The sequence below is a fragment of the Schistocerca nitens genome, chromosome 2 (genome assembly GCF_023898315.1).
Source record: "Schistocerca nitens isolate TAMUIC-IGC-003100 chromosome 2, iqSchNite1.1, whole genome shotgun sequence".
In the NCBI taxonomy this organism is placed as follows: domain Eukaryota; kingdom Metazoa; phylum Arthropoda; class Insecta; order Orthoptera; family Acrididae; genus Schistocerca; species Schistocerca nitens.
Genome location: NC_064615.1, coordinates 623,862,093 through 623,934,181, shown reverse-complemented (window position 1 = coordinate 623,934,181; position 72,089 = coordinate 623,862,093). Strand labels below are relative to the sequence as shown.

The following is a 72,089-nucleotide window of genomic DNA, read 5'->3' as shown; positions in this document are numbered from 1 at the left end:
GTTCTAAGATTGACAGTAAAAATCTGCTACACAGATTAGTTTATATGATTACTAAGAAAAATGTAACATATTTTAAAGTGATAAATACAGTAATCTTTGAGAAAATGTTGCTCATGTGCTAGTACGAGTTGTGGAAGTATCCAGTCCGCCTGCTTAGCTTGGTGGTAACGTGCTCACCTTCCATACAAGCAGGCCCGCGTTCGATTCCCGGCTAGGTTGGAGCTTTTCTCCCCTGGAGGACTGGGTGTTGTGTTGCCCTCATCATCATCGTATCATCCTCATCCCCGACGCGCAAGTCGCCCAATGTGGCGTCGGCTGAAATAAGACTTGCACTTGGCGGCCGAACCTCCCCGGTTGGGGCTCCTGGCCAATGATGCCATACGCTCATTTCCATTTTGTAGAAGTATCCAGCAAAGTCCTGATAAAGTTAATTGATAATTTTTTTCAACTTCAAATTACAGGCAGTAACATTATGAATACATGTGCAAAATGTGGTTCCAGTATCTCTCAAATAGTAAAGTTACATTAGCTTAAGTCTGCCCATGTGCTTTCTCATATATCCCCCCTTAAGAAAAGCCGAGACGTGTACCTGCTATAGTCTTAACAAAATATATTCGGGTTTTCAACCATGACAAGTGGCCTTCAGCTGTTTGTCAGTTTTCAAGTGTAACTGCTGTCCTCGTACTTAAATTGTCGTGGTACTGGCTCTGATGTCGCCAATATTCGATCTTGCTGTACAAGGCAACGTTTCCTCTGGCGAGCACTATTTAAAATCTCGATGATAGAGTTTCGCACTATACTCCCACCAGCTGCAAACCGCTATGATAATTCATGGTCTTATCAGATATACTGATCTCAACAACTTCTTTGCTCTCGCTATCTCTGAAATCGGTAGCCTTGGTGGTGACTGAGGTGTGGCTCAAGGCAATTTTATTTCTGCTTTCCCATGGTATGTTCAGCTACCGACGACTTCTCCAAACAGCTTAAAAGGACATACCTCTGGTGTTCAATGATGTGTTGTTCTGTCATGCACACCGTCTGCCCGACTTAACATTGTCTGCATGCACCTGTTTTTTTTTTTTTTTTTTTCAGTGACGGAAGGTCTTGTTCTGATATTGTGGGCAAGTTTTTACCATTCGGAGACGCCTTCTGGTCTGTGAACCAAGTTCCTTACAATAGTGCTCAGGGTGACAATGGTTGAAAGCATGCAGATCTCGAGCCATACAGCATTGCTATACATACTTTGGCTGAGACATCCATTGGATTTTAGACTGTCGGTGATAGCAGGGAAAGGCAAAAAATGGTCTCTTTCAATCTCGAGTGTGAATATGATGTAGTGGTGTTGCTGTTGAGATGCTCCAAGGATACTCACAGTTTTGCACGCCCGTCTGGCTATAAAACGAATGTGTGGTCGAAATATCTGTAAAAACACCTGGCTTTGAGAGAGCGTTATCTAAAGCTATATCTTCACAGCTTCCCATTAACAGGTTAGCTATTATTGGTGCTAGCAGGTTTCACATAGAAATACAGTCCATCTGACTGAAATACTCTGCGGCACACATTACATTCAACGATACCGCTCTCATCACGAAGACTTTGGCCTTTTGGGATAGAAGCTGTTGACGTCACCATATCCGATAACACTATGAGTAGGAACGGCGGTTTCCAACTAAATGCAATGCTGAATCCTGCCAAAGTGTGCGTGGCAAACGCGGGACGGAAACATTCCCTTGTATGGGGATTGACTCAGTAGTGGTAAACTCATGGCAATACCGAAGCTACCTATATATTAAGATGAAGACAGAAACAACGCAGTAGTCAGTTATCACTTGACAAGGGCCTAGGATTCTGCTCGATGTGATAAGCCAGAGGGTCTTCCTTACGGGGATGAAAATCTATGAAACCTCAACCGAAACATTTAAAGATGCCGCTAGAGCGGCATGCAGGGGCTGTTAACGCGATGTAAAGAGCAGCTGAGGGCAAAATAGGTAGATGGGAAACTGGGCTGTAGCAAGTGCACGAAATGAAAATTTCACAATACCAGTTGCTGCTACTCGAATAACATAGAATTTGTGCTATTCGGATAGCTGGAATTATTGGGCACTGTGTCAGTATTCTTTTGGTACCATGTATAGTGCATCTTTTCTTCATTTTCTTTCCTTAAGACCTGATCGTAAAGTGTAATGTGAGACAGGCAGCATAGCCAAACCCGCGTCTAAGTGGAATTTAGGCGGTTTCTCACGATCGTTTAGGGAAATACTGGGTTGGCTTTTAATTTCAGCCTCAGAGAATTAATGCGCAAACAGGTGAAATACGGTAACACACAGAACGAGGTTTACAGTATTCACTCACAGAGGGCGTACACGATTTCCGTCCCTTACGTTACCATAACTCGGGCATCAGGAAGGAAGTCCGTGTACAACGTTAAATAATAAAGTAACCTGAGAAAGTGGACCCCCCCCCCCCCTCCTCCGTACTAGACGGGATAAATTCGAGGGAATCTACTGTCTATTATGTTTCCTAAGGACAGACAGGTAACTAGGTTCAACTTTCGTTTGTTTAACATGGAAAACTACCTACACACTTCTGCGATGAAGCTGAAGAAAGGTCGTTGATTCCCTGCAGGAGTTCAACCGTTTTCACTCACTTCCGTGTCTCGTAAATTATGACGCTGCACGTAACTCTATGCGAACAGTCACCTAAAACATCTACTCATTGTCATAATCTAAAGAAAAAAATGGCCAGGTGAGGTTTTGCGCCCTGAGGGCTCTGCACTAACTTAATTATGTGTACAGACAGTTAATCCATCCAGGGAATCGATAATCTCGACGATTTTAACTTGTTATCTACTTTGCTAATGGCAAGATATAGGTCCCCGGAATTCCAAGACTTTCGAGAATGTTTTAAATTTGAAGTCGGATAACAAATGAGAAAATAAATATTTTTGTGTGATATTACAACTTGATCGTTTTCTGAATTTTTCCTATACTTATACTACGATACTTTGCTTCTTGCCAATTCCATGATTCCAGGTCAGTGGCAAATAGTTTATTTTTATGAGTGAGTTTGCGAGTGTCAATGTATGTCGTACAAGTGGCCGTATCAGTCGATTGCATTGCCTTAGAAGCTCCCATGTTTTCACACCGCCAAGGGACCATAGATATTAGTATGTGGCATGAATTAAAACTTGTTACGTCTACTCCTTCCTGAGAAAACAGGTTTTTAACATTCGGACGGACAAATGTACAGCGAAGTGATCATATAAGGGCATTCTTACCAACTAAGATACGGATCCGTAATTATGTAATACATGAATTATAAATCAGCTAATTTCTTGTAAGCCGTAATGCTAGATTCTTGAGTTTCTTCGTGAAAGTCACAGTTACTGTCACCGTCTACATATATACTTACATATCGACCGGTTGACCATGCACTGCGTCAACAATGACTTCGCTGCGTTCTGTCTGTTGTTGTTTCCTCCCGACTGACTACATTAGAAAATTTCCGCATCTTTCTTTGCGTCGCCTTCCTATCTGTTTCTCGGCCTACAGAGCGTTCTTTTTGTTGTAATGTGAGGAATGAAAGCTTGATAAAGAAGTCGCCTCTGACACCGGTTACGTGACCTGCCCAATTGAGTCGTCGGCTCTTTTGATACTGTAAAACATTGGGCTGGCTATCTCTTAAATACCATTAATCTTTCTTGCTCTCAAAGTATTTCCGTCTCTCAACAGGCCACAGAATGTGATACGTCTTTACATTGGAACGTACCTCTGTGGGCATATAGACATCCACAGCCAGCATAAATTCTTTCATCTACGTCTACGGGTATTTCATTACTATAATTGTACCAACACATCAACAGACTTGAGCTTCTCTTCCTCACCTGGGAAGTGCTGTTGTGCGTTATGTAATTCTACCTATTTTAAATATTCTGTTTTTATTTATTGATGAGCAACCCTGATTTACTTGTCGCTTGCTGTTTTGTACATCTCTGAAAGATTTTATTCGCTCTCACAAATTAATGCGAAATCATCTGCGTAAACAAACGTGTGAAACCAGCCACATTCCATTCACAGCAGACTACCTTCTTCAACATCGTTCTCTCTTACGAGTTTCTTCATGACGAGATTAAACGGTACACCTAATAGTGCATCTCGCTGCATTAATACAGTTCTTGTGGGGGAGGTTGTGAGTATGTTCCTCCAGATGAAACTATTGTTCTTGATTCCTTCACTCACTCTCTTCTTTGTGATCCTGAATTCCCTCCAGGTTTTATAAAGGCCATTTCAAGGAATAGTGCTGCAAGCTCTTTGAAAATCTATGAAAACTGCCTGGACTTCACTGTGTCTTCCCAAATATTTACCACGAATTTGTCTTAGATAAAACATATTGTCGGTAATTGGAGGGTTATAACGGAACCCAGTCCGATATTGACCAATGATTTTTTCTTCTAATTCTTTGAAATTTTCAAAAATAGTTGTAAAGACGGCCTTCTATAGCACGTCAAATAAACTATTTCCACGGTAGTTATAGCTGGCCTTCTTGCTTCCTTTCTTCTTTATTGCGGAAATGACTGCTGTCTTCCAGCCGTCTGGCAATGCCTCAGTCTTCCAAGTGAACTAACCGATTATGTAAACTGAAATTGGAGAGGGCGAAAGGAAGAGAAGGAAGTAATTGTATATGCTGTATTGGGAGTGCATGCGGAATCAGCGGCGACGAGCGGAAATATGTGCCTCACCTGGACTCTAAACCGCTCAGTTGCTTTAACCACGGCATTCTTTTTCTTTTAAATCTTTGTGTGAGCGGTCATCTTAAGCGCTTCGGCAATTTTTTCCTGGCCAGTAAGCCAACTTTTTTTTTATTTCAACTCAGATTCTTTTTCTGTGCGATTGAGTGCGAGGCAGGTGGCTGTAAAGAGGACAGGTGTCAAGAATTCTGAGGCCTGGCCACAATGCCGCCCAATACCTGTCACCCCACTAACATTCTGTGCTATTTTTTTATGATCTTTGAGAAGACTTTCAGCTATTGGCAAGAGAAGACAAAGGGAGCAGGGGCCGCAGATACGAGGCCTGGCCGCAATGCGTCCCCCATACCTGTCACTGAGTTGCTCCATTATTCCCACATATTCTCCTGTTTGTTGTAATACCTGCCTTAAATTGTAGAACATAACTCAAGTAGTTGTACCGTTCTTTAATAATAAAACTTTGTGTTATCCAAATTAACTGTGTGATCCGTTGCTTAGCAAATGGTGGGCTTAATCAGTTTTACTGTAACCCCAAGGAAAATTAAAACACTTAATCTGGAAAACCAGTATGTAATGCCTATAAAAAATCCATTCCTCTTCAGTTTACTCAGTCTCGTGAGCATCGAGTTCTTTGGCCGTGTGCAATAAACTGATAAAATTCCCTATACAAATAAATAATGAAATACATTTTCCTTAGCTCTTGAGTCACACTGGATGTAATCTTGGTATTCTGCTGTCTCCACAGTAGGCATACAAAATATTCAATATTGGTTCAGCGAAGTGTAGTGCCGGCCTTAAAATAGCTTCATACAAATAATGTCAGTAGATTAGTTGATAAATGAATAACCTTGCAAATTTTCAGTGATAATTTTGGATATTGGGTCAGCGCTGTGCAATGCTGCCTCCATTGAAACTGTTACAAACAGTAATACTTTTCTGACTCTGGCACATTAATATTTTTCTGACTGATCGAAAAATCATTTCTTTAAAAAAACACTCAATGGATTTAAACAAACACGACATGAAGAGGATGAGGTACTGATAACAGGATGAGCTAAGACCGAATGCCTCAGTTCTAACATTCCTTCACAAAATCTAATATGAAACATTTTACATTAACTTCAAAACCAGTGAACTTTTTACAATTATCCCTTACTGACGTAATTAAACACACTTGGATTGTTACATGACAAAATCTAACATCGTTTACAAAATAAATTCCAAAATTAACGTTCCTGTATCAGGATTACAAAACACACAAAATTATAAATCGGGCATACCTAATCAACATATACATTAAATACGATGGCAAATACTTGGTTCCTACAGTCAAGGGACGAGACTGTTAAAATTAGCAAAATCCACATTGCGCTGCTGCATACTTAAAACTAAACATACAAACTTTCATTACCTTACAAAACTGTATTATGCTGCGTCCATAGGCGAACAGCTAAATACTCATACCTAGCCACTTGCTTTAAGTCTCAATTTACCTTTAAGACAATGCAACGGCATTTGCTACTGTGCTTCGCGCGCCCCTACTTAAATCGATTCTGCTCCTCAGGCAACATCTTTCGTTCAGTGGTGTCAAAGATATAATCTCTTCTACAGGTGATAACCATTTCATGTCATTTCTCACTAAATTACAAAATCTGGCTCCTCGTGCAAGTGCTCCCTTCACATAACCATCCACTGGGGTTTGTTCAATTTCCCATACGGTTTGGATGTGCAATAGGCACCAAACGTCGGACAATTCTGTTTACATCAGAATTTACAATACGAATAATAGTTGTTACATAATCAATACAATATAATTCTAAAGACAGTAAAAATTATTGAGCTCTTGAGTAAACTGATGCTTTGGTGCATAAGTAGTAAACGTGAAGTCTGGTCATCTCATATACAAAACGTTCTAAAATCGTTTTGCTAGAAGATGAATAACATTAGTGATCTAAGAGTGAAGTTTATTCGTAGTCGTCAAGATAATAATGGGAAAATAGTTAAGGAAAGGTTGGTACTTGGCTGAAGTTTATAACTGTGTAGACTTGGCTGCATTATGAAGTCCAATTCTTTGCTGTCTCACATCTGAGCATTAGCTATAGTAGGTTGGTCCATAGTCCAAGAACAGCTAAACAAGTCACCATAGTCTCACTCCAGTACAAAGGCACCATATTTACCAACACCCAAAGTTGGTTGTTCTCACTACATCAGAATTGTGATGATCATCGTCATCACTATATTTGACATTGAAGATTTTCATCGACCCATATCGTGCATAGCCAAACTGAAGTATGAATGCTGATATCCAATAGCTCCAATGACATGAGCAGAGGGAGGAAATTGGATAATGGAAGGTGGGAAGCAATAACACAGGTAAGGTACTGTAACATATCGTAATAAATGTAGCAAAATGTCTATGCAAGCTCTAAATCAGCTTATACTAATAAATGTGGAAACAGTGAACCATGAACTGGATTAAGCCATAGTGCTGTACATTACGACATGTCAATTCTATAAAATATAATGAGAAATGTGGCAATAGTCTGCCTGTAAGTATAAAAATTCTCAAGAAATGTGGTATCAGTCTGTATGTGAGTATATCAGTACTAGCATACACGCTAAATAAACAAGACATAAAGATTTAAACAAACATGGAAAGACAATATTATTGGTAATGGATAATCCTTCATAATCTGCAGTGGCCTATATACCTATCATAATGCATACAGCAGTGGTTAGACATATTAGAAAAATAGTGAGACGGCTACAAGCTCGTTTTAGATAATAAACAAAAAAATGGTTCAAATGGCTCTGAGCACTATGGGACTTAACAGCTGTGGTCATCAGTCCCCTATAACTTAGAACTACTTCAACCTAACTAACCTACGGACATCACACACATCCATGCCCGAGGCAGGATTCGAACCTGCGACCGTAGCGGTCACGCGGTTCCAGACTGTAGCGCCTAGAACCGCACGGCCACTCCGTCCGGCCCATAGTAAACATACTGACAAAATATTTAAGAAGGTAATGGTATGGTGGGGCTGCATGTGACCATTATATAAAGAATACCTATTAATGGAAGTTCATAGGTTGGTTACGTGGCCATTATAGCTAAAATTGTAGTGTAAATTTAAAGTTCCTTTGACATAAATGCTTACGCAAACGCCTCATAAAATGTCATGAAAATTAGAATGCTGCCTTTCAGTGCCCTTGTTTATGCAATATTGTGACATAATTACTTAAGAAAACCTAACAGTAAAATTAACAATAGAATGGCTCCAGATGAGGCCACCTGGAATACATGCACATCTTCATTACTAAAACAATTGTAGAGAAAATATGAATCAGAGGTTCCAAGTAGCCTTCTTGCACACATAAATGCTGGTCTTAATAGCTATAAAGTGTTACAGACATCATATTTGTGGCTCAAAGTGGCCAAGTTTTACAAAGAAATAATTGCTGACCTTAATAACTAAAAAGTGACGAAAATGTTCTCTGGCGCTCACAGTAGTCATATTCTTACATGAAATAAATACTAACTGTAGTTGCTAATGTGACAGAAAACATATTTCTGACTCAAGGTGGGCTAGTTTTAGGTAGCATAAACACCAAAGCTAATAAAATATCATTACCTATAACTTTATATGGCACTCAGGGTCCTACACATGATTCATAATAAGAATATATAACTCGAGATCACTTTTACAAGAACATAGTGCATAAATAGCAATATTATTTAAAAGTATGGAGATGAGAATGATTGACAAGGGCAGTGCACTTCATCTGTAAAGAAAATGAATATCAGTCAATCGAGATTTGTCTTGAGCCAAGAACTGCTATGGCCAAAGCAAAAAACAAAGTGATTATAGTATATGCAAGAATAAAGACAACAGTACAAAGTCCAATATAGCTTAGTGACTAGATAAAGATAACATATTACAAGAAATCAAGAGATACAAAATGCAAATATGAGGGTGAACTGCACAAATAGTGGAACCAGAAAAAGTGCTTATTTTACCTGGAAACAAAAAAAGGTATTCATGCACATTAACATTAGAAGGCAGTATCATAACCAACCTCAATGTAATGGTAAAAAAAATGTTTTTAGGTGTAAAGCTTATGTTACATTCTCCCACAAACATCTCCAATTATTTGGCCCAAGGCAAGACAGATTTTCCTAGAAAGGACACAACTTACTCAAAATATGTATTAACGTCATAGACTATCATTAAGTAAAAATCATCAATAAGTCAATATAATCCTCATTATTGGAGGGCAGCTCATGGCATGGATACTTATTGAACATCAACATTCGATCGTTATTCCAAAAAAATTGTTGCAGCTCAGGGCATGAACACTCATCTAGCAATACACTTACATCTAACACAAAATACTGAGAAAAATATCCTTAATCGTAAATCTTTTTTATGCAATCTTCAACACTAACAGGAAAACGTTTATAAAGGCCTGCCAGAAGACAGTTGGAGAAGTGCCAATGGTGTTTAATCCTCTATAAGCTGCTTATGTCGTGCTTTCTATGTACTGCAGTTCCTGCACTTCTATTTATGAGGATAATGTCTCGTTTGGATACAATGGGACTTTGGTACATTGGTTCTGAAAAAATAGGAAATGGATGAGAACATTTAATAGACATGAGTTACAGGGTACATTGATGTCTTAAATCTTCATAGGTGAAAGCAAGTAAACTAGTGACATTATCAAGTACAAGAGATATAGCAAATTAGAGTATAAGGCTGGGCATAAATGAAACATGGCAACATTATAAAGTGCAAAGAGTGACTAACCTAACACGAAATGTAATTATAACTCATCAGACAATAGCATAAATTTCTGTATAGCATCATAAAAAATAGCACATTACATGGTATCAGTAAAGACAAAATAGCATTGGAAAGAAACCATCATTAGATATATAGAGACAATATACAAAATGACACAAATTCTTACTATTAAGATTGTTTGAGTTACAGTTTGTTGCGGTCAGACCACCCAAGCGAAGTGATCCGTTGGACACATGTCAAAATAAATGTTGTCTCTTTCAGTTGTTGTATACATGAAGATCCGTATTGGAACAGAAAATGTGCAAGTCCTAAAATTACGGTAAGAGAACCGACCTTCAAGATTCTCCCTACCGGGAACTTCGCCACCTAATAAAACGCTGAATAATCAAGGAAACTTGAAAGCAATGTACCAATAGAATATGTATAAGCATGGGAAATGCATCAGGTAAAAAAGATCTGTGTTGAGTCATATTATTATGTACACTCATACATAAATCAGAATAATATATGAAAGCTGACAATATAAATACGCACATCTGTAAACAATTTTGGCAGTTAGAACAGTTCCTGTAAAATAGGAATACACATTTATACAAAGCTAAAAGGTGAAAAAGTAAATAGTTGTGGTATGTGATCATCAAAATTCTATCTAGCTACGTGAAATAAACAAAAGTAAAAATTATTCTATAAAGTGCTTGATGTTGCTGATGTGATGATTTTCTCGTTCGTAAAGTTTCAATGTGAATCACCTTGGAATGGCGCAGATTTCGTATCCTAAAAGGTCAAGCACATAAAAGTTTAAATTTACTGCAACGACGCTTTCCTCTTTTGGATTGATTGTGAGTGCGCACGAATACATTTTGTCCTATGCGAAGTTCCTCGAGGTTACTCACCTGTTTTGTTGACGTTTGCGGCGCTGTGCTGCACGCTTTATATTATTAAGTGTTATGTCTATAACTTCATGCTGACATAATCTTCTTGTAGTAGAGAAAGAAACAATTTCATGGGTTTTACTACCTCTCACACAAACAGAAGCTAAACGATGTCGAAGTTAGCGTAAGGAGGGCTATGCGCGAAGCTTTCAGTGAATTCGAAAGTAAAATTCTATGTACCGACTTGACAGAAAATGCTATGAAGTTCTGGTCTTACGTTAAATCAGTAAGTGGATCGAAACAGCATATCCAGACACTCTGGGATGATGATGGCATTGAATCAGAGGATGACACGCGTAAAGCTGAAATACTAAACACCTGTTTCCAAAGCTGTTTCACAGAGGAAGGCCGCACTGCAGTTCCTTCTCTAAATCCTCGCACAAACGAAAAAATGGCTGACATCGAAATAAGTGTCCAAGGAATAGAAAAGTAACTGAAATCATTCAACAGAGGAAAGTGCACTGGACCTGACGGGATACCAATTCGATTCTACACAGAGTACGCGAAAGAATTTACCCCCCCCCCCCCCCCCCAACCCTTCTAACAGCCGTGTACCGCAAGTCTATAGAGGAACGGAAGGTTCCAAATGATTGGAAAGGACTGCAGGTAGTTCCAGTTTTCAAGAAGGGTCGTCGAGCAAATGCGCAAAACTATAGGCCCATATCTCTGTTGTAGAATTTTAGAACATGTGTTTTGCTCGCGTATCATGTCATTTCTGGAAACCCAGAATCTACTCTGTAGGAATCAACATAAATTCCGGAAACAGCGATCGTGTGAGACCCAACTCGATTTACTTGTTCATGAGACCCAGAAAATATTAGATACAGGCTCCAAGGTAGATGCCATTTTCCTTGACTTCCGGAAGGCGTTCGATACAGTTCGGCACTGTCGCCTGGTAAACAAAGTAAGAGCCTACGGAATATCAGACCAGCTGTGTGTCTGGATTGAAGAGTTTTTAGCAAACAGAACACAGCGACTTGTTCTCAATGAAGAGACATCTACAGACGTTAAAGTAACCTCTGCCCTGCCACAGGGGAGTGTTATGGGACCATTGCTTTTCACAAGATGTATAAATGGCCTAGTAGACAGTGTCGGAAGTTCCATGCGGCTTTTCGCGGATGATGCTGTGGTTGCAGCATTAGAAAATTGCAACGAAATGCAGGAAGATCAGCAGTGGATAGGCACTTGGTGCAGGGAGTGGCAACTGATCCTTAACATAGACTAATGTAATGAATTGCGAATACACAGAAAGAAAGATCCTTTTTTGTATGATTATATGATAGCAGAACAAACACTGGTAGCAGTTACTGCTGCAAAATATCTGGGAGTAAGCGTTGGGAATGATTTGAAGTGAAATGATCATGTAAAATTAATCGTTGGTAAGGCGGGTGCCAGTTTGAGATTCATTGGGAGAGTCCTTAGAAAATGTAGTTCATCAACAAAGGAGGTGGCTTACAAAACACTCGTTCGACCTACACTTGAGTATTGCTCATCAGTGTGCGTTCCGTACCAGATCGGGTTGACAGAGGAGATAGAGAAGATCCAAAGAAGAGCGGCGCGTTTCGTCACAGGGTTATTTGGTAAGCGTGACAGCGTTACGGAGATGTTTAGCAAATTCAAGTGGCAGACTCTGCAAGAGAGGCGCTCTGCATCGCGGTGTAGCTTGCTGTCCAGATTTCGAGAGAGTGCGTTTCTGGATGAGGTATCGGATATATTGCTTCTGCCTACTTATACTTCCCGAGGAGATCACGAATGTAAAATTAGAGAGATTCGAGCGCGAGCGGAGGCTTTCCGGCAGTCGTTCTTAACGCGAACCATACGTGACTGGAACAGGAAAGGGAGGTAATAACGGTGGCACGTAAAGTGCCCTCCGTCACACACCGTTGGATGGCTTGCGGAGTATAAATGTAGATGTAGATGTTGATTAGGTGGATCTATATTTTTCAACACAAGATGTGGCGAAAGCGTGGTAGACTTGTTTGGTATGGAATTGATGACGTCCTGAAAATCTGAAATATGCTCGTCCCAATCAATATGTTTCTTCTGACAGTAGATGCGACAAAGTATTCCAATCTCTTTCATTTTGAGCTCTGATGGGTTGGAAGAAACATGGTATCTGGAAATTGAAATGGATGTAATATTTCTAGCTTGCACTATGCGTTTCCATATTACTGGTCGTAATTGCGGTCCACTGTCGGAGATTGCCTTCTGAACATGTCCACATGAGGCAAAAAATGTTTAGTAACAGCGTTAGAAACAGTTGTAGCAGTGGCTTTTCGTGACGGAGTGAAACATACAAATTTCGAAGTTAGCTCTACAGCAACGAATATGTAACAGAAACCTTTATTAGTTTGTGGAATGGGTCCAAGTAGATCGGCAGCTGCCATATGTCTTAATTTCGTGGGTAATATGCGGTACAGAGGAGCAATGTAAGATACTGTAGATGATTTAGTTTTATAACAAATTTTGCAAGTCGCCAAGACTCGTCGAATACGTTTTTCCAAGTTTGTGAAATAACAGTTCTGTTGTAGTACGAAAAAGCATTTGCGAGCACCATAATGGACGTAACTCAAGCGTGTATTAATTTATTGACAAGTTCTTCAGGTATGCAGAGAGACCAGTTATTGCTGTCAGGGCGATCGCGGCTAAACAGAATATTATTGTGCACGATGTAGTAATTTCTGAATGTTGTCTGGCTCGTGTCACGCCAGAGAAGTTTGATCTCTTTCCAGACGTCGTCCTTGCTCTGCTCTCTGGCAATGTCTTTTAACGATGCTGAAATAATTTTTTTAAAAGCTACTTGTTTAATATAAAGAAGGCTGAAATTAGTTTGACAAAATTTAGCGGCGATTTTTTGATAGTTACTGCACAGTGAGCCAAAAAGTGCATCTGCTACAGTATTCTGGGTTCCTGCGATGTGGACAATCGTAAAATCAGATTCCTGTAAATAAAGTTTCGAACGACTGAGTCTGTCATTTGTGAATGTAGCTGATAAAAGAAATTTAACAGCTCTGTGATCTGTGTATACTGTTGTGTGTCTGCCGTATAGAAAGTGACGAAATTTAGTCAAAGCCCAAACAAGACATAACGTTTCGAGTTCGGTGATAGAATAATTTCTTTCAGCCAATGTGAGGATAGGACTAGCAAACGCGATGTTCTTGTTAGTAGTTGTACCATTTTCCTCTATTTCCTGAAATACGTGGACACAAAGAGCAGTCTTGGAACAGTCTGTATCAATCGAAAAATTCTTTGTTGGGTCAGGATGTGATAGAAGGGGAGAGTTAAGTAAATCATTTTTTAAATTGAGAAACTCGGACTGTTTATGGTCGTCCCACGACCAGATAGTATTTTTACCAGTACGATAACACAATCTAGGCGTATCTAGTGCAGAGCGGTGTAATCAAACCAACGACACTGTGATGTTGGTTTTTTTGTAGACGGAACTGTAAAGTCACGGATGGCCTGTAGTTAGTTGGGATCGGGCGTAATGCCGTCAGCCAAAAATACGTTACTTAGAAATTTAATGGAAGTCTCGCCAAAATGTGATTTAGTGAGGTTCACAGTAACACCATCTGTAAGAAAAGTTTGCAATAGCATGCGAAGAACCAAGAAGGTTCTGCGATTAGAATGTCGTCAATATAAGTGGTGATTCTGTCTTTTAATTCATTTGGAAGAATAGTATTCATCGCATGGATGAAAGCAGCAGAGCTAATTGTTGAACCAAAAGGCAATTTACAAAATTGATAGCAGTTACCGAAACAAATGAAATCAGTGTATTTTATGCAATTAGGATGCAGTTGAATTTGCCAGAATCAAAATGTTGGGTCCAGAGTAGATTAGATTTAGGTTGTGTGAAATTTTTGTAACAGCTCTTCCAGCGTTTGCGGACGATCGGTTTCAGTAATGATGATTTCGTTGATCTGATGTGAATCCAACACAAGACGAAGATAGCCATCTTTCTTTAACAACGTGAAGAGGTTTAATATATTGACTAACGGCTGGTTCATTAATATCTTGGTGTAATATAGTGTGAAGTTCTTGCTTGACTTGATCCCTAATTGCTTGACTTGATCTCTATAGATGAAGGGAATGGAATAATGTTTTGCATTGAATGTATCTTTCGGTTTTACTTGAAATTCGTAGACTAACCTGGACATGGTTCTGGTACATTGTTAAATACTTCATAGGGCTGTAAAGTAATATCCTGCAACTGCCGTCGCTCTTCGTCAGTCGAAGTTTTACATTCATTCAGCTTACTGTTATTTGTGTGCATAATGTCGTAATCTACTTCCTCAGAGATATTGTTACTACGAAATACGTGTCTGTAAAGAATGTTGTATGCGTATTAGTATTTTTAGATGCTGAAATGACCTCTACTCAGTTAATGTATTGCTCAACTGACAAAGTATTCTGAAAAGCGACGAATAGTTCTTGCGTATCGGTTTTCAGTATAAGCAATGACTTCTTAAAGTTGATAATACCGTTATGTTCGACAGGGAAATCCATACCAAGTATGACGTCGGTTGTTAAGAGAGGAACGATCCAGAAATTAGTGTGAAATGTGGAATCAGCAAGTATGTTTGATAGGTGGGTTTGCAGTTTCACATGTACTCCCTTGTTAGATGTTTCAAATGGCTCTGAGCACTATTGGACTTAACATCTGAGGACCTTAGATCTACTTAAACCTAACTAACCTAAGGACATCAGACACATCCATGCCCGAGGCAAGATTCGAACCTGCGACCGTAGCGGTCAAGCGGTTCCAGACTGAAGCGCCTAGAACCGCTCGGTCACACCGGCTGGCTCCCTTGTCAGAGATTGCGCGTCGAACTTTCGCCTTATCAAGTGGAAAGGTAGGACAGTTACTGTCAGCGTTACATTTTTGGAATGCTATTTCATTTATCACTGTTCCTGGTGAACTAGAGTCTATCACTGCAGAAAATAAATACAGACCAATTTTAATTTCAACCACGGGATGAGAGATATTCTTTTGAGTTTGGTGTCTCTCTTGTAATAATGTGTCCCTAATGTCGTCGAAGGTTATGGCGTTTTGCTGAACGGTATTGAATAGAGGAATTGCATTGCACGTTTTCCGATTGAATAGCGTTAGTAGCTTCTCGTCATGTATTACTAGTGGGCTCATTGGTGGCAGAAGGTTGCTGTGAACGTCCATTTACGTGTACTGTACTGTCGTTTTGGTCTGAAAATGCCGTGGTGGATGGAAACAAACATTAGGTTCATTAAGAATGACTGCTGGGGCAAATTGTGATTAAAGTAGCTGTTGCCAAAATTACGCTTAAATTGTTGATTATTGCCTTCATGCTTTTGGTGAAAATTTCTTTGCTGTTGATCGTTTCGATTTGACTGTGACCATTGGTTTTTGTGGGAGGAGTTATTCCCTTGCGGTTGCGTAAAATTACTGGACTGGGCTGTTCCGTCAAAGCTGTGCGGTGGCACATTGACCTTCGGTTGGGCTTGTCGACCGTGGGATATTTCCGGGCTGCTGCGGCTGCGGCAAGAATTACCGTTGGAAACTGTGATTGTTGGTGCCGAAATTCAGATATAGTTGCTGCTGCTGAATACACTGTTTATCAAAATGTTGTGTCTCTTGTTAGCATGTCCATGAAAATCATTATCGGAACCAAATATTTTATTTCTTTTGCTGTGGAATGGGGGGGGGGGGGGGGATTGCTCGTTGTAACCGAATGAGTTGTTACCTTCATTGCCGTTATTAAAGTTCCTAGTGACAAAAGAGTAGTTCGATTGCTGCATTTCTAAAAACTGTAATAAGTCCCTTAAAGGTGAAATTCTTTCCTTTTGCTGTCTGTTGAGAAGGGAAACTCGTAATGAGCGCGAAAGTTTTGAGATGCAGAATTGTATGAGGGCCGATTGGCTATACGGTTCGGTGAGGTACCGGTTTTGTTTAACCGTATATTCAAAAAACTGGATTACGGTTGGAAAACTGGAGTGTTCAAAAATTGGGAAAACTAATTAGTTGGTCTTTAATGCCTCACTGAGTCGTTTCCGACCAATCCGCAGATATCAAAGCATTTTGAAACTCTTCGACGGGGCGACATTGCCTTACTATGGATCTCATATGCATGGAAGGTTCTCCCTCTCAACAGCTACAGGTAAATTCGAGCTTGTGTGTCACTGGCCAGTTTGGTGGCAGCGAAAATGAAAATTGCTGCACCCAATCAAGGGCATTCAGGTCTGTACGGCTATTTCTAAATACCCTGAATATCTTTAAAAATAGGAAATATTTATAGTCGAATCCTTCGCGTTGTAGATTTTGAGAGGGTTCGGCGGTGTAAAAGAATTAGTTGTGAGACGACTGGCTTGTATCAAAGTCACGCACTCTATGTAGTCCGCTCATATTATTGTTAGGCTGAAAATTAGGTGACTGTTGCTGTGGCACGTCAGTTTGAAACTGATTACGTGGAGAAAATTTTCCGATATTGTCCACTTCCTGATGTAAATTTTTAACTTTCCTATGTAGCGAACTGTTATGTGCACCAAACTGGTTTAATGTTTGCTGCATGTTCTGATATTCTTGAATGGAATGGGAGCTGTGTGCTCTGACTTATTTTCACTTTGATTTTCAAGTGTTTCTAATCTTGGCGATAGCTCATCACATATTTCCGTTAGCATAAGAATGTTTGTGGAATTGTTTGAATCCAAAGCCTTGATTTTCTTCTGTAGTTTGCGTGTAGGTTTGTTAATTCTTTTTAAATCGGCTTTAATTGTCTCAGGGTCCTGCACCAGCTCTAATTGTTCAAAGGGGAGCTTCACGACTAAATGTCATCCATACACTTATCTTCAACGTTTTGGATTCGTGTGTCAACAGTGGTTTTCAAATCAGTTACGTCTGCCTTTATTTGGTCCTGTGATTGCTTTATTGTGTTAAACTCGTCTGTAACGGAAGTTGTACTAGTGTCAACATCGGTTGTAAGACTAATGAGCAACTGCTGTTCTGCTTCTTGTCTTTGTACTGCTAAAGACTGTAACAACTGATTGTTTTCCTCTGTGTGGTTACAGATAAAGTCTTTGTATTGCTTTTCTGAGGTGTCATTGTGAACTTTAAGAAGTGCATCTAATTGATTGTCTTGTTGATCTACTCTTTCATTAACTGATTGGATTTCATTTGTAAGCTTTTTATAGGTTTCATTACATTGATATCGTAAAGCATTAATGTCATCTCTCGAAGGTTTGGTACTGTCTGCGCATTGCCTACCTATCGCTTCAATTTTATTGCAATGACGTTTTTCACTGGTCTTCATAACTGTATATGCCTGTTTGAAACGCTTATTCGTCGTTTCTGTGTACGATTTAAGCTCGTAACGTATGCTGGGAAATTGTTCATTGAGCTGAGTGAAGTTGACATTTTGTTTTTCTCGTAAGCTGGAAAATTCTTCATCTTGTTGTTTCCGTATACTGCAAAGTTGTTTATTGAACTGAGTGGAGTTATCATCTTGTTTTTCTCGTATGTTGGAAAATTCTTCAACTTGTTGTTTTCGTATGCTGGAAAGATGTTTATTGAATTGAGTATTCAGATTAACCATCATTTGCATTAGATTTTGAAGCATCGCTTCCGTATTCTTTTCATTTGATGGTTAGGGTGTAACCTGTGTTGCGTTTTGTTGTGTGGAGATTTCATATATAACCATGGATGTCTCATCTGTTGCATTACCCGCAAAAATACCACTAATAAAATCCGATGGATTTCCAAGAACAATCTGAGCACTTTGCACTATTTTTTCCTCTGACATACTATTGGCGATCTGACCAATTGTGTGAAAAGTAGGCAAATCATTGACCTCATTCGTTAAACAATCAAGTTTTGAATTGTGCGCGTCAGCTATGCGCAGATTAGCGGCGTCCGCAATACCGTCAAATACTAGCCAAATAGCTTCATACAAATAATGTCAGTAGATTAGTTGATAAATAAATAACCTTGGAAATGTTCAGTGATAGTTATGGATATTGGCTCAGCGCTGTGCAATGCTACCTGCATTGAAACTGTTACAAAGTTCAGTGGTTCAGTGGTGTCAAAGATACAATCTCTTCTACACGTGATAACCATTTCATGTCACTTCTCATTAAATATATTACAAAATCGGGCTCCACGTACAAATGGATCCCTCACATGTTAACTTAAGTAAAATATATAACAGATTGCCTCTGTCGTGAGGTCCTTGTAGGAAATAACTCAAAACAGGCAAAAAAGTAACAGAAAATCCATAACAAATATTCATTCAAAAACATTTTCACACTTTAAGTTATGCACAGGATACATATGATGTCTGAAAGACGAAATATGTTTTTCAAAAAATAAAACAAAATTTTGTGCGAGAGGGGTTTTGCAAAATTAGAACAGTTGCCATTTTAGAAATGACAGACAAGTATTCTGCTTCTAATGAATAAACTGCCCTCCTCTTTGTAGCCCACATAAAGCAACAGGTAAAAAATTTTGAAACATTACGTTTGTTATTCATATTCAACACAAAATCTTCTTCTGTAATATAAAACGTGTACTCTTCTAAGTTCGACGTTTTGTTCGTTAACACATAAAACACCAACTGTCGCAGAAGCCACGAATAACTGCTGTTATTTTTCGGACGGGTAACATTTCCAGTCGGGTTGCAAGGTTCAGTTGTCGATACATGAATTTCTGTGGTTCTGGTGCTAATTTTTTCCTAGTCATGTTCCAAATTCTAATTCTATTTTCACATAAAAACATGTGCGCAACAGTTTCTACAAGCTGAAATTTGTGGCAGTATGGAGATGGTCTGAATTTGATTTTCCATAATCTTGTCTGTATCAGGATTACAAAACACACAAAATTACAAATCGGGCATACCTAATCAAATACTTGGTTCCTACATTCAAGGGACCATACTGAATGATCTCGTTTACGACGTCATTCCACACGGCACTGACTCTAGTTGGTAGAATTTTGTTGATATTTTTCCAAATATTCGTGCAGTTTTTAACATGATAATTTACCGGAAGTGGGTTGTGTAGACGATTTCTGGTAATATAACCATAGACGGTTCTAGTGTTGGTTTGTGCTGGTAGAAGTCTCATATGACTCCAATCGACGTAGTACTTTCGGACGTAATCTAGACTGGCATCTACATGTGCTACATTAACAGGAGCGGTCCTGTCCCCAGGATCTATCGAGAGGAATAGAAGTTTCGTAATGCCTGTCTCAAATGGTTCAAATGGCTCTGAGCACTATGGGACTTAACATCTCAGGTCATCAGTCCCCTAGAACTTAGAACTACTTAAACCTAACTAACCTAAGGACATCACACACATCCATGCTCGATGCAGGAATCGAACCTGCGACCGTAGCGATCGCGCGGTTCCAGACTGTAGCGCCTAGAACCGCTCGGCCACTCCGGCCGGCCTTGTCTCAGTGGCATGTATTAGTTTAAAAGCACGACTTAGAAACAGTGCGTCAGATAAAATTTTACGTCTTTAATTCCAAGCCCAGCGTCGTTCCTCTGCAAAGTCGCCGTGTGGAAGCATACTTTGAAGATATTTTGTTTCCACACATACCAACACGCTGCAGCTAGTATTTTTTGTGCGGTGACATGAGGTATCCGTAAGACTGCAGCGACATGATATGTTTTGCTAAGTATGTATGTACTTATAAACTGAACTTTCTGCAGTCGGTCTGACGATCACATGTTATGGTCCTTCAGCAAGGCTCTGATGACATTAAGTGCCCGCTCCCAGTTGTTCCCAGCCATGAGCTTGAGATTCCCCCCTAACCACAATCCCAGTTGGAGTCCCCCTTCAGTTACATCTAACCAGTGTGCACATATTGCACTATTGTAAAAACCGAGATGCATTATTTTGGATTTTGAAGATTCAGTTTTGCGCCAGAGGATGTTGACTACTGGTCTACCAAACATTGCGCTTCATCGACCCCATTATTCGAGTTACAATAACGCTTATCTCTTCAGCATAACCGTGACAAACTCTCTTAATGTTTAAGATTTGTAATCCTCTCAATTTCTGGTGGATTGCTGAAAGCAAAGGTTCCACCACGATCGCATATAATGCCATAGACAGTGGATATCCTTGATGGGCTGATTGTTGAACTGGAAATGTTTCAGTCAGTTGGCGATTGATTTCAATACTTGAAAAAAACCCACTGATACATTTACGTATCATAGTTATGAAGTGGTCGTTGAAACCTATTTTCTGCATGGTGTTGAATAAGAAGCCATGATTGATTCTATCAAAGGCTTTATCAAAATCTAAAAACAATAAAGAAATACTATTGTCACTTATCCAAGTGAGGTTTATGACGTCCCTGTACTCTTGTAAGGTATCTAGCGTTGATCTTCCCTTTATTGCACGCGTTTGGTAAAGACCTAAAACATTTTGCAGGAGTGGGTTCATCCTTCTAATTTTAAGTCAGTGTTGAATAAGATCGTGAATCCTCTTGCCAGTTTTTTTTTTTCGGAACGAGTACAAGTATTCCATCCGTAAATACAGGAGGGAACGCCTGGTTAGTTAGTAATTCATTGAACATTTCTGTGAGCTTATTCCCTATTATGTCATATATGTGTACATAAAATTCGATCGGGACAAGCTGACTTGTTTCTCGGAGCGTCGTCAATTATGGTTTTTATTTCGTCCTGAGTTAATATGTTCGATTAGACTGGCAGTATACCCCTCAAGTATTCCCGTCGTAACGTATTCTAAAAGTTCTTCCGTTCCAGCGTAGAGATCCCTATAATACTTCGCCACATATTGTTTAATGGCTGTTTGAGTAGTGTACTCTCGTCCATCATCGTCCTGTTTTTATTCTCTGTTTCCCTCTAAGTGTCTCCCTTATTACATGGTATTACGAGCAGGTTCCTGCATAAGATCGTCCTTGCCTCGGCTATCGTACGCACCCAGTCCAGTCTCTGCCGTGCTAGGGCGGTTATTTTCGACTTAAAGCGTGTCAGTTTGGTTATGTTTGTCGAAAGGCTATCTGGTTGTTGATATATGTCTCGTAAAAAGGAGAAGAAATATTCCGCCGTTTGCTTACACCAATACACTTGGGCTTTTGCATACTGTTTAATGCATTTATAATATACAAGTTTTGCATGTTCGGTCCACCAAATGATCCGCTCCCGATACGTCATTTGGGAGCGTAAGCATTTGTGCCAAGTCTGTCTAATCTGTTGCCTAAGTTCAGCTTCCTGCAATAGTGAGACGTTAAGCTCTCATACCCCACGGCCACGAAAAGTTTTTTGTCGGATATACCTGAATGAAATATGGTGTGCACAATGGTCGGAGAAGTTTGTAGGCCATATCCCACAATCATCAACACTGCACGTGATTTCTTTAGTAACACAGATTCTATCTAACCCGCTTGCTGACGTACTACTGACGTAAGTAGATTACTGACCATTAAAATTGCTACACCACGAAGATGACGTGCTAGAGACACGAAGTTTAACCCACAGGAAGACGATGCTGTGATATGCAAATGATTAGTTTTTCAGAGCATTCACACAAGGTTGGCGCCGGTGCCGATACCTACAACGTGCTGACATGAGGAAAGTTTCCAACCGATTTCTCATACACAAACAGCAGTTGACCGGCGTTGCCTGGTGAAACGTTGTTGTGATGCCTCGTATAAGGGGGAGAAATGCGTACCATCACGTTTCCGACTTTGATAAAGGTCAGATTGTAGCTTATCGCGATTGCGGTTTATGGTATCGCGACATTGCTGCTCGCGTTAGTCGAGATCCAATGACTGTTGGCAGAATATGGAATCGGTGGGTTCAGGAAGGTAACGCGGAACGCCGTGCTGGGTCCCAACGGCGTCATATCACTAGCAGTCGAGATGACAGGCATCTTATCCGCATGGCTGTAACGGATCGTGCAGCCACGTCTCGATCCGTGTCCACAGATGGAGCCGTTTGCTAGACACCATCTGCACGAACAGTTCCACGACGTTAGCAGCAGCATGGACTATCACCTCGGACACCATTGCTGCGGTTACCCTTGACGCTGCATCACAGACAGGAGCGCCTGCGATGGTCTACTCAACGACGAACCTGGGTGCACGAATGGGAAAACGTAATTTTTTTGGATGAATCCAGGTTCTGTTTACAGCATCATTATGGACGCATCCGTGTTTGGCGACATCACGTTGGACGTATTAGTCATCGCCATACCGGCGTATGAGCCGGCATGATGGTATGGGGTGCCATTGGTTACACGTCTCCGTCACCTCTTTTTCGCATTGACGGCACTTTGAACAGTGGACGTTACATTTCAGATGTGTTACGACCCGTGGCTCTACCCTTCATTCGATCCCTGAGAAACCCTACATTTCAGCAGGGTAATGCACGACCGCATGTTGCAGGTCCCTTACGGGCCTTTCTGGATACACAAAATGTGCGACTGCTGCCCTGGCCAGCACAATCTCCAGATCTCTCACCAATTGAAAACGTCTGGTCAATTGTGGCCGAGCAACTGGCCCGTCGCAATACGCCAGTCACTACTCTTGATGAACTGTGGTATCGTGTTGAAGCTGCATGGGCAGCTGTACCTGTACACGGCATCCAAGCTCTGTTTGGCTCAATGCCCAGGCGTATCAAGGCCGTTATTACGGCCAGAGGTGGTTGTCCTGGGTAGTGGTTTCTCAAGATATATGCACCCAAACTGCGTGAAAATGTAATCACATGTCAGTTCTAGTATAATATATTTGTCTAATGAATACCCGTTTATCATCTGCATTTCTTCTTGGTGTAGCAATTTTAATGGTCAGTTGTGTATATCCGGTGTGGTGAGGATTCAAGTAGGTCCAGGTGTGTTGCAGTTCTAATTCAGTCTAATTGAGTTGGAGCTCCGGACAAGTTTAAAATTGGGCGTCTGGTCTTCACGGCGCAACACACAGTTGAAATCTCCGCCAAGCACGGCAGCGGTCCCAACGTTCGTTAACAGTTCAACTATCCCATTCCGATAAAAGTCACTTCTGTGCCGTCTTTCATTAGCCCCAGATGGCGCATATACGTTAGTTAAATCGAGGTCATGAATTTGGACAATTATACCTCGACCAGTCTCCAAAATAGCTTGAGCTCGACACGCGACGTGTCCGAAAGAACAGACATAATGCATTCGTATGAATGAACAGAATTAGTTTAGTTTACACATCTCGGTCTGCAGTATGCTTCCTCCACACTTTTAATGTTTCTTCCGTACGGCTTTCACCACTTCTTCTTCTGTAATTCAATCTTTTCCCCATTTGTTTATTCTTGGCTTTCTCTGAAACGTAACTCTGGATTAGGACACTTTATAGCTAGCTGAAACATTCTTCTATTACTCTAAGGCTGATTCAGCGTCCGTAACCTTTTTTCCATTCTTGTAATTGATGTACTGACATCTTGCGTTGAGTCCTTTTCTTGCTGTTCTCACATGTTAGAAAAACATCCTACAGTCACCGTTTCGGACACCCTCGGTTTCCTTCACTTAGGACTAAATAACGCCCTGTCCTGCCTTATCGATACAGAAACCGGGTTGCGTTTCTCTGTCGAGGTTGCCCGTCTTCTACGGAAGTGAAGTCATTATAGAAAAGTATCAGCAGATGGAAAAGAATAGGGAGGGAGTGTAACATAAACAAAGATGAGTTACTGTGAGTCACATTTTGTGTGGGTCCATTGCTGAGACTTGCTTAGCTAGTTTAGGCCTTCCAGTAGCTATACTACCACCGTTATAGCTCTCAGCTTCACAGGAATTCCCAGCACATATATCTCACAAAAAACTGATCAGTGCATTAGCACAAGCACAGCACGTGAACATCTAGAGTGCTAACACGCTGGCACTGTAACGATGGTGCAGAGAAGAGATCTTTGACAACATCATAAAATATAACAAGTCCCGCTGTGATGTGGTTATGAGAACTAATTGTCGACCGACGAGAGCAGATGAAACCAATTAACAGCCAACAATGACGGTGGTCCTTTTGTTTCTAATATGTGGTGTTGTGAGATGGTAAGTGTTTGACTCTTAACGTAAAACATGAGGGCGTTGATATTTTAATTCTGGGCAACAACGAGTTCTGCTCTGCTATGAGCCGTGTTTTCTCTTTCGTCAAGAGGGTGTTCCTATAAACGAGAAATCGTGAACTGATAACGTACGGCACCCACTTTAAGCAGAATTAAAGCTGGTCGTCTCAGTAACACCAATCCACACAGACATTAGCAGAAAGGAAAATCAATGCAAAAAGCCTACCAGTATATTTACTTATTTTGTGATGTCAACTATAGACATTTCTGACATCACAGAACATGTATCATATAATATTATAAGTTTGTATACTAATGTACCTGTTGAGCAGACGATGGACATTATAGAAACTAATTTGCGATACCATAAAAAAATTATCTGACCCTGAGATTGATGAACTAATGGTTCTGTTACGCACTACCCTCAAATAGAATTACTTCCCTTTTAATAATAAATTATATTCAGAAACCTGTGGTCTAGCTATGGGCAGCCCGTTAGCTGGTATCATGTCAGAGATTTTTATAAACTCAATGGAGCAATTGTTTTTTCCGAATTATCCAGGCTTTGCAAATAATGTAATTTTCTATGCGAGATATGTAAATGACTTGCTGTTTGTGTTTGAATGTTCCCATGAAGACCTAGAACTGTTATTTGCCACTTTCATTTACCTCCATGAAAAAATCAGCTTCACGCAAGAAAATGAGACAGGTGATAGGATCTTAGACTATCTCGATCTGACTCTATCCATTACTGGCAATAAAACAGATTTCAACATTTTTCGAAAAGCAACCTATTCCGACAACATCACCCCAGCTGATTCCACCCATCCTCAGGCCCAAAAAATGGCCTTCTTTCACTCGAGTATTCATCGAGCCCTTTCCATTCCGCTTTTGCTAGTCAGTTTACAGAACGAATTAAAGGTCCTCGAAAACATCGCTCAGAATAATGGATATAATCCCAGTATAGTGAGACAGTTGTTTAACAAAAAAAAACACGAAAGAAGACTACCATCCTTTCCAGTTCAGCTACCCACAATCAAGACCAGACAACGAAATACATATCAGTTCCCTTTATAGGTAACGTATCCTGTAAGGTAGGTCGTTTATAAAAGAAAAAGTCTAGGGTATAAAGTTTCATACTCTACCACCAACAACCTTAAAACGAATTTAGTGCATTCCCTTGATAAATGTACTAATAAATCACCTCTGTCAGGTGTGTATAAGATCACTTGTGCTGAATGTCCCTGTTATTACATTGGCCAGACAGGAAGGGCCTGTCTGTTAGGTTTGAGAGGATCCACATTTGCTGAACATCTTGTCCAAATGGCCCATGCTCCCAAGCCTCTAAAAGATGTAGAACTTTCGCACAATTAAGTTAAAGGATGTAAATTAGAAACCCTTATTATTGATAGAGAAAATTTATTTAATGGTCAGCTGCAACTAAAATATAGAAATTATTTCAAAGGATTTCAACCTTTATTCCAGTGTAGTTGACCCACAGTCTGCTTCGAATTGCCGATGCTGTTACCTGTCTGCTTTGTCCATTTATTATAGTGCGATACTACATTGTGTCTCTATGTATTTTATATCATACTGGTAATGACGCCTAGTCACTAAGGTGTTTCTTAATTTGCGTGTTTCATGTTCAAGATATTGTATGCTTCGCACGCTTGTGTTTCCCATAATAATTTATTAGTTACTGTAGTGGGGCTTCGCCCTCTTATTATAATATTTGAATGTAAATTTTCATACCCTGACTATGTAGCTAGTTCTCAGGTAAATTGTTTAATGTACTGTACCAATAGGTAGGTTTGTCCACTTGTAGGACTGCTTCCCGTCACAATTTGTTTACAATTTGCGTCTGCTCTAAGTAATTTTGAGACAGCTTGTCTCTATCGCTTGCGCTTGCGCTCGCGCAACTGTTCGCGACGCCTCGTTTCCTTGTTGCTTACGTGTGACTCTTATCCCTGGCCGGCGTAGCTCCGTCTACGTTTGTCTTAATGCTTTTAGTTTTGACAGACATAATCCAATGACTATGCGTCTTTATTCTGTTTTAGTTTTATTCTGTGACATGGCCAACCTTTGGACCGCAAAATATTTTAATTTATGTTAGAACCACGATTTTCTTTACTATGATATCATTAGATTGTTGATGTATTTCAATGTTTAACATATGTCCATATGGGTTAATTTATAGGTTCTGAAAAAGGTACCATTATTGGCACCGAAACATAGGTAACTAATAAAATTTTACCTTGCAACTGAAGGCTGAATTTCTTAATTTCTTGAAGCACAGCATCAAACTGAATACTAAATCTTAAAGAACCTTCCATTTAGTGTGGGAAACGCTGGAGATGTACTCTACATTTACTATGTAATTAGGGAAATTCTCCTGGGGGAAAAAATACGTGACATACATAAACAACACTCATCTATATTCTGTGAGGGAAACCAATTATTAGTGAGAGTGAAGCAAACAATAAACGTAATAATATGACCGTTAGAAGACTAACGATATTGCAAAAAGTGTGTACTAGTTTATTAGATACAACATGGGTAGCGGAGTAGTGTTAAGCTCAATCAATTTAAAAAAGATTTGCAGTATACTTGGTCAAAATGAATTCTGCAAAAAAACATCGGCATCTTAATTAATTCCACTCCTCGCTAACTGAGACTCAAAAAATGTTCCACAACTACAATCACCAGTCAGACCTTCTGTCAACTCCAAGAACGCACTATAGTTGAATTCTTTTATCTTGGCGGCTCGCGCATGCCCGCCCAAACGCGGGAGATTGCTGCGTTGCCAGTTGCACACGACGCAGGCGCCAAGAGAAACAGCGCCATAGTATAGTATAGTTCGCAAGCTTACGTTTGGGGGGGAGCGCTCAGTTTATGAAGTAAAGCCACCACGGCCGCATTAACCCTTTCGCTGCTACAGAGACGTGCTCCCCGCATTCCGCGCTGTGCGCGATTTTGTCACTGCACTGCTCGCCTGTGCTGACACATGGTGTTTCCGACTGCTTTGACACACTTATCATTCGATTCCACAAAAACTATTTCGCCCAAAAATTAGATTTTTACAAATCTTCTTGACTGATACCTTCCCCCCACTTCCTTTGACTGACTGAAGTGCTTTAAAATAAAGCCAAACGCGCCCGATGTAAATAAAACTTTTATTACAGTCGCGAAAGACGGAATATTTCTCAGTATTACATACGACACCTATGTGGTACTTAAATTAAATGAGATATTGTTATACAGTAAATTTTATATGAAATTTAGGTACCTAGTCCACATTTCATTCTCAACATTGTGGCAACTAAAATCGACCATACGGAAAGTATACGCTATGGACTTTTACCTCTGCAAACTCTTCAAAATTTCGTGCAATGGTTTACTACTGGGTTGAACATCGAAACAAAATTAAGTCATTTATGGGGGGAAGGTATCAGTCAAGAAGATGTGTAAAAATCTAATTTTTGGGCCAAATAGTTTTTGTGAAATCGAATGATAAGTGTGTCAAAGCAGTGGGAACACCATGTGTCTGCACAGTCGAGCAGTGCAGTGATGACAAAATCGCGCACAGCGCGGAATGTGGGGAGCACGTGACTGCAGCAGCGAAAGGGTTAATGAAGAGACAAAACACTAGAAATTTCAAAAAATTGCATTCAAACGAATAAAATTCATGAAGTAAGACACTTAGATATTGTTTTAAAATAAAAAAAAAAATTAGCATCACACAAGGATTGAACTCTATACCCATCACTTACAGACTCAACGCCTAAATGTAACCGTTACGCTAGCGCAGCTCGTCCTGCAACGTCTCTCCATAAGGACTTTAACAGGTCACGCAAAATTCTGACAAACACTGTTGGTATGCCTATGAATTACTCGCACTTCGTCGAAGTACAATAGGAAATAAACAATTACCGCTGTTCTTTATTGCGAAAAAGCGGTTCGTGAAATTGATACAAACACCTTTCCTTGCTATCGCCTGAATTAAGAGTCTTATTGCTTGTTTGGTTTAATTACTTAATAGAAAATGAAGCAATTGGTATAAAGAATGGTTTTTCCAAACTTTCAAAAAACAAAGTCTGCTATCAAGACATTGCTTTTGTTCTATTACTTTATTTAAGACCGAACGTTTCTAAAACTGAAGACACTCGTCTGTGCTCTGCTCTGCAGTCGAGATCTGGCAACGTCGTTCTCTGTTCATTGGCTGACTGTATTTTTTGACGTCAGATGCGCAGAACGAACTTAAACTCGGCCGCCAACATAAATGACACGCTCTTTAGTAGGTATAGTTTCTAAAATAGTTAATAACAATCTCGTAAGGTGTCGTACATATGAAACAATGTGCCCAATCAGAAAAATTCAGGCGCTAACAACATTGAGTATCAATCCTCATCGAGTTTCCTGACTTTTATTACAGTTTTAAGTGCAGTGGTCAGACATTGATTACAAGGTGTTTACATCAGGTTCCACGCCAGTGAGTTTGTGCCCCAAACCAATGTATAACACTGATCTGTGATAGCGTTATTTCTAATGAAGTGGTTCTTTTCGTTGATAAAAGGCCACGTGGCACAGATTATAACATTACTATCCATTTCACAATTTTAAAAATGCCCTCGAGCATTTTCATACATTGTTACTGTAATCTCTACGTACCTTCGCGGAGTATCCATTACTTATAAGATTTATTTTGTGCACGTTGCAAAAATGGTTCAAATGGCTCTAAGCACTATGGGGCTTAACATCTGAGGTCATCATTATCCTAGACTTAGAACTACTTAAACCTAACTAACCTGCTACGGTCGCAGGTTCGAATCCTGCCTCGGGCATGGATGTGTGTGATGTCCTTAGGTTAGTTAGGTTTAAGTAGTTCTAAGTTCTAGGGGACTAATGACCACAGCCGTTGAGTCCCATAGTGCTCAGAGCCATTTGAACCATTTGAACCTAACTAACCCAAGGACATCACACACATCTATGTCAGAGGCAGGATTCCAACCTGCGACCGTAGCAGCAGCGCGGTTCCGGACTGAAAGGCCTAGACCTGCTCGGCCACAGCGGCCGGCAACACGTTATATCTGTCTATAATTGAATGCTCGTGAACTCAATTTGATGTTAAAAGTTTCCAGTCTTATTAGATTTCAAAACGTGGGATTTACTTATCATAATGTAACGTCAGGTAAGTGCGCTTCTGAAAACTAGCCATGTTTATTACTGTAATGCTTTACTGTGGATAACTGATCAAAGTGATATTTAGTTCAATGTGTATACGGTACCTACTGAAATACACTATATGCAAGATTCTCTATCTTAATGGAAACTTTCAACAGCGCAGCTGACACGACCAGATACCTCGTGATTTTGGTCGTGAGCTACAACAAACTGCCACAGCGGAAACATACGTTCTCGCGCTAACGTCACGGTTCATTGTTGCACATCTATCGATAATTGCGTCACGTGTCATGTATGCGATAGTAAACTCGATTTTTTTTTTTCACTGGGTAGTGGAAACGATATATCGTCAATAGAAGAGTTCGGTACGATTTTTAATCATTGGAACCTATATCACCGAGCTAGCTCAAGCAGTTGTTAACAGGCCGGAATCGTATTCTGGAGGACAACGGTTCAAGTGCGCATACGGCCGTCCTGATTTAGGTGTCCCGTGACTTCTCTAAATCGTTTCTGCCAATGCCTGCGCGGTCCCTTTGGAAGGACACTGCCGATTTCCTTCACCGTCCTTCCCTAATCCGACCTTGTGCTCCATCTCTAATGACCTCGTTATCGACGGGTCGTTAAACACTAATCTCGTCCTTCCTCCTCCTTCAGGACGTATATCTGTAAACTTAACAATTAATGAGAAGCATAAAAATCCAAGATAAGCTATGTTCTCCTCATTTAAAATTATAAATTTCTTTACAGTTTTGTCAGCGAACGAAATTATGTAGCAAAACCTCAGTAAACATGGTAAACTGCCTCTTTGTCACAGTTCGGGATTTGACTGAGTTGCTATGAAATGATACAAATTACTTGTTGGTTGGTACTTCACGCGTTGGAGCTGATTTCCTCCAGTCAGAGCGCTCAATCTCACGCCCAAACTATTCGCCATTGCTAAAATCACACACTTAAGTGCATTCCCATTGTTTAGTTAGAGCTGTGTGTGAAACGTGTACATTTCATTTCGATGGTTGTGTGTGTATGTCTATTGTGTTTTGTGTGGTATCGAAACACGAAGAAAGAAAGTCGGACAAAGAACTACGCTTAAAGAACAGTCGCGGCAACTCTAGTGCAACGTGTGAGAATACTTTAGATGGAAGCGGAAAACGGGGTTCCCTCTCTTTCCAGTTTCCAAAATAACCTCACGAACAGCAGCTGCAATGCAGGTTAGTGAAATGATCGTAGAGCCTATCCGTGGAAAAGTATGTAAAGGAAGGAATTGAAGCAGGACTCTGTTGTCTTCAAGAGATATGGGAAATATTTAGAAACTCATAACAAATCTGCATCTTTTCGCACAGTGCCTAATTAGGTGTCACATGTACAATTATCCTCATCACGGAGGTGGGCCACTTTATATTTGCTTAGTACGATATTACACGAGGCTGAACGTTTCGTAGACAATCATCGTTGTACCGTGAGAAATTAGTTTCTTCTGGCTTAGTTTCTTACCGGAATGCAGTCGGCGACGTCGTCAATACTGCCGATATTTCGACAACTGCACACCCTGCCGTTTTCAAAGCAAAACTGCCGGAAGAAAGCGCTTGCAGAGCACTTGCAGAACACTTGTACTGGTTCTACACAGTCTCTGTTTAAAATACAAAAATATTTCAGGCAGTAAAATGATGGAACGAGCAGACAAGCAGACAGCGACAAGGCGACGCATACTTATGCGTGAAGGAAAAGACATTAATTTGGAGGACATAGTTTGTATCGACGAAATATGGCTGAACGCTGGTCAAACCGTTAAAAAAGTTTGGACAGATGACAAAGGGGAAGGTATGGAATTCCCCATTGGGAAAGGTGCCAAAATTATTCTTTGGCATGCTGGTACCTGACGTAGGTTTCTCCCCGACCGTCTATTACTTTTTCGAAAATGTTTTGTTGCGAAGTTTAGAAAATCCGACACTGCCCGTATAATTAACTTTCCGAAGATAAGGCTCCAACTCAGTACTGTCAAAAGGAAGACATTATTCAGCAGTTACAACGACTTGTGAGTTAACGAGGATGATATACTGAAAAAAGTAGAATTATTAGAAATCTAGCTTATAAATACGGACATACATTGTTACCAAGTTTGAAAACTCCTTCAGTAATTTTTCTCGACAATGTTCACATCAAAAAAATGCTTCAAATGGCTCTGAGCACTATAGGACTTAACTTCTGAGGTCATCAGTCCCCTAAAACTTAGAACTACTTAAACCTAACCAACCTAAGGACATCACACATATCCATGCCCGAGGCAGGATTCGAACCTACGACCGTAGCGGTCGTGCGGTTCCAGACTGTAGCGCCTAGAACCGCTCGGCCACTCTGGCCGGCAATGTCCACATCATTCAGTTTTGAAAGATAATGGTCCAACCCAGTCCAATCACAAGGAAGACATGATTCAGTGGTTAAAACAAATCAGAAGTTAATGCGGAGGATATACCGAAAAAAGTAGAATTATTACAAACCATATCCTTCATAAGCCACACTTATCGACGAGATAGCTTATAAATACAGACACAGACTCATAAAATTACCACCTTATTACTACCACTAAAACGCAGTAGAACTTAATTGGACGCAAGAGAAAGGGTGTGCGACTCACGAAAATGGCCAGTTTACTGTGTGTGAAGCTAAGAAACTAACTGATTCAGGGCCTGGAAAATGTCACCGAAATGAACTGGAGAGCCGCTACTTGACGAATCGTGGAAGCTGGAACTTACTAGTGCTTCCAACTGCTCATCCACTTCGGAAACTCCCATTAACTCCAAAATGTGTGATATCCACCCTCTTTCAGACAACACAGCTGCCTCCAGGAAGCAGTCGGTGAGTGTATGTAAACAAAACACTTATCCTGACTTTTGAACACTTTGATTTATTTCGGCGCGGCGTGTTTGTATCGCCTATTACCTATAACCGAGAGCCAGCCAGATCTGTTCATTGATTTGTAACGTCATAGCTCGTGTAGTCAGTGAAGTAACCAATGAAAGCAAGAAATAGCAGTTTTCTGCCTTGAGTTTGCTCTTAGAGGCTAACTTCAATCGCAGTGAACAAAGCGAGTATAATTAACAGTTTTGCCCCTGGTTGTTGACCGCCATTTTCTCGGTTACATTTCAGATTATGAGAATGAGGTTAGTTAGGACACGACTTTTAGCTCAGAGCAAGAAAACGCGTCGTCCGCCGCAGTTCAGTCATTAGTCATAAAAAGTCAGCTGTCGATTGACCATCTGGCATTCCATCACGGCAGCCGCCGCCAAAAATGCTATGCGTTACACAATGTATGTGAATTCCTAAGGGATAGAGCTCCCATAGTGAACTGTACACAGGCTGCTATCCTAGGGCAGCGCTGTGTTTGCATTTAGTAAGTGACGTCAAATACCTGATAAAACTTTGCCTACACGGTGAATTAAGAGGTGAAAATAACGTTCAATTAGGACGGTAACCCTGTTACGAGGATGAAATTTCTAGTTCTAGTTATACTGTAGGTTACAATCATTCAAGTCTAAGTTACAGTAAGAAGAAAAAACGATAAAATTGTGGAGTAGTTAAAACTGTGCCGTAAAAGATTTTTGACGAAGCTTCTGAAATGGATGAGCAGTTGGAATCAGTAGTAAGTCCCAGCTTCCACGTTTCGTAAAGTCATTAAATTGACTGAAAAACGAGCGCACAAGCAGAAGTGGTGTCAGGACATATTATACAAGATATTAATATGTAGAATTTAGTGAATGAAAAAGTAATCTCACCTTCTCCTGCTTCATGAATCGATAAATGTCCGTCTTTTCTCTTCTACTTGCAAAAAGGAGCCTTACTTTCTTGATTTCTTGAACGTATAGCAGATACTTTCCGTCTTTTGATGTAGAGCTAATACAGAAAACTAGGAAACTATATTCATTTACGAAAAAGCTTGACAGACTTTATTATTGAGTAACAGTAGCGAAGTAAACATCCTCTTATTTGATTCTTGGTTTTACTTTTGTTGCCTCTCATATCTTAGAATCAATGGGCCAGTATTTATATTCGTCTCTGCAAATGGCTGCCTCAGTTCGAGAAAAGCTGCCCACTTTTTTGATACGGCGCGGTAGGGGCATCGCCTATAACCTGAAACTTCCACTTAGAAAAATTAATGAAATACTGTGCTGATAAACCTCTTACATTATTTGATTTTCAGACAGCTGAGCAGAACTGAACGTACTCCGACATTTCGCACTTTACCTATTCTGATCAACACTAAACCGACAAACAATATTTTTAGCGCAGCGCAATTTGACTTTCAAAAATCCCTAAAAAAGAATGGCCCTGACTAACAATAACCTATACCTTTCATGAATAACTTACCTCACAAAAATATTCGTTACTCGAACTACTGCAATACAGCGAGAGCCACTACTGCCAGCTAAATAAAAGATTCTAACTACTGAAGGGACTAACTGCTGATAGGCATAGTTAGCAAATGAAAGATTTTGATAAAGAACAAACAATGTATTACCTTAATAGTGTTCAAAAGTCATATATCAGTTCATGACATGCACTCTTACAAATTTACTATCTCTGATGGACACACGACCAGATCATCCGCTCTCAAAACTCCGCCATCCCTCTCCCCACATCCACCACTGCTGGCGGCTCACCTCCAACGGCGCAACGCTATGTGCTGTCAACAGCCAAGTGCCCAACACTACAATAGCAAATTCCAACAATGCCACCAAGCCACAGACTGCACACAGCACAGCCAGTGATTTTCATATAGAGCGCTAGGTGGCGTAACCAATAAAAAAACCTAAACAGCCTACTTACATAGCCCCCATGCTTCCCACAAAAAATTTTACAAATTGTTTTGGGTACTGGACAATACATATTTGTTAAAATTTTTTCACAATTACAATAACAAAGAAATCAAATGCACACACTTATTGATACAATGTAGGTCAAAATCTAAAATTTTCTCACAGTCCATAAAGACAGTCCTGATCGTTCATCACAGTAAAATTGCAGTGTTTTTCTCAGAGTCAGAGCAGTAAAAGAAAATGTACACGGAAGTAGTGGATTTCCATGCAGTCTTGAAGAAGTAGTCCTTCCAACGGAAAGACTGCTGACTTTTGACATGCAGACAGGTAATGGGCCACAACAGAGCAAACCCACAGCAGAGTCAGTCGAAGTTGAAGAATATTGGTAGGTAGGTCATCACAGAGCAGACCCACTGTAGTCCTGGTAGAGAGTTTGGTATTGCTGGATCATCAAAGGTATAGGCTCACTGCAGTCCTTGTAGAAAAAATGGTATTGGTGGGTCATCAAAGGTGTAGACCCACTGTAGTCCTTGTAGAGATGGCTAGCAGCCATCTGTTGTGACTGTGCGGGTGCACAATCACCATCAAAGAGTCTTGCGGATAATATAGAAAGTCCATAAACCACCACTTGTGCACTCACAAAGTGTTTGGAATTGTCCTTAGAACCAGCAATGCTGTTAACCAGTCCCTTGCTGAATTATTAACACAAATGCAAACACTAACAGTCCCAACTTCTCATCTATTGTGCATATACTATGACCAACAGAAACGTGTGCAGTGAAATGAAACATAATTTGAAGAACTGGTGTCTATATAATCATAAATTTACGACATGAGAATACAACTACAAAGGTAAAATAATACATAATTAAAGAACATAACAATACAGATAACATTTGTAGTAATACGGGCTTTACAAAAGAATAGAAATAAACATATACATCAGTGGTACAGGAATTATGACATAAGTAAATATATAAAAGGTCAGAATAACTTTCGAAACATCAACTTCACACGTGAGCATTAAAACAAAACAGAATAAATAATGTCTAAACATCTTTACAAAGTAAATAACATATTATAAATGCAAATTATATTTGAGGATAACAGTATTCCTCATCGTAGTGAATGTAGCTGAGTATTAGAAAAATTCTACAACATAAGTCTTATCAGATAAACACATAAAGACAGGAAAAACACAAATACATGAGGGTACACAAACACATAGTGGGATAACACAAAAGGAAAAGACAGGGTATGTTTTCAGTGTAACATTTGGTACTGCAGTCCAACCCAAAACTTCATTCCATAGATCTTTCCTCTTATTTCAACATTTGTTTCCACCAAAAAAATCCTATCCAAGCATGCTTTCTGTATTTATATGTTCAAATATTTTTTACCTCATTATTTATTTTCCATTATCTTACCTCATCATTTATTTCCAAGAAAATCATACCTAAACCTGTTGTCCCTAAAACCTACTTTTTTGTTCATATCCTCTTTCAAAATACTTTTTTGGCCAAACAATTTTCTTATAGCTTCTTAACGCATTTCTTCCATTTCATCACAACTCGTTCTCTTATATAGCCTACCCCATCTTAACCTAACTTAAATCTACTGAGCTCAGATGCAAAACTAAGGAACGAGGCAATGCAGCAGCATAAAACAATTAACAAAAAATGTAAATTGGCAAAGAAAGCAGCAATAAATATAAATTAGAAAATCAAATGCAACATTATCACTAATATGAGCTAATGTGCAATAAAAAGGAAAATAAATCAGTAGTAAAACTGGCTTAATACAATGTAAAATTCAGTAGAACTATGCCTGGCAAACACCAGCAAATGCAATAACTTATACCTAAACACGACAAAGCTCAAGCAGAAAAAATATGCCATGTCTAATACCTATGTCACATCTTAACACTAAAGTGATGCATCACCTTGTCTTACTCTAACAGACAAGTTACCAAATCGTAAAAAAATTATTTATGCAATTCCTGTGAAGGGAAATGTCTATTTGTGTTCCCTTTTTTTAAGAAAGTAGATCATAAAATTATTTTTTAATGGATCAGTAGACAGAAAACATATAAATTAGTACCTCTATTAAATTTTATATTAACCAATGCTGCAGTGCAGCTAGACACTAGATATTAAACAAAATAAGCAACTATGTAAAGCAAAGTATAAAAACATCATTCAATAGACATGTGGCATTTCATAAGTCAGTAGAAATTCTCTCAACTAGAGAGACAATAGCTGTGAAATGTTTCTCATCATTTCATTAGTCATTTCAGTAAATATCAAGAAGTGTCATATTCAGGTGCTTTCTACAAAGGAATGTCAATATCGAGGTTAATGGTCTTTCCTTTTCTTTGTTGTGCCTCTGAAATGCACGGCTTTTTTTCCAGGCGACTGTTGCATAGCTTGGCACCTACAGCGCATTACGTCAAGGTCACTTAGTTTTCTTACCGAAATATTTACGACAGCAGTTTGCGCTACAGTGACAGTCTCATAAAGAAAATATCACAGGTCGAGAATTTGCGTTACAAATGTGTAGAAACAAAACCCTATAAATACAACAATGTCCAAAAAATTTTCGTTGATATTGTGATACATTCACGCATTTACACACATTTCGTAACTCTTAAAGTACGATTCTTAGTTTTCAACATCCTTTTTCACATATCATAGCCCCTAACCACTATTCATTACTCCTTACCTAATTACACATATACATATTCGTCGACACTTCTTCATTATTTCATCATAATAAATACGTAGCATAATCAAATTCCTGATATACGGTAGCATCAGCTTATTGATCATAAACATACCTCAACAGCATAATACACATCGTCATCGTAATAATAACATCATAACAGATCAATCACATCTCAAAATCGTCGCAGCTTCTTTCAAGACCTAAGAAAAATTCTCTGCTCATATCAATAGTGTCATCTAGCTCAAATGTACTTAAAAAATCATGATCCCATATCAAATACATAAGCCAAAGCTCTCATAATATCACAATGGTTCTGAAAAAATATGAACAGTTCACAAAGTACATACAAAATAGAATTTCATTAGTGTGAAGTTATCCAACTGAGTAATTACGTAAACACCTGTCACTGATGTAGTAAAATAAATGTTTGTCTCTCTCACTTAAATGATCAGTAGCTGTGTAATTTATGTGTTAAAGAAATATGGTACCAATGTGTAAAGTTGTTTAAGCAAATACCATATTAGCTAGGGCTCCTTGTGCTTGCCAGACACATGGTGCACAAAGTAAGCGTGTGCCCCCCTGAGGATTAATGTAATTATACCCTCAGGTGTTACAGATTACAGCAATGGAATGAAATGTATCACGGAAAACTTTCTTTGTAATTCAAAAATGTTTGAAAATAAATGTTCTAAGCACAAAATTAATCACTCAAATACGTGTTCTGTCGCGCTAAATTGTGCATCTTGTTGTAACATAATCTCTGTCATTACTTAACCGTAAAAATGTGCCAAGTGTCGTAATTATCGTCGTCTGTAAGCAAAGTTCTGTAGAAGTCAATGTACTTACCTCGTAATAAACAAAGTGAATTGCTATGCATATAGATATCGTAGTTATTACGTACAGTACCGTGATCAAGAAAGTACTACACTGTAACGTACTGTTGTGCAACAAAAAGGCTGTCTCATTGTAGCTATACCACAAAAGTTACTACTAAAACATGTTTTACTTTACAGAGGAATTCAGAAAAACTGTGCAGATATAAAACAAATACAGCGCAAAAGCAAAAATGTAAATTGTGTCACACATTAGTAGCGTCGTGATATAGTCATGTAGCTGTCAAATAAACTAACCACTGTCTCATCTGGTATCTCTCAGAAAGCACTTTAAATCCATAATGTATTTTCAAGTAAACCAAAATGGTGCAGTAAAATCTCATTAGCAGTATATGTTCTAAGTATGTAAGCCTTATAGTCGTTACGTAATCGTGCAACTAACAAGCAAGAATATACACACGCAATAACATGTGTCATCTGTTCACTATAACAATGCATTTGTAATTACTGTCTAAATATGTTCCCAAGGTTCTAGACTGGATAGTTAATTTTAAAACATAGTTGCATGTTAACAGTTTCTAAGTGTGACAAAGCATACTAGTAATGTGAAGTGAAAATTTTATAGCAAAGACTAAGTTAAAAAAACAGATTATCTCTCAATAAACAGTTTTACACGTGAAATGTGGTGCAATCTTTTACCATTTCTAGTACGCAGAGTTTCAACTTGAACGCAATTATCATGCGGTATACGTCGTTAAAACACACTGGAATTTTTTTCTCAAGGTTTGCATCTATGTTATTTTTCTCTGAGCCAGCTGGCGCACGTGGCTGCCTGCGGTGCGAGTCATTGTCTCTTTGTTGGCGCGCGTAGTTATTGGGATTAGGAGACCTACAAATTCACCTTGAGGGGAAGGCCCTGCCCTGTTTGAATCTCGCCAGTTCTGATGAAATTCAGGTCTGTCGTTACAGTTATATCGTCTGCCGTCATGTCGGTAATTTCTGTAATGAATTTCTTGTCAGTCACATGGTGGAGAACTTCTCCCTGAGTCATAACTGCATGGTGGACCGATGTGTCTGAAGTTATACTGTCTCCCTTGATAATAATTACTTTGATTCCCGTATTGTCTGTTTCTCTGATTGTCTCTGGGATAGTCATTACTGTGGAGAGGTGATCTTTCCCTGTAATTATTACTACTCTGACAACGGTTGTCATACGGGTGGTGTCTGTTTTGGTCACGATTTACGTTGTAAGAATAGCCTTGTCGTGTCCAGTTATTATTTCTGTCATTGCGGAATTGTGACGGATGTGACCTGCAAATACTGTGCACCTGTTTTCGAGTTCTGTGATTGTCAGTGTCAATTTCCAATTCTTGTAACAGTCCCTGAAAAGCTTCAATGTCGTCTTTGCAATGTTTTACTCGGTCTTGTGTAGCTTGAGACCAATATGCTGAGAGAAAGGCATGATAAAATTCTCCTTCACTGTTACAATCGTGAATGACCAATCACATTCTTACAGCTGGTTCATTCTCTAAATAGCCACACATAAATTCTAATCTGTTCTCTAATGAGCAGTTGGGAGGAAAACAATGAGAGAATTGACGGAGCCATGCTTGTGGATGAATGTCGTTGCCAGAATTCTTAAATGTTTTGAATTTACGTGTAGTAATGAACAGCTTATAGTCAAAATCATCGTGTCGGAGGGTCGCATATCGGTCATTGTTACGTCGTGTCGTCGGTTCCATCTCAAAATTGGGTGCACCTTGCCGATTTCTTTCATAATTTCCGAAGTGCCCTGTGTTATTATTTTGTCGCTTTTCCGTATTTCTATGTCCCTCTTCCCATGTTGGAGCGCGAGTCTCCTCTGAAATATGTAATTCTTGTGTTATTTGTGTCAACTGATCTTATACTTCCCTGATTTCTCTTTTGTGTTGTGTATTAATTTGATTCTGATTTTGTTTGAATTTACTAATTTGTTCGTCTTCTTCTGTGTCATTGAAGGCTACGGGTCTTGTGTAATTCAGATCATCATCTACCTTTGTAGGTAAGTTAGTGAACTGATTCGAAAGTTAGGCTACTTTCTCCGATGATGAACTGATTTCCTCAGTGTGTTTTTCTGAACCAAGTTTCAGAGTGTCCATTTGTATTAGAAATCGCGCCTACTGCGTCCTTTAAGTTTTCCTTAGTTTTTTCAAGTTGCATAACCGAATCGGTAGATGCAACTGAGTCAATTTTAGCTTGCAAGGTGTCGTGATTTTCATGAACAATAGTTTGCAGTTCCTTTATTGCGGCTTCGTGATTCTGTAATACATTTTCATGACGCGAAAAAAAGGTTGAAAATGCTCACAAATTTGTGTTTTTACGTCATTACAGACTTATTGACATTTAGCTTCGATTTTAAGTAACTCAACACTTAAACCTTCACGTGTTTGTTCAAGCGTGGTGTCTAACTTTTGAAGCTGTTGCTGTGACTTTGATTTTGTTCCATTGCGTCTAACTTTTGAAGATTTTGTTCCATTGTGTCTATCTTTTGCTGTGTTTGTCTCTGACTTTGTTCCATTGTGTCTAACTTTTGAAGCTTTTGTCCCATTTGTTGCATTAATTGTAATAACAATGCACTGGTGTCTGAAATATGTTCCTCAGTGCTTTTCGGCAGTGAATTTGCACCGGCAACATTCACATTTTGACAAGCAGAAAATGTGTCTTGACTTATTTGAGAAAACAGTGAGGAACCAAAACCTGAATCTACAGTATTTACGAAATTGTGTCCTGTCATTTCGGATTCCTGAGGCGAGCTGTTGCCAACCGATCGATCGATAATGCTTCCCTGTTCACTATTTGTTTCACTGTTTACGCCATTATTTGCAATCTGCTCCATTTACCAATGCACAGTTACCAAATTACTACTTTGAATGTCTGTTAATTCATTACACAGTGGTCCTGATAAGCTATGCTTGTCGTCACTACTATTTCTCAGTTTATTTTGGAGCCTAGTGTTACGTTTTTCACACGCCATTATTGTCACAATATATCACACGATAACACAGAAAAGCACAATTTGAAGAGTAAAATAACAAAACACATTAACATAGCACTGAAAATAATATCCAGTTAACTCCAAGTGCAGCTGCGAAATACTTGGGGCAAATCTACATGCATGCCACAACTGTTTTACTGTACAACAATGAAAAACTACAACTACAAAGGAAATTCTGTCTATAATTACATGCTAGCAATAAACAATAGCTACACTAATTACACAAATAACAAGAAAAAGATTCCAGTGAGGTATCCTGGCAGGGTCGCCATATGAAACTTCCCCTTAGAAAAATTAATGAATTGCTGTGCTGATAAACCTCTTACATTAATTGGTTGTCAAACAGCTGAGCAGAACTTAACGTACTCAGACATTTCGCTCTTAACCTATTCTGATCAACACTAAACTGACATACATTTTTTTTTATCAATGCAAACTGACTTTTAAAAATCCCTACAAAAGAATGGCGCTGACTAACAATAACCTATACCTTTCATGAATCACTTACCTCACAAAAATCTTCGTTACTCAAACTACTGCAATACAGTGAGAGCCACTACTGCCAGCCAAATAAAAGATTCTAACTACTGAAGGGACTAACTACTGATAGGCATAGTTAGCAAATGAAAGTTTTTGATAAAGAACAAACAATGTATTTACCTTAATAGTGTTCAAAAGTCATATATATCAGTTCATGACATGCACTCTTACAAATTTACTGTCTCTGACGGACACACGACCAGATCATCCGCTCTCAAAACTCCGACATCTCTCTCCCCACATCCACCACTGCTGGCGGCTCACCTCCAACTGCGCAATCATACGCTCTGTTAACAGCCAAGTGCCCAACACTACAATAGCAAATTCCAACAACGCCATCCAGCCACAGACTGCACACAGCACAACCAGTGATTTTCATACAGAGCGCTACATGGTGTTAGCAATAAAAAAACCTAAACAGCCTACTTGCAAACCGAGCGGCAGCTGGTAGCACTGCAGGGGAATTCACAGACATCAGCTAAAAAGTAGTTTTAATCAGTCTATAGTACTTTTACTTTCTCTTAATTGTTTAGTCTTATTAATTAGTTATAAGATCTATCAACAGGAGATGGGCTAGTCATGGACTAAATAATGGTTCAAATGGCTCTGAGCACTATGGGACTTAACATCTGAGGTCATCAGTCCCCTAGAACTTAGAACTACTTAAACCTAACTAACCTAAGGACATCACACACATCCATGCCCGAGGCAGGATTCGAACCTGCGACGGTGGAGGTCGCGCGGTTCCAGACTGTACCGCCTAGAACTGCTCGTCCACACCGGCCGGCGACTAAATCATGTTGAGGCTTTTGTCCGACAGTACACCTGTGACCTGTCTATGACATTTGAGTGTGTGAAAGAAAGTACTCCCGTACACCACCTGTGGTTTTCTTGAACTGTTTGTATAGGCAGCCAATGGATGTCATACCTAAACAAAAGAATGCAATAACTTAATAATTAAGCCAATCTAAGCAGGAGAGATTCTTCTCATTGGGAAGAAACCACTTATGGGGCTCTACAAGGCTCTATCTTTGGCTCACTACTGTTAGTATGTAAGCGACCTTCTGGCGAATATACAACAAATTGAAATAGTTCTGTTTGTGGATGACCCTAGTATTATAGTCAGTTCAAAGATACATATAGCAACAGAAGATGTGGTAAACAATATTCATGCAAAACGGTTGAGTGATTATCTGTGAATGGTCTCTCTCTCTCAATTTCAATATGACATAACCTATTCAGTTCTGTACATCTAGAGGTGCTACACCGATGATAAGTGTAAGAAAACAATAAGTTCTATGGTCACTTCAAAGATTTTAGGCGTCCATATAGATGAGAATTTAGACTGTGAAAAACGAGTTTTGGAAGTCGTAAAACAATTAATTTAGTCATTGTTCTTCGAGTCATTTTAAATCTTCCGGAGGGACAGATCAGTAAGTTGAATTACGTTCCGTATTTTCATTCAGTTCCGTCATGTGGAATAATGTCCTCAGGTATCTCATCTTTAAGGAAGAAAGTCTTCATCGTTCAAAAACACATAAAAGAATAATGTGTAGTGCTCACCCACGATGATCTAGATACGTTTGTTTAAGTTTTAACCGCTCTTTACAGTGTATTTATTCCTTCATGAAGTTTTTTGAGATAATCCACTTCAGTTTGAAAGGAACAATGCTGTACATTATTACAATACCAGAAGGAACCACGACATTCATTACTTCATATTAAAGTTGTACTTAGAACAAAGTGAGGTGTGCGATGCTGCTACGAAAATTGTTGTTCAGTAACCCAATTATATAGTGTCTGATAGACTGCAAAGTTAAATCTGAAAACAAACTGAACACTTTTCTCCTTGGCTACTCCTTCTATTCCGTAGACGAACTGCTATATTCATAAATTTCTTAAAGATGGAGGATGGGAATTTCTAATGGGCATCATTGTATCACAAAAAAATTTGGAAATGATCGCCATGTAACTATATTTACAAATGTACATGTAATGTGAATGTAAAATGACTCGTACTACATTTAATTGTACGAATGACCCGTGAAACTAACTATTATATGTTAAAAACGAGCACTCTCCATAACGGTAAGCAGTGGAGTTTACAAGTTACGCTCCTACAAATACTTTGTATTCTGCAGAGGAAATACAGCAATAACCTGAACCCTCTATAAAGAAAAGCTGTTGCTTTCAGGCTTGACCTCTTTGGAGGGACCAGTGAATTGTTACAGAAATGTGCAACATACCTGAAGCCAACGTTCCTCCAATTTCGCCTTGCACTGAATAAGACCATGATCAGTTACTGACTGATGACTTTTATTCGACATTTCACTGACCGTCTTCTGTTTCGATCTCCCAAAATAATGTCGTATTTAGGAAGGAACATAGACGGTTTGAGAAAGTGAGAGATTACAAAAAAAAAAAAAAATAAATAAATAAATAAATAAATAAAAACCAGTGATTCTACGAAAGATGAATTGCATCAACTGTTAATTATAATGTAAGTACTAAATCCGTGGTCTCTGCCATATTGAAAGGTCTGGCATAAAGGTATGAAATATTACTGAACGGACCATACGCAAAAAAAAAAAAAAAAAAAAAAAAAAAAAAAAGTTCTTGGGCTGAATTAAACACTTTGACAAGTTGCAAGAATTTTGCAGCTAACTACAGCAATGTGTGGTGACTTTTAACACTAATTTCATTTAACTATGGCTTGTTTTACTGTGACCTACTGACTTTTGGGCATATTAATAAGAATTTCAAGAATGTAACGAGGCGTGGCAAGTTATGTAGTTATGTGGCATATCGCTGGAGAAACAGCATCGCTTCGAAGATCTTTTCCAGTAGATAACGTTTACGAAACACAAGACCCTGGGTCTAGAAGATACCGTTACTCGGCTGATAACTTGCGCTAACGCCTTTGTTTCCTTTCTTTATGAAGAGAACAGTGTATTTTATTGTTCTCAAAGGGGATGATGACGAAGATAGTTGCCGGCCGGGGTGGCCGAGCGGTTCTAGGCGCTACAGTCTGGAACCGCACGACCGCTACGGTCGCAGGTTCGAATCCTGCCTCGGGCATGGTTGTGTATGATGTCCTAAGGTTAATTAGGTTGAAGTAGTTCTACGTTCTAGGGGACTGATGACCTCAGAAGTTAAGTCCCATAGTGCTCAGAGCCATTTGAACCATTTGAACGAAGATAGTTAACATGATATTTTCAAAAGTTTTCTTCCACCTATATGAAAGTTTTGACTGCATTCGGCGGGAACGGCGCAGACTGCACGTTCAAATTGCCTGACGTGCAGACATAGCCACTTGTAGTTACGTGGCTTAATCAGGTAATAATATAAATTCTATCTATTCTCTCCGAAACTTCTAATTTTGAAATTTTCTTACTGGAAGCGTTCGGCGTGCTTCTCACTGTCAGTACGCACGTTTTGAGAGATGGTATACAAGTAGAAAATATTGAATCAAATTAAGTGTTGTACTGCAGTATTTCATAGCAGATACGTAACCCTGGAGACTAAAGATTTTCTGTTTTTACTTGTCTAGGGAAGTTCATGGGCTGTCACATGAAGAAAGGAATTCCAGCCAAACTTCTCGGCTAGAACGATATTACTGAGATGTCTGTCTTCCAGCAGATCGTTTATCTGCAGACCCGTGACTCCCGTCCATTATTTTATCTTCACTGAGTTATGAATATTTGTTACTCACATGTAATATTAGTTTTCATGACTTCATTGCGGAGGTTACCTTTTCAGAAGACTTGGTTCAATATGTAGTGAAGGAAGTATAACGTTTCTGGATTCTTCCTTAATTACTTCGTGTGGTCCATGTCAAAGTGACATGCGCAGCCGCCATTGGTTTACACACCTCTCTCACATTCTCTCTTCTTACGCTACCTATCTTTCATGCTGATTAAAACAAACAATAAACCCAATATGTTTACTGAAGGGGGATGGAAATCTCACAGTTAACCAAACAAATGATTTGGTAGAAAGTTCAGGAAGATCAAATGTTGCTTATGAGGACTGATACCATCGCATGCTTCCGATCGCTCCACCGAATGTGCACGCATAATTGGGAAGACAGTAACCAAATCCATGTCTGGCTATTCAGAGTGAGGTTTTCCGTGGCTCTCCAAAACCGCGTAGGGCAAATACAGAGAAGGGTCATTGTGACTAACAAAGCCGATTTCCTTCCGCAATTTGTATTATTCTCCGTCTTTAACGAGCTCGTCGCCGATGGGACGTTAAAATATTATCTTGCTTCTTCCCTTCTGACCTATGCATGTACTTCTGCCGCAATACGTATTACGTCGAATACTCCTTGCTGATTTTTTACTAGCTAATCAACAATCGCTTTCTCTAGTAGATATTTTATTTCCTCAAGTAAGCTGATTATTCATTACCTGCTCAGTATTCAGCCCGATGCCGACAAAATTCAACCAGCCTTGGACACTCAGAAAGTTAATCAAATCAACAAGTACTGAATGATGAACTCTCTGTTAAAGCGTTGCTTCTTTTTTAAGACACACACACAGTCCCTAATTTATTAAAACATACCACAAGTTCATCAAAGAAATCTACGGTAGCATTTCGCTATGTGAAATCATAAGCAGTGGATGTAAATATAAACTGAAGTTAAAATCTGTGTCTAATGTTACCTGTGAGTGGAAAATGGCTGCGTCATTTGGAACTATTTGATACCAACTAAACTGTTTGTTAAGTTACGATCTATCATTATACACTGCGAATATGTGAGCTAGTCCACCCACACAAGTGTCACACATAACAAACTGCCGTTAATCCCTACCCAACTTAACAAAAATATGGAATGTGTAAGATAATCCACACACACACACACACACACACACAACTCCCACACATAACAAACTGCTGAACAAATATATGGTACGAATTAAACTAAGTACCAACGTTCTACTGCGTCATATAAATTTAGACATTTTTAAGTAAAGGTATAGTAAAGTTCTATCTGCGAGAGAGCTCTGTGTTTTCATGTATCAAAATTAACACGTCCGGTTAGCTGCAACAGCTATGGTTTCCCATGCCCAATCTCTTTTTTAAGAAACTAACTTATTTCATTTAGATGTTTTCAGTTGCGTATAGATTTTTCAGAATTTTTAATTATTTAATTTGCTACAATTGCTAGGGTAATGAAATACAATGTTTGGGACATAATTAACGAAGTCTGTGTTTATATCTCGCGTGACAAGCTGTGGGTTTTAGTTGCCTCTTACCTTTTTGATGTCACTGGCTGCTGCTGGAAGCTGCGTATGTCTGATCCCATCCCGTCGCAACAGTTTTTCTGTTACAGACGGCGGGCTTTTCAACTTACGTTGAAAGTATTAAGCTTCCAAAATCTTGCTTCTGAACGTAGTCCACTCACAGATTTGACGTCACTAAAATTCTTAACAACTTAAGGGGACCGCTGGATGGGATATGACGTCTTATTTTAGACTTAACAGAATAGGCCTATTGCTGTAACAAAAGTTACACACCAGATTAGATTTATTAGTTTGGTTGCGACACAATTATTAAGGACTTTACTTCACATAATATTTCCTGCTATGTCCTTCTAGCTGTCAGTAAATATAATTGGTTGTCTAAATTCAGACATCACGTAGTATTTTACTCTTCTACATATGAACTTATTTCGCTTCTATAGATGCACTTGTTTGACTTGCCACAGTCCATATACTAGTATACCTTCACTCTTTTCTAACAAGATTATTAATTCTTTGTCAGTCGTTACCTCAGACTTTTTCCATGTTCTTCAGAATCCATGAGCTACTAAACTTCTCCAACGTAGTTGCTATGCGCCACTAAAGTTTTGAAAATATCATCGGCTCTTTCCTTCTCGCTTGTGCGCTCGTGATCTTTTCCCACTAAACTTTTCTGACCAAGCTTCAACTATGCAGTCCACTTTCTGCTTTCCTTCCATAACTTAACAGTGCTAGTTTATTTCTAATAGATGGTACTTTAATATATAGTTCATCAAACAGCTCTAAGTCATCGTATTAGGCAGTGACACCACAACAGTTTTCTCCCCTGAACTCACAAGTCCGACGTCATCTTTTAGTAACTGTTAAGGGCCGCTTTTAACACTCCTTATTGCGAGGTGCAGTCCAAATTACACTCCACCGCCGTTCTACTTCACCGAATTTCGCAAATACTGCAAACAAAGCGTACTTCCGTCCCAACTCACAATCTGCCCTCAACTGTCAACACAAAGATTACATTTATTCCTCACTAGGTATGCCACGTGAGACAAGTTTAAATTGATTTTTGCGTTATGTGCACTTCCTATAGTATAACATACATTCCCAAAAATTTATATCTGTGTAAAAGGAAATATGACAACGAATTTAAGAAGAATATACTTTAGAAACATAACAAACAGGGAAGAGGAGAGGCATTCAGTTATAAGAGATAAGAACAAAACAAAATTATCCATTATACCCCCCAGTTATCAATTTTCTATCGTCGTTTTCGTGAAAAACATTTCACACTGATAGGAAACAAATGGTTTTGTTCAAGAAATATTTCCAGTAGAGGTAGTTTAACCCGAGATTTGAATCATCTGTAAAACGCATCAGGAAATAATACCTACATGCATATTCTACGTGGCAGTAGTAGTGAGAACTGTGAAGCGTTGGAGCCAACTATGAATGCTTTTGTGTATTACATTTGCAACATGCGTCTGATCAGGACACTGCTTCAAATGCCCAGTTAGGGTGGTTGTGGCGACTCATGTTACTTGACTACCATGTCCACACGCTATTTACTACATCGTCTCCTCAGTGCGCTTGCACCCGAGTACCCAGCATCTAGATCTACAGAACGACTCTGCAATTCACACTTAAGTTCCTGGCTGAGAGTTCTGAGAACCATCTTCAGACTATTCCATTACAGTGCTACACTCTGACAGCGTGGTGAAAATTAACACTTAAATCTTTCTGATTTCTCTTGCTTAATGACAATGACCATTTATCACTATGTAAAATATTTTGACATACAGAAGTGAAGATGATGATTGAAATTTCGTGATAAGATATTGCCGAGACGAAAAAGACCTTCGTTTTATTCATTTCTACCCTAATACTCTTTTCATATCTGTAACATCTCTCCCTCTTATTTCGCGATAATGCAAAACGAGCCTGCCATTACTTGGACTTTTTAGATGTCCTCCGTCAATCCTAGCAATACTCTAGCGGAGGACAAACAAGCTTAGCGTAATGAGTCCCTTCAGCAGATCTGCAGCATCTTGTAAGTGGTCCGCCAATAAAAGCAGTCTTTGGTTGTCTTTCTCACGTCATCAACAATGTGAGCGTTCCAAATTGACTTACTCGTAATTGTAATTCCTAGATATTTTGTAGAATTGACAGCCGTTAATTTTGTATGAGTTATGGAATTCTTTTCGTTCATGTTGTGGATGATCTCACACTTTTCCTTATTAAGAGACATTTATCACTTTTCGCAGCATACAAAGATCGCATCTAAGCCTTTTTGCAATTTGTTTTGATCTTCTAATGACAGTAACTCTGCAAACACTCAAAGAGGACTGCTCAGACTGTCTCCTAAATCGTCTATGTATACTAGGAACAGCAGAGTGCCTGTAACATTTCCTTGGGGAATGTCGGATATGACTTCTGTTTACTCGATGGTTTTCCTTCGATTACTACGTCAGAGATAAAGCATCTATCTCCTGATCATAACAGGGAAACGAAAAGTTTCACTTATTTAGTATCCTAGCTGTTCTGTCCACGTCATGATTTTACTATAAAAACTGACGCATATGGCCAGTTTCTGTTTGTCAAATAATGAAACAAATGCTCCCATATTCTCTAAAACACGCTAGTTTTCCTTGCGATTGCTCGGTCAGTCATCCTTTTCTTCCTTTCCCCTGTCTCCACTGTCCTCTTCCATCACTTGTCTCAAGTGAATTGTTGCTAGCTCGCATCTGCCTTCCTATATTTGTACTTATTGTTCTATTTGTCAGTAACGAACATAAACTGTGTGTTTTATTTGACGCTATTTCTAGAAATGTCCGAACGTTGGATTCTATATTTAGATGTACCCTGTAATACGCTTGTTTTAGTGAATGTAATGTAAAATAAGTAGACTGTTCCATTAAATGTAAGAGAGGGCCTGCTGGTTCTACTCCTTCAAAGTTACATAAATAAATAATCGTTTACACTACCGTAACGTCAAAATGGGGTTTATCAACACTGCACCGAACTTTTGCCCATCTACTGGCTACGAGAATAAGTATTTGCCTTGTAAGAACATAAGATATTGTTAATTACTTAGCGTTTTGCAGGTTATTTCAAGTAAAATTGTTGCCATATTTCAGTACTGCTAAAAACGTGACTGAGACACATAACTGGTAATTCTCTGTATCATGAGTTAAGAGGATATCACGGCCACTTAAAACGCATGAGACTTTAGGTTTCGTTACATCTCTGGGAAGGCAATGCAAGCAGGCCGATGTGTTCGGATATCGGCTTCAGACCTGCCCTTCTACGACGTCCACAGTCGGGCGGATGCAAGGAGGGGAGGGGGGAGAGGGAGGGGTGAGTGGGAGGAGAAGAGGCAAGGGGGTGGAGCCGGTGCACGGCCACGGTCTTCGCCTAAACTGAGAAACGGAACTTTAATTAGAATTCTCACTAATTGCATTCTGCGCGAGCGTCGAGGGTCGGAAACCGGTAACGAGAGCGTGTGGGGCGTTATTAGATATCATCCGGTCGCTGAAGAAGCTCACTGTGAACCTCGAGCTCTCACGGGCGCGTAATTGGGCCGAAACGATCCGACCCTGTCCAGAGGTGCAGCAGGGGCCGTGCATGAGCGCGAATGCTCTGTTCCCAGTGTCTGTCTGTGCGGGTCTAGGGGGATTCTGCTTTGCTATGACGTAGGAGTTGAGGGTTAAACGAGAGCAACAACCGATGAATCGTCGCTCCAAATAGTGCGTAGAAATTAAATGGTAAAATGTATGGATCGAGCAGATGAAGTGCTGAGATAATCACAAGTCGTACGACCAGAAACACAACTGCAGTGAAATTGTCAGTGCGTCAAAAGTTCATCGTCTTTTGACTGAGATTGATGGCCCCTCATCAATTTTGTGTTAACGTTACAAAAAAAATGCATCATAAGATATAAGAATATGTGTATTTTATTAAAAAATAAAACAGTCTACATCTACATCTACAAGACTACTTTGCAATTCACACTAAAGTGCATGAAGGAGGGAAGTTCGAATCACTTTCAGCTACTTCTCTACCGTTTCATTATACCCCATTATCTCTATCGTCGTTTTCGTGAAACGCGTTTCGTGCTGGTAGAAAAGAAATGGTTTTCTTCAAGAAATATTTGCAATATGACTAGTGTAATCCGAGATATGAATCATCTGTCAAACGTATCAGAAAATAAAATGTATATTCATATTCCACATGGCAGGAGCAGTGACAATTGTAGATGCCAGTTACGGTTGTTGTGGCGACGCGAGTTACTTGACAAACATGTCCACACGCTATCTGCTACATCGTCTCCTCAGTGTGCTTGCACCCTAGCACCTCGCATCTACATCGACATAACTACTCTGCGATTCACACTTAAGTGCCTAGCAGAGGGTTCTTGGAACCACCTTCAGACCATTTCACTTTGTAGCATTTTCTGACATCTTTACTATCTCTTGTTTTATGACGACGACCATTCTACCTATGTAGGCTGCCGACAGTAAAATATTTCCACATTCAGAAGAGAAAGCTTGTGATTGAAATTTTGTGAAAAGATCTAGCTGCAACGGAAAAGGCTTTAGTTTTAATGATTGCCACGCGAACTCGCTTATCATAACCGTGACATTATCTCACCTATTTTGCGATAATACAAAAAGAGCTACACATTCTTTGGATTTTTTCGATGTTCTCCGTTAATCCTATCTGGTAAGGATCTGGTATGGCAGGACAGTACCCTAGGAGAGGAAGGACAAGCGTATTGTGGCAGTCTCTTTAGTACCGGTGGAACTGTTGCATCTTATATGTGTCCTGCCTATAGAACGCAGTCTTTGATTAGCTTACCGCACAATATCATTGATATGGACGTTCGAATTCAAGTTGTCCGTAATTGTAATATCTATGTATTTAGTTGAATTGACACTCTTATGACACTGTGATTTCTAAACGACGTCTATATATCTACAAATGTACTGCTTACGGTGAGTGGCAGAGCTAGGACTCTGATATCCCCACTGAATAGTTGCATTCGCAATGAATGAGTTAGAAGCACATGCGTCGTAAATCAAATGGTTCAAATGGCTCTGAGCACTATGGGACTCAACTGCTGTGGTCATAAGTCCCCTAGAACTTAGAACTACTTAAACCTAACTAACCTAAGGACATCACACACATCCATGCCCGAGGCAGGATTCGAACCTGCGACCCCAGCGGTCGTGCGGTTCCAGACTGTAGCGCCTTTAACCGCTCGGCCACTCCGGCCGGCGTCGTAAATCTCTGTACGAGATAGATTAGAGCGTTTCTCTTCTTTATCATTTCATTGAGTCGTAATAAATAGTTGGAGTTGTAATTAGTTACTTCTTTCCCGACCAGATTCACGATGAACGACAAGATGTAGAAAATGTCAACAGAAAAACAAGTAGTACACTTATAGACAACTAAATAAAAAACAAGACATTTATAGCTATTTATAGATTTCTTTAAGTTCTTTTAATGTCTAACTATCTCAAGAATTCCTCCTAGGTATAGAATGAGTTGTGAAGAAGAAAGCACCTTAATCTATATCTGAAAACAGTTACATTATCTGTCAGACATTTTATCTCCATTAGTAGATTGTTAAAGAATTTCATAGCTGCATATTTCTCCCGTTTCTGGATCAAATTTGGATTCCTTAAAGGGTAACCCAAACCATTTTTCTTTCTACTGATGTAATTTTGATATTTTCGTTACTCTCAAACTTACATGAATTGTTCATAAATTTCGTAAGTAAATAATGTACCGTAAGACTGTGGTTACTGTTCCCAGTTGCTGAAAGAGATACCTCCAAGTGTATGTGTGTGGACTAGACACATAATTCTAATTAACATCCTTTGCGCAATCAATACTGTTTTCCAAGCAAACTGTTTGCCCAGGGTATCATGCCATGGATCATCAGTGAATGAAAGTATGCAGAATGTGTTAACTTAATGACTTCTGTATCTCCTAATTTGGAAATTATTCTTATCGTGCAAGTACCCGAACCTAAACGTTTTAGCAAGTCTGCTATATGTTTTTTTTTAATTTACGAATTTACTTTTTTATCGATATGCAAGCCTAAGAAATTACAACGTCTTTATTATATCTTGTTGGTGTACTAGGTTAATAGGAGGTGGGATATTTCTGACGGTACGAAACTGGGTGACCTGCGTTTGTGTTTTTTTTTTCCAGTTTCAAGCTTGTCTGTTTGCACATGAGTCTTTGAGTAGCCATCACAAAAGCCACATTTATTTATTTCTCTCTTAATATTCACAACAGTGCATGTATAATTTGCAGACCGGGTTATTCTGAATATACCGAGCTCGAGTCTCGGTTCGGCACACAGTTTTAATCTGCTAGTAAGTTTCAAGTCAGTGCACACTCCTCCGCAGAGTGAAACTCTAATTCTAGAAACATCCCCCAGGCTGTGGCTAAGCCATGTCTCCGCAATGTCCTTTCTGTCAGGAGTGTTAGTTCTGCAAGTTTCGCAGGAGAACTTGTGTGAAGTATGGAAGGTAGGAGACGAGATACTGACGGAAGTAAAATTGTGAGGACGGGGCACGATTCGTGCTTGGGTAGCTCAGTTGGTAGAGCACTTGCCCCCGTAAAGCAAAGGTCCCGAGAGTGAGTTTCTGTCCGGCACACATTTTTAATCTACCACGAAGTTTCAAATCAGCGCACTCTCCGCTACAGAGTGAAACTCTCATTCAGGGTTAGTACTGCCTACTGAGTCAAATGGCTCGACATGAACATAAATCAAGGATAATATTGGGCTAATGATCGAAAGCTGGCGAGACTCCCATTGTAATTTCTACCCATTTTTATTATTGGAGCAGACTAGGGTAACTTTTTCCGTTCTGTTTCTTAAATACAAACTAAACAAGTGATAGCAATTAAAGACGTATCATGTGCTTATCAAATGTATAAGTAACTAACTGAGTAGAAAGGGCCTTCTGAAATCCAAACTGCATGTAAATATCCCATAAATACACAAGTTGGTGACAACCTTAAGGTGCATTACTTTCTCAAATTTTAGAAAATGATGTAAGAAGTGATGCTGGGCGGTAGTTATTGACGTCTATGGAGACACCCTTTTTATAGACAGGTCCAACAGTGGTGCATCTCAGTCTTCCTGAGAAAAACTCTTGAGTTAACGACGGATTACATAAATGACTAAGAACGTTACATACTATAGGGCCACAAATGTTGATCGACTCCAGTTGGAATATACGCTCACAGACATGTGGCAGCAAAGCTCTCCGTAATTAACATATCTCTTTTAGCGTTCGATATTGGAAGATAGTTGAACATTTACTCTCTAACGTACTAAACAAACGCGTAACGATACGCACCTTTCTTTGTTGGTCCTTTTGCAACGTGACTGGAGCTCAGTAACAAATTGAAGACGGCAAATGAATTGCCAGTCAGTTTTATTTCGTTGCTACTCGAACCACCTTAGTGGGAGTACATTACCTTAAATATAAATACTGTTAACTGAAAAGTAGAGGTTCGAACATGCACTGTTGGGGTTGGGTCGGGTTGTTTGGGGGAGGAGACCAAACAGTGAGGTCAACGGTCTCATCGGATTAGAGAAGGACGGGGAAGGAAGTCGGCCGTACCCTTTCAAAGGAACCATCCTGGCATTTGTCTGGAGCGATTTAGGGAAATCGCGGAAAACCTAAATTAGGATGGCCGGAAGTGGGATTGAACCATCGTCCTCTCGAACGCGAGTCCAGTGTGTTAACCACTGCGCCACCTGGCTCGGTCTAGCACTGCTGGTTTAAGCCCTTACAGAAGTATGGATAGCTTTTAAGCCACCTGAATTTAGCATAGTCACAGCAGTCAAATAATCAAACAAATTAATGAATGGTTTGAGAATCCAGTAACTTCGGTACGCCGGCCAGTGCCCGCTGGTTTATCAAGCCTGGCCACTACAGCGCAACTCGCCAGCCACATAACGCTCAAGTAGACTGCTTTTTAATACAGTTAGAGTACTTTTAATGTCACACTTTCTACTTCCGTTACAGGTTGTAACACAATTAATAGCAAAGACTGCATCGAGTGAAACTAAGCGATAATATAAGCAAAGATATTCCAACAAACACTGGTTCGCAAAGTGGCTGTTTATAATTGTGAGTCTGATAACTAGCCACCTCTGACTGCATTCTTTATAAAATGAAAACGATCTCTTGGCCACAAGAAGCGATGGTGTTACGATATTTCATGTAGAAGTGAAAACTGCTGAGACTTGGAGCCGTAGTCCAATCAGATCATGGCTGTCAACTAATACAGATTTGCCCGTAATTGTTACGGATTTATTATCTTAATTATGGAGCTATGGTAAGTTACTAAACCATTACGGAAGAAGACTTTTACAATCTGATGTTTTTAAAAAATATCGCAAAACGCACTGTTTACATTTCGCTAATCACATGCTTCTAAAATATTTTACAGAGTGTAATAACTTCCTGAGTACGAAGTAAACCTCTCTACAAATGAAATCGTCACCACAGCTTGCTAAAGGTGCGTATAAACTGAATTTAAATCATGTTCTGCAACAATGTTCACATCGTTGTTCACGGCTAGTAATGGACTGCCGATGTTCGCAGCATATTGTCAACGTCTTCGCAATACAAAACCAATTTCCACTGCTGTGTCGGTACAGATCAAAGGAATATTGTTCTTGGCCGGCCATCACTGAATGCCGTTATTCAGCACTATAGCCCAGTCGGCTAAGACACCGGCTAACTGCACTGTTGACAGTTTTCAACTGCATACCGCAAACGGCTGCAGGCGAAAACAATGGCCTTCTGTATGGCTGCGACAACGGTGTGTCGTTGCCATGCAAACGGCTACAAAATCGCCCTACGCGGTTGGTTGATGTGGGCAGGAGAAGCTGCCGCGCCCAGTCCATTGCAGCTGTCACGGATCATCTTACACCGACTCGACTAATAGTAGTGTTGTACGTTGTCTTTATGTGTGATCATTTATGAAATAAAGTGGACAAGAAGCAAAATTTTCGGATTTTTCACACGAAATACCTGTGGAATGTTCAAGTCATAGCTGTGAAAATATTGAACAGAAGCATGACTCCTTACAAAACACGCAGCGTTGCTTCCCACCAGCAACAGTAGCATACATAAATAAGTCCGTCATTTATCAATACTTCATCAACAACAACAACGCCAAGAGCAGTCGTTATCTGACTTTAAAAAAATAAGTTGCCAGAAAGTTACATGACCTGATCGCCATACGAAAGGACAGTGACAAAAACAATAAATTTACAACGCTTTCTATGAGGTAGGAATGAATGTGTGTAGGAGGCAGCATTCAGTAATAAACGTGGCAGAGGGTTCATCAATTGCAGGTTGCCATTCAACATTATTTCGAAATGTGAGTGACACAGAGACCGAAGAAGTTTTCTTTATAGAAACTGATGGTTTGGATTAATTTTCATTTGAGAATAAAATGTGATCAATTAAATATATCTTCTATATTTGGGGTCAGAAAATGACTCAAATATAGTGTGTAAATGCCTAAAGTAGGCTTCAAATTTTTACATCGTCGCTGGTCGTAGGGGCTCATTTCAAGGCGGGACTCATTAAAGATGAATCCCACTTCGAAATGAGCCCCGATAACCAGCGAAGTGGTGACTGGGGGCTACCCGGCCGGTGGTGGGATACCAGCCTGAATGTCGCCCGCCAAACGGTCCCACAACTAGGAGTGAAGATCTGGGGTACCACTTCATTTCATAGCAACCCCTTTTGTTCTCATCCGCGAAACCCTCACTGCACAACAATATTCCGACCATATTCTACACCGCATTTTGATGCTTTTCTGGGGAAGCTACCCTGGCTTTATATTTTAGCAAAATAATTCCCACTGGCACACGGCTAGAGTTTCCTCTGCTTGTCTTTCTGCTTGCCAAACCCTACATTAGCCATCAAGGTAGCCGGATCTCTTCCCGAGTGAGAACGTTGGAGCATTATGGATGTGGCTCTCCAAACGGCTTGGGAGTTTGACGATCTAACGCTACAATTGTACAGCGTCTGGTACGTTATCCCTCAGCAGGACATCTATCTACTTTATAAATCAATGACAAGCCGAATAACTGGTTGCGTAAGGGACAAAGGTGAACTACCCTATTATTGACCTCCTCAATTTGTGAAACTCTTTCACTTGAATAAATCATCCAAATTTTCTGAAATTGCAATCATTTGTTTGTCGGTACAGGTACATCACAATTACCGGTTTACGTCCCATTCGGATAATTCCTTCGTGGTGTGTCGTTTATTTCTCTTAGAGCGTGCATTCAAACATGTACAGAACGTGCCTAATCATCTGCGCAAACATGGATGAAAAATATTTACGTAAGAGTAACTGAGTACAGGGGGAACATCACAGGAAAACACATTAATTTTCTGAAAAGACTGTGGGATTAAAACAACAGAAGAGAAATTTAAAGTAAGTTCCAGTTATCACGCAATAACTATGTTAGACGCTGTCAGAGCAAGGTTATATTTCTTCTCTTCTAGTGGACCACACAGAGAAACACTCCAGTACGCATCAGAATAAGTACAAAAAGGAATCTCATGTAATCTTGTGTAGCCATAGTAGTAACGAATATTACTTTAATATATAAATATATTAAATAACGGTACTGATCCTTGTACACTGAACTCACTTTGAAGAATGGATTTAACCTTGGTCATAAAGGCGGTATTTATATTTGAAATGAAATATCACGCCGGAGCACGAATTCAAACCGCTATCTCACCATAAACTCCTTTGGGTTGCAGCATAGAAAATGGACATCGGAAAGACAAAGTGATCGAAACAACGCAGGCAGTGTCATTCTTAATGCGTCTAGCACCAATAATCAAGGAAACATCAGTGTCCTATGTCCGGCGGTCTCCTCAGGCACGCCATTAAACCGGCTGGTCAGATAGATTCTCCTCCAAAGTACACCCTACAGATGTAACTTCTCCGTGCAGCCAAACACTGGCATTTGTGACGGAAGAGACCAGTACAAAATGTATCTTTTCATGTCACCTATGACTAGTATCTCGTGTAAAGATAAATGCTTTCAAAGACGTTTTCTAACAGAAACCTTTCAAGGTGAATGATTAAACCTTTTCCAATAATGCTTAACCCAGGTAGTAATTCAGTGACACTTTAAAAACCTGTCAGATAAGTATATCCTTCAAACAACTGTAATTGCCAATTTCTGCTACTGATAATACTAAAATTTAAATTTTTCATCTCCCCAAAAAGGTCAATGTAACTGCCCATTAAGGTCCACTGCTTGTGAAACCGCTTGAAATAGTCGATTTTTTTGTTTTTCCTCTTAAATCGATGTTTAGAGTTTCTTGAAGAAATTAATACTTAAAAGAAGTCAAATGGACATTGCCAAGTTACTCGAAAATCAACTCCACACTCACGTTTCCGCTGGTATCACCAGTCAATGTTGTCATTAGACTAGTGCCCGAGAAACATACACTATTAAACTGTTTCTTCAGTTTAGTAGCCAAGTTAAAAAATACGCTGTTCGACGTTTCTCGTTTCCCTTGTATATAATTAGTTTTCGAGCGTTGTTCTCCTAAACAACTTTTCTGTAGTTCGAATTGTTGCTATTCTGTCACTCTCGAAAGTTATTCACTCCCGAAAGTTATTCTTCCGTTAACTTGATATAATGAGAGAGCAGTTCGCAAGTGTTATCTAGAGTCGCAAGGAATATATTCTGGATTTAATATGGGACTTCACCGTTGTCAGCTGATTACATGGCAGCTGATTCCATGGCAGTAGCCAAAGCTGAAGAGTGGGTCGTTAAGGCAACCAAAGACGCCATAATAACAAGAAGGAACAAGAAAAGCAAGAGAGGAGATGAGACACATGTAAAATAAGATGATCATGTAACTGGAATCTTGGCGCTGCAGTCTGGAACCGCGAGACCGCTACGGTCGCAGGTTTGAATCCTGCCTCGGGCATGGATGTGTGTGATGTCCTTAGGTTAGTTCGGTTTAACTAGTTCTAAGTTCTAGGGGACTAATGACCTCAGAAGTTGAGTCCCATAGTGCTCAGAGCCATTTGAACCATTTTTGTAACTGGAATGATTAAGGAACAACAGAGATGAGTCAGAGATCAAATATAGGTTTCAATTGATTTCTCGAGAATTAAATCTTCTGACATGTTTATTTAATGCAAAAGGGTGTTACAAAAAGGTACGGGCAAACTTTCAGGAAACATTCCTCACATACAAAGAAAGAAAATATGTTATTTGGATATGTGTCCGGAAACGCTTACTTTCCATGTTAGAGCTCATTTTATTACTTCTCTTCAAATCACATTAATCATGGAATGGAAACACACAGCAACAGAACGTACCAGCGTGACTTCAAACACTTTGTTACAGGAAATGTTCAAAATGTCCTCCGTCAGCGAGGATACATGTATCCACCCTCCGTCGCATGGAATCTCTGATGCGCTGATGCAGCCCTGGAGAATGGCGTATTGTATCACAGCCGTCCACAATACGAGCACGAAGAGTCTTTACATTTGGTACCGGGGCTGCGTAGACAAGAGCTTTCAAATGCCCCCATAATTGAAAGTCAAGAGGGTTGAGGTCAGGAGAGCGTGGAGGCCAAGGAATTAGTCCGCCTCTACCAATCCGTAGGTCACCGAATCTGTTGTTGAGAAGCGTACGAACACTTCGACTGAAATGTGCAGGAGCTCCATCGTGCATGAACCACATGTTGTGTCGTACTTGTAAAGGCACATGTTCTAGCAGCACAGGTAGAACATCCCGTATGAAATCATGATAACGTGCTCCATTGAGCGTAGGTGGAAGAAACTAAAATGAGCTCTAACATGGAAATTAAGTGTTTCCGGACACATATCGATATAACATCTTTTCTTTATTTGTGTATGAGGAATGTTTCCTGAAAATTGGGCCGTACCTTTTTGTAACACCCTATATACAGGGTGTCACCTAACGTTACCGCTGGATATATTTCGTAAACCACATCAAATACTGACGAACCGATTCCACAGACCGAATGTGAGGAGAGGGGATAGTGTAATTGTTTAATACAAACCATACAAAAATGCACGGAAGTATGTTTTTTAACAAAAACCTATGTTTTTTTAAATGGAACCACGTTAGTTTTGTTAGCACATCTGAACATATAAACAAATACGTAATCAGTGCCGTTTGTTGCATTGTAAAATGTTAATTACATCCGGAGATATTGTAACCTAAAGTTGACGCTTGAAACCTCCGACGTTCAGTTGCGTGTTGTAACAAACACGGGCCACGGTCGGCGAGCAGCATCAGCAGGGCCAGCCCGTTCTCCTGATCTTACATCTCTGGACTTCTTTCTGTGGGGTACGTTAGAGGAGAATGTGTACCGTGATGTGCCTACAACCCCAGAGGATATGAAACAACGTATTGTGGCAGCCTGCGGCGACATTACACCAGATGTACTGCGGCGTGTACGACATTCATTACGCCAGAGATTGCAATTGTGTGCAGCAAATTGAACATCTATTGGCCTGACATTTCGGGACACACTCTATTCCACTCCGTAATAGAAAACGGAAACCACGTGTGTACGTGTACCTCACCCCTCATGGTAATGTACATGTGCGTCAGTGAAAAAGACCAATAAAAAGGTGTTAGCATGTGGACGTAATGTGCTGTTCCAGTCTCTTCTGTACCTAAGGTCCATCACCGTTCCCGATACACACGATCGAACAGCTGAGGAGTGGTACTCAAGCGTCAACTTTAGGTTACAATATCTCCGGATGTAATTAACATTTTACAATGCAACAAACGGCACTGATTACGTATTTGTTTATATATTCAGATGTGCTAACAAAACTAACGGGGTTCCATTTAAAAAAACGTAGGTTTGTGCTAAAAAACATACTTCCGTGCATTTTTTTATGGTTTGTATTGACCAATTACACTATCCCCTCTCCTCACGTTCGGTCTGTGGAATCGATTCGTCAGTATTTGATGTGGTTTACGAAATATATCCAGCGGTAACGTTAGGTGACTCACCCTGTATATATATTCAGGGTACTGTTTGGAGGGAAGTAGATTACAGATCCTAACGTACTATCAACAGGAATGAAAATGCATGCTGAATAACTATAAAATGTAATCTTAATTTTGATAATCAAATTAAATATTTCTATAACAAAAACTTTCGGCTGAAGTGACATGATTATAGCCTGCTGTCTAGATAGACACGTTATTAATTTGTACTTAATGGTTGAAGCAAGTAAGTAAGACAGTTAGTCAGTGCATAGATAATAAGCATGGATCGGTATATATAAATGTAATATACTGATCTTCACAAAAACTGTAATAAAGTCAATGTGAGAACTAATGTGATAAATTGTAAACCAAAATATTCGAAAAGAAGAACTCCTATTGTCCGAAAGAACAGATACCATTGCGGTCCTGCAGCCATTATGAATGAAGACACAAATTAATTAATGGCATTTGGCTGCTAGTGGGTATTGATTTACATCAGTGGGGAAAGTTAAAAATTTGTGCGGGTCTGGGATTCGAATCCGGGTTTCATGCTTATCAGGCAGATGCTCTGAACACAAACCATCCAGACACAGTGCTCATTGCTGCTGCACGGACTACTCTAATACACCTCCCGTCAGACCCAAGTTCTCAACATATCCACACACCACTAGTCAGACATAAATACTCAACTTAGCCGCACACTACTTACGTATCGCCCCTGCCCACTATCTTCATTACTCTCGGCCTTATGCTGATTCAGAGTTCGAGCGTGGTGTTCATCTGCTCTCTCCCTGATTATATATGTGGTGCAGTTGTGATGACCTCTTTGTCGAAGGGCTTAGTGGTCAGAGCATCTCCCTAGTGGGCAGGAGACCCGGATTCGAATCTCGGCCCGACACAGATTTTCAACTTTCCGTATTGATGCAAATCAATGCCCGCTAGCAGCTGAATGTCATTAATTCCCTTATGTCTTAAATAATACCTTGCTCTGCCATTTTTCCAACATGGTGCTCGAGGAAACAGGTTGTCATTTCTCCTTAATTCCATCTTCTGTATGCTGTTGTATAATGTAAAGGCTTCAATTGAACTTGCAGGTGGTTGTTACTGACAGTGGGAGATCGCTCAAGGTGAGTGTCACGCGCTGAGTGCTCGGTCGCGACCCCTCCGCCCCCGCCTGGCCCAGCCGGCTCGCCCTCAGAGCGGCCACCGCAGTCCGCATGTTATGAGCTTCACACCTCGAGCGCCTTCCCCCCCCCCCCCCCCCCCCCCGGTTCCACACTACCGCAATCCGGCGCTGGCGCGCCCCGACACCCGCTAATTGAAAGCCGGCCGCCTCGGGCGCTTTGAAGTCGCCGCGTCCCTGGTAAGAGGCGCCGCCCGCTGCGGCCGGCCCGCCTCAACTTGGCCATCGCTGCTCGCTCTCAGCCATTCCGCTGCGTGCCGGCCCAAGATGCGGCGTGAACTGCTCCGAGTTTACTGTGGACCCAACCGTCAACTTGCGAAAGTGGTCTGAGGCCCACCAACAATTGCGGCCACTTGTAGACATTTCGTGTCACACCATGTTCTATTCAGCTTACAAATTGGCCAAATGCGTCAGACTATTTCAATAAATACCCCGACGGAAAGAAAATAGTGACACCAAGAAGGAGTTGTGCGACTTCAACGACATTTGGTGGGCGTGGTTCTACATCTGAAAAATGAAGTCTACTCGCAATCCGAGACATTGGCATGTAAGTGACTCTAGTAGCGCCAATATGAGGTTCAAAATGGTTCAAATGGCTCTCAGCACTATGGGACTTAACATCTGAGGTCATCAGTCCCCTAGAACTTAGAACTATTTAAACCTAACCTAATGACATCACACACATCCATGCCCAAGGCAGGATTCGAACCTGCGACCGTAGCGGTCGCGCGGTTCCAGACTGAAGCGCCTGGAACCGGCCTATATGAAGAAGCAAAGCAAGTTTCTTAACACACGCACTGTCACCGGTCGTGAGCGTTAATTACTATTGAGGTTGGACCAGATGAGTTTATGTCAGTCGCGAATGCCTTTAAGGTGACAAAGACGCCATTATCAACACCTCACTGAGTTTGAACGACGTCGCATAATGGGGCTACGAGAAGCCAAATGTTCCTTCTGAGATACTGCAGAGACTTAACAGGAATATAGCCAACGTAAATGACTGCTGCATGCGGTGGTCATGGAAATGTACGGTTGCAAGAAGACCGGGCTATGGAAGACCATGTGCAACTACCAAGAGGGAGAACCATCGTGTTCGGCCTATGGGTGCTGGCGCATCGTACAGCACCTGCAGCAGTAACTGGAGCAGTAGTTAGCACCTCTGTGACACAACAAACTTTTACAAATCGGTTATTTCAAGGACAGCTCCGAGCGATACCCCCTGTAGTGTGCATTCCACTGACCCGCATAACCACCATTTGTGACTCCAATGGTGCGAAACGAGAGCTGAGGGCAGGGTGGTGGACTGTTGTGTTTTCTGATGAAAGCTGATTCTGCCTCGTTGCCAGTGATGGCCGTGTGTTGGTTAGAAGGAGACCAGCTGAGGGGCTGCAGCCAACCTGTCTCCACTCTAGACACAGTAGACCTACAACTGTGGTTACGGTCTGTGGTGCGATTTCGTATGACAGCACAAGCGCTCTCGTGGTTATCCCACGCATCCTGACTGCCAATATGTCAGTCTGCCATATGATTTGTGTTGCCATTCAAGAACAGCATTCCCAACAGCGTTCATATTGCTGTTGTAATCCAGCATGCTCTACAGAGTATCGACATGTTGCCTTGGCTACTCAATCACCATATCTGTCTCCAGTCCACCACATATGAGACATTATCCATCGAAATCTCCACAAACAACATTAATCGTCTCTGTATTGACCAAACAAGTGCAACAGGCACGGTACTCCATCTGGCAAACTTACACCTGCCACCTGTACAACAAAATACGTGATGGTCTGCATACTCGCATTCGACATTCTGGCGGTTACGCCGCCTGTTAATGTACACGTATTTCACCTTACAATGTTCATAAGGTAAGTATGTTACCTAGACAAACGTATACCCGAAATTTCATTACTCTAGATTAGAATTACTTTTTGTGTTGTGATTTTTTCCGTCAATGTAATTGCTCTGATACTTGCTGCTGATAATTGTTCACCTACGAAACTTGCTGACGTTGACGTCACAACGACTGTTCGCTCGTCGGTCTAACTTTCTTGGATGACTTAACTCCATAGATCTGAATCGCTAATATCTGCGAGACTATAATAATGGGTAAACAATGGTTCTGCCCACAACTAACCGATCACGTCTATACGTGATTTTCGCGCTGTATTTGTTTTGCCTGTGACGGTAACCATACTAGCGTAGGTGCATGCGGTTGATCCCTACGAAATTCTGTAAAGTTGTAAATTGGTGCCGGCCGCTGTGGCCGAGCTGTTCTAGGCGCTTAAGTCCGGAACCGCGTTGCTGCTACGGTCGCAGGTTCGAATCCTGCCTCAGCCATGGATGTGTGTGATGTCCTTACCTTAGTTAGGTTTAAGTAGCTTTAAGTCTAGGGGACTGATGACCTCAGATGTTAAGTCCCATAGTGCTTAGAGCCATTTGAACCTTTTTTTTATTTGTAAATTGGTGTATCGTGAAAACGCTTGTCTCAAAGACACTGACTCGAGTATGATGGCGAAGATCTCGCGGAGCTCTATTAGGACACAAATTCCGACGAAAATTCACCGGAATATGGGTGAAAATCGATATGAAATTGAAAATTACAAAATAATACAAGCAATCTTCTCATATGCTGATATTCTTCACGGGTTTGCAGCCGGATCATGTCGTCGTGCATGTGTCTGGACGACGACATGATCCGGCTGCAAACCCGAGAAGAATATCAGCAGTAATTACGCCGAGAAAGTCTTAGAAATGGCAGTCGTCTCATATGAGTCGTAAATACGCTCGCAGTTATAGAAAACGCAACTCAGGGTGAAGCTCTCTTCGAAAGGAATTAAAATTCCTAAAAAGTCCAGTGCCGAGGAGCAGCGAAATTGATATCAGGAAACGGCGCAAAGTAACTGCGTAGCTGGCCTATCGGACATGCGGCGGCCAGCAATATGTCGAACGACTACAGATCATGTGAAGGCGTCGTTCTGAGGCAGTACGCAAAACAGTGCTATTATAGACATAGATGTCAGCATGACAGCACCAGAGGGGTATGTATCGCGACCAGCACCTACCGTCGTTTTAGCAATCGACGACGACACATCCAGCATCATTACACGTACGTTGCTGGAGGCTGCAACGGTAGACTGTGAACTGATTATCTTTCTTCTTCTTCTCCGGCGTTCTCCTCGCCAGGAGACTGCCACTTTTGACCTCCACAGGTCTCTTTCGTTACAGTCATCCGTTCCTAGATTTCTCTCTTCCTTGCTTCATGTACGTGTTTTTCCCATTTTCACGGTGTTCTTGCTCTCTTTTTTCTTCCGGAAGGCTCTCAGCTTAAAATATTCCTTGGATACCAGTGGCTGGGCGTTCTCTGTACGTGCTATACCACAAGAGAGCGCTATTCCTTCAATTTTTTGTTGTGGAGTACATTATCTATTCATTTCGTATCCTATCTTCCCTCATTACTTGCAAACATCTTCTCACATAGCCCAGTTCCACTGACTTTATCCCTAACTTTCCTTGTTTAAGGCCAATGTCACCTCATAGAACTATGTTCTCCACCACACTACAAAATATCCTTTCCTTAGTGTCCTGCAAATAATATTATTTCTTATTATACCATGCAAAGCTATTCTCAAAAAATAATTCTTGTCGCATGTATCAGATTTATTTAACATTTTTCCCAAATATTTCTAGTTTCTGCAAGATTTTTATTTCTACCTCATTTATGTCAATTAGCACCAGATACTGTCCGACACACAGACACACTGTCTTGACCAGATTTTTTTCTCAAACCTTATGTGGTGTATTTCTCCTTAAGCCCTCAGCATGCATTTCATATCGTCTTCATGTTCAGAGAATATTACCAGCTCATCCGCAAATGAAAGAGACTAAAGAGTATCTATGTCTTAGTATTTCCAGTGGTTAGACACTGGACTCGCATTAGGGAGGGCGACGGTTCAATCCCGCGTCCGGCCATCCTGATTTAGGTTTTCCGTGATTTCCCTAAATCGCTTCAGGCAAATGCCGGGATGGTTCCTTTGAAAGGGCACGGCCGACTCCCTTCCCTAATCAGATGAGACCGATGACCTTGCTGTCTGGTCTATCAAATGGTTCAAATGGCTCTGAGCACTATGGGACTTAACATCTATGGTCATCAGTCCCCTAGAACTTAGAACTACTTAAACCTAACTAACCTAAGGACATCACACAACACCCAGTCATCACGAGGCAGAGAAAATCCCTGACCCCGCGGGAATCGAACCCGGGAACCCGGGCGTGGGAAGCGAGAACGCTACCGCAACAACTGTCTGATACAGTTAATGTTATAAAGACATGATCGTAATTTCCTCAAATCATTTGCTCTTCACTTAAAGTCGACACATACTTTCCTATTTTCTTACTAAAAATACTAGAATGAAGCCTAGCTATTGCTGGAAAACACTTTTTTCTCCTTAAATTGTGCGTAGTCTCTTGTCACTTTTTCATATCGAGCTGAAATACGACAAATTCCATTCCATAGGTGGATCTCCTTCCGCCTTCTATTTTCCCTCTACAGTTCCTCCATACTTCAGAAGTTCCATTCGTATATTTTCTGGTCATGGGGCTTTGGTAACTTTTTCTACGTTATTTCTATATTTTTTCTCCTTCTCCTTTGTAGACCGGCCTGTTTTCCTGTAACAACTTTGAAAACGTGCTATCTATTTTTGAACGGGAATTTATTGTATAGTGATTCTACACTATGTGTTATTTCTCATTTTTAATATCCTTCCATGCTCCAGTAGATTTATTACATCCTGTTGTCCCATCGATGTTCCGACACAGCCTGTCCCAACGTTTATTTCTCTCCATTCTCACATTCATTTTAACCTGCTGTCTATCTTGACGCAGAAGTCTCTTGGTTCTGAAGTCTTGTCACTTAACCGTTTCACAAACGGTTTTTTTCCCCTGAATCACATCTTCCAACTCACTGGAGAAATCTTTTGCTTATTTCTTCCTCCTTTCATCTTCATCAAGGGAATCTCCTGCTGCTTCCAAAACACTTTCTTGTGGGATCTTCTTTCCATGTTAATTTTATGGGGCCTGTTTTCATTCTGGTACAGCATTTCATCGCTACTTTGCCTAAGAAGATCCATCTCAGACATCATTTCCTTGTAATCTGCATTTACACAATTCTCGTGGTGTTTAGTCTTACCTTAATGTAGCATATTTTCCGTAGTACCTTATGATGATTGCTTGCGCACTCCTGTTGACTATATACTCTTACATCGTCCAGTGGTGTGTTTCGCATTTTGTCTCCAATATCAAATCTATAATCGATTTACTATTCCTAGTAGGCTCTTCCCATGTTAATTTATGTATATTTTTATGCTGGAAAAAGGGGTTCGCTGAAACGGTATTTACATAGGTTGAATAATGTCCTAGACAATATTTTGTTGTCGTTTACCATGCTTTTTCCAAAAGGACCTACAGCTCCTCTTCAGATGTTCCTACCCCGCTGTTGAAGTCACGAAAGCTATCGTTTCCTCACCCTCATTTACTTTTTCCATTACATCTCCCAAATTATCAAAAAGAATTCCTTCTATTCATTAAGCGCATTGTTATTTATTGCAAACGCTCCAATAATAAGAGTCTTGTGACTGTGTACTTTTAAATCAACTTTCATTATACCCTCACCTATTTGTCCTGTGTTAATTACATGTTTCATACATTTATCGTGTATTAGTCTCGACACTCTTGCACTAGCATGCTGGTATTCTGCTACTCCATTACATATGTGACAATAGAAGATACGGTTAACTAAATTACATATTAGTATGAAATACTTGTTACGCTTTTATCCCGACGTTCTCAATAAAAATGTATTGCTTGGACCCGAATCGCCCTCGCATTATGTAATTTTACCTCTTACGTACAAAATTACATGTTATAGTTTCATAACGCTGGAAAATGACGAAACTGTCTAAGGAGAAAAAAGACCGGAGACGTCTGAGTTTAATTTTGTGAGAGAAAAGGAGAAATTTTCTATCTTACTTCGGGTTATTGACGTCTATAAAAATACAAGTAGATCCGTTTATTACACCACTAATTTTATTTATCTATACAACGTTTACAAGGTATTTACGTGAAAACGCTGTTCAAAGAGGCGCCCCTCAACCTCTACGCTGAACGTGATTTCGAAGCACAAATTTGCGTTGACCTGCTGATTGGTTGGTCGATTTGGGTGAGGGGACCAAAAAGCGAGGTTGTCGGTCCCATCGGATTAGAGGAGGACAGAGAAGGAAGATGGCCGTGCCCTTTCAAAGAAACCATTTGCGTGAAGCGATTTAGGGAAATCACGGAAAACCTAAATCAGGATGGCCGGGCGCGGGTTTGAGCCGTCATCCTCCCAAATTTATGTCCTATGTGCCACCTCGATTGTTGAATTTTCTTCATGCTCGTTCGAGCAAGTATAGTTTTGTCTCAACAACGTCACAGGAATTCTTGGCAGGATATCTTCAGTCGAAACAGATTTGTCGCCCGTAAGGTCTTTCACGGACGCGTGCATATCAGGTGAACGAGCTGCTCGTCAGACATGACCACTTCTTCCTATTTTGTGATTATTTATGCTGGCTTATTTGGCCAACGACGTCTCTGTAGTAGTTATAATAATTCCCACAAACTAATAATGTGACAGCCTTCGATTACGATTTCGAGAAGGATTTGCTGCTTCACTCCAGCATAGTTCTGTGTTGCAGTCTAATAAGCTAGTATGTACTTACATATTACTGCGTGGTTCATAAGAATGAGAACTCAGCACGTCCTTCGTAATAGAGAGATATCGGCGGAGGGTACGTCAAAAAAGTGGAAAGAACCGTTAGGGCTGAGAGTACACATGTGGAGCAAAACTATAACTGTAAGCATATATCGATAGCATGCATGTGGCTCACGCGGATGAAGATAACGTAGAGCGTCTGGAATACCACTAAACCACAGAAACATGTTCCAAATTAACGGTGCGATAAGATGAATTACGTTGATATCATGTTATATTCAGTAACAGCCTGTTAGGAAGATAGCGTTCAGGGCTGGAAAGAAAGCCAACGTGCACTTGGTATGCCTTCCAAGGAGCCTCAAGCGAGATACGGTGGCGGCCTTGCCTGCGGCTGTCGAGCATGCAGGGTGCAGTTGTCTGCAAGTTGTGGCTCACGTCGGCACCAACGACACCTGCCGCACGGCTTCTGAGGCCATCCTCTGTTCTTACAGGAGGCTAAAGGATGTGATGAAGACTGCTGGCCTCGAACGCGGGGTTGCAAGCAGAGCTCGCAGGCTGCAACCTCGTTCCCAGGGTCCTTTGGTTTGCAGCAGAGTCACAACCAAAGGATTCGTCGTCTCTATGACGATCTTGGCTGCAGATTTCTGGACCTGCGTTGCCCGGTGCCCCCTTAATAGGTCAGGGGCGCACTACACACTGGAAGCAGTAACTCGGTTATCAGAGTACTTGTGGAGAGCACTTCTTTTCTTTCTTTTTTTTTTTGGCTCGGCGGTAGTTACGTATTCTCATGAACGCTGGCCAGTCGATACGCACACAGGGAAATCAGACCACATTCAGACTACAGACAGTCCGACCACCGCAAAAGATTTATCAGAAAATTGTCGCATTATCCCTAACACAGTTCTAGAATTGACTGTCCTCCAGGAAAGTTCTCAACCTGAAACTGTTCTATGGACTGAGAGCTGGCTAAAACGCTAAATAAGAAGCTCTGAGATATTTAGCGAGACTTGGAATGTTTGTCCGAAACACAGCAGGTTATACGAAGTAGAAGGGGGGGGGGGGGAGGGGGGGCAATTGACCAAAAAAAAAAAAACATTGTCTCTACTGAGGTTGACATTGAGTGAGGGAATAGAAAACAAAACGACTAGTTTTGGTGCAGGGTAACCTCCGTGGCTTCCGGAGCATGTGTGTAGATGTGGATGTAGATGAAAACGTCTACATGTTCATCAGAATGTTGTTGACAGGGGACTAAGCGCAAGAAATATCCTGTGTAACGTGAAATATGTTTCATTTGCTCACCGAGCTGAAACGTATAGCTCTGTGTAGTGGTAATCTAAATTACTTTAGTTCTGTACTTTGGAGGAAGCGCGGATGCTTATTTATGACTCGAAATTTTCGTTTAGCGAATAATTGAGGCCTTTTTCTTTAACTGACCGCTCTTCTAAAAGGATAATCAATTATGTACTCTCACAGTAAAAAGAAGTGACCCATGTTCCCACATTTTATAACAATCGGACTTTCACGAGAACGTTAAAAATTGGGGGGGGGGGGGCGTTTCTAAATTATCTTTACAACATTAATCATGGTTATTTCGGAAATAGAGACAGGTATAAAGGTGAAATTTTCGGCTAAATGGTCACAGTTAAAAGTTAAACACACTTTGATGTGTGTGCCACCTGTAGTACGTCTGGTATGTAAGCGGTATTCCGGGCTAGCATGTCCTTATCAACGTGTGCAAGCTTCGTCCGTGAACGTGCCCTTGTGTCAGACAGTCTGAGTCAGAGTCGATGCGACTTAAAATCTGAATTTGAAATGCTTTACGCTCTGGCCTGTCATCAGGTTGAAGTACATGTTGCAGTTGCACTGTTAGATCAATCAACGGACACCAAAACAGCATGAATAGGGGGAAGAATCGTGAAGTCTCTAATTTTTGTTCCGTGGTAGGAGAGAGTGCCATGAACAACATAGAAGCCTTGGATTGGGGTGGGAGACGGCGAGGAGGGGTATTTAATGATAAGCTTTTTAAAGTTTCTTGACTAACTCGAAAACCTTGGCCTCTAGTGAAACTGTTTCCTGGTACAAAGCTGAACTACGTTAAATTTCCTATAAGAAAAGGTCGTACTCATTTTTTCTGTGCGTCTAATAGTTCCCATGTTGCAGGGGATGGAAATATCGCAGATTATTAAAATTAATCTTAATGTTATAATCCAACGTATGCTGTTGAATGAATTGGGTTAAGACCAAATGATATATGTGTGTACCACGTCTAAGTGCAGTAGGGCAGTGTTGAGGGATACGTTGTATTCTTTGGAAGTAGCATGATTGAATGGGTGCTACTGGAGCGTAGAAGCGAGAGTTAAATATGTCGCCGGATTGTGGTCATTCCTTTTCCTTATTCATAGGCCTGCAAACGGGCTAGAAGGTGATTTTCCACTCCATCAGAAGAAGCAACTACAAGATGTTACACAAAATTATATCGCCCGTATGAGGCCTGCCTTATGGCTAGGTGGTGCTCAGAATGCCAAAGAGGAATTTACTTTCCATAAAGTACATTAACACTACACTGAATACAGACAACAGTTACTAACCCAAGAAACTCACATGGACAGACTCTACGTACATCGCTGCACACTGCTCTACAGTGACAGAAGTGAAATTTGAGTAAATAAAATAACATCGCTGAGCTCTGTAAAATATATCCCTATAAACAAAGGCTGAGAGGTGTATAATTAATTTGTTGTTGTCAGTGATATTTGTAGTGTCAGTAGGAAAGGCAGGTGTAGAGATTTGCTGCTGTTTATCGTTGACAACCTATTGTAAAGCCATGTAATTTTGTTGTAGTCAGTCGATGGTGAATTAATGAACGACCAACGGGTTGCTGCTCTACTCTCACCATTAATTTTGTTACTGGTAAGCTGCGTAAACGTCATCCATTCAGGAATCGCTGACACTTGTACAGCGGCCTGCACTGAGTGACCCCACTGTCAACGGCTGTGCCAAGATGCATACGCCGATTACTTTTACGGTAGAAGAGACTCTGACCACCAGTATTTGCGCCAATGCACTTCATTCACTCTCAAAGCTCTCCTCAGTGCATCCTGAAGTGACAGCATGCAACACTTTTAATGGTGATCTGTCTGTCGGTTGGGGACTTTAAGCTCGACGGGCCCTTTGGTGTTCTTCGAAATGCGTAGGCTATGTGGCGGCGCCAGGTTTGACCATTTC

At 40.3% G+C, this 72,089-nt stretch overlaps 1 non-coding gene across 1 annotated transcript; it reads right to left on the bottom strand.

Annotated features, from left to right (window-relative positions):
* Window positions 1-52,055: 52,055 nt before the first annotated feature.
* Window positions 52,056-52,139, bottom strand: Trnas-gga (transfer RNA serine (anticodon GGA)). Its single transcript is given in 2 exon segments — window positions 52,056-52,090; window positions 52,100-52,139. It is a non-coding gene; the product is annotated as a tRNA-Ser (tRNA).
* Window positions 52,140-72,089: the final 19,950 nt, after the last annotated feature.